The following is a 71,661-nucleotide window of genomic DNA, read 5'->3' as shown; positions in this document are numbered from 1 at the left end:
TGGTACATTGACCAAGAACGCCTCATGGGATACGATTATAAAGCAACTCTATTTTTTGTCTCCTCCAGTCCTTATTTTGCTGTTGTTTTATTATCATTTTTCCCTGTTCCTAAATGACAACTCAGAAGATCCTTCTTTTATATTTTTAAATACCTTTAAATATGTCGCAGTGCGAATAATAAAAGTTGACAAGTCTCGTTCAGAATCAGGATGCCTGATTCTCATTCAAAGGCGAGACCTCTCCCTTGCTCCCAGGGCGCTGCTGCCAGGAGCAAGGCTGAAGCCGGGAAGGAGTGTGGTTGGCTGCTCCTCCCCTTCTCTCTGCTCCCCGTCATAGGCACCTGCTGCCTCTGACATGGCCAACGCGGGCGTGGGAGAGTGAGAGGAGAGAAGGGCAAGGGAAGCAGGACAGTCCTTACTGGACTGGCACGATCGTAACTGGGCTAAACTCTCAGAGCCTGGCAGATGGTTGGAACTGGCCTCTCCTTTGATGAGCACATTCACTTATTGCTCAGGAAACTTCCGCCACCAGGGGGGTCTTTCTGAGGTTCCCTTGATTCTTTTGGGCACATCCCTATTTCGCCTTGGTGCCTAGATCCTGGGAACTTGACTGTATCCTTAGCTTCCCCTTTGCTGAGCCCTGTGTGTCCACCCAGGGGGTTTCTTGGCGCCGAGACAGCTGTAGCCCAACACTTCCCCTGTGTGGAATATGCTGCCTGCAGTCCACCGCTGACAAGTGGAAGCATCCTTCTCCCTCTGCCCCTCCCCTGCTCTCTCTCTCTCTCTCTTAAAAAAGGAGAGAGGTATTTTTCCACTACAGCCCCAAGGGTATAGACCAATCCTAGGACACTTATCCTTCAGCCCATCCATCAGCACCTAGAGCTGTGCTCTTCGTGTCTTCAGGTAGGGTTCCCACATAGCCGCTGTGAGCTCACAATGACCTCAGGAAGCTCTCAGTGACCTCCTTATAGGGCATCCTTTTCAGTCGAGATGAGGGGGAAGCCCCACTTATCCTTTCCCTTTAGAAGAAGGTAAGACATAGCACACAAACAGCTGTCTCCAAAAAGTCCTCTTCTTCCCCAAATCCTCCTTTTACTTGTCATAGCCAACTAATTTTTGGACACCTGTAGTTTTCAATTTCAGATCAGTGTTCTCTCTCACAATAGCTGCCGCCTCTATCTTAATATCCTTAAGCTTCCCCCTCTGCTGTGTCCTCTGCCTCTCTCTCTGTGTCTCTCATGAATAAATAAATAGAATCTTAAAAAAAATTCTGATTTTAATATTAGTAGTTCTCAAAATGAGCTTCCGATGACTGCTTAATATCCTTAATATCCTGCTTAGCCCAGTCCAGCTTCAATGAACAGTTACGAATAACCGTTCTTACCTTACCCAAACATTGCAGATTCAGATCTTGTTACATCATTTTAACCAGGTGCTTCATCACATCTTACTTACATTCATTCTTCTTCTATACTTGTGAGCTTAATAAATTTCTGTAACTTGTAATTCTTCAAATTCCAAAATAGGTAAGGTCATGTGGTCATACCAAGTGAGGATGTTCAACCCTTCCTCCACACTGGCGGTTGGCTCATTTGATGACACACTAAGAAAGCAAGCTTCGGTTTACAGAGATTTTGTGAGTTGTCCCTGGAAACTTTCAGTATTGCTTCATTTCTTCACCAGTCAAAACACAGGGACAGCTGGGTGGCCCAGTGGTTTAGCGCCTCCTTCAGCCCAGAGCCTGATCCTGGAGACCCGGGATCAAGTCCCATATTGGGCTCCCTGCAGGGAGCCTGCTTCTCCCTCTGCCTGTGTTTTTGTCTCTCTCTGTGTGTCTCATAAATAAATAAATAAAATCTTTTAAAAAATTCTGATTTTTAATATCTGTAGTTCTCAAAATGAGCTTCTGATGACTACTGATGAAGACATGGCTTGCACTGCCACTTTGTTATTACCCTCAGAACACTATGCTCATTATTGGTTTTCTTTTCTTTTCTTTTTAAGATTTTATTTATTTATTCATGATAGAGAGAGAGAGAGAGAGAGAGGCAGAGACACAGGCAGAGGGAGAAGCAGACTCCATGCCGGGAGCCCAATGCAGGACTCGATCCCAGGACTCCAGGATCATGCCCTGGGCCAAGGCAGGCACTGAACTGCTGAGCCACCCAGGGATCCCCTCATTATTGGTTTTCTTTTTGAAATTTCAATACAAACAAATATCCATAATTATCATTTTGTACATCTTATTTCCACTTTTTCCTCTTCATTGTCCTTTCTTCATTTGTACCTTTATGCCATGCACATCCCCATCCCAACAGACACACACACACAGACACACATGCAGGCATGCACATACAGCCCCAACGTGATTATCTTGGGCTTGGCCCTCCAATATGAGGCCTCAAAACTCTGCAGCAAGCAGCAGTGGTCAGAAGGCCAGCATCACCTGACCAAGGAGTCTGGAAGCTACCAGAGGCGGTAGGAGTGGATCCAGTGTTAGACTTTCTGGAATGGATGGCTTCCTGCTGGTTGAAAACCAGAAGTGCTAGTAGGAATAGATGGTGATGGAAAGAGAAGAAATGACACATAATTGGAGAAAAATTCAAGACTGGAGCTAGGAGTTTTCTGAAGACAAGAATGAGGTCCAGCTATCCTGCCCCAAATAATGGTTAGGCCCAGGGCAAGAATAAAAGTAGAGACCCCCATATCGTGTATCTAAATATTGTAAAAATATAATGTGAGCTAAGGACTGTTCAAAAATATATGTTCTATTCCCCCATCTTAACAAATATGTACTATTAAGAACAAAATAAACAGTTGTGTGAAGCTATGCTCTGTATCTGAGTAAGGATGAATGAACTTAATTATTATTGCATAAATCTGGGTGTTCTGTTATCAGCGGCCCAGTCCTGGGAGGCCTAGTGATGTGTGGATGAGTAATAAAATAGACATTTGTGACCTGTAAATGATAAATAGGTATATTTATATTTTTAATAGTTTATATCACTATAAGTTATATACTTAATTGTTTATAAATGATTAATGTCCATTCTTTAAGACCATTTTTCTTTGTTTACCTTTATTTCAGCAAAATCACTAATTATCTTATTATAATAAAAATTATCCACATAATTTAATGGGAAACAATATGGAGCTTCCTCAAAACTTAAAAACTGATCTACCATATGACCCAGCAATCCCACTTCTGGGTGTATACCCAAAGGAAATGAAAACAGGATCTCAAAGACACGTGCATTCCCCTGTTTATTGCAGCGCTATTCACAAGACCCAACATATGGAAACAGGCTGAGTGCTCATCAACAGATGAATGGATATAGAAGGTATGATATATATTTACGATGGAATATTATTCGGTCATGAAAAGGAGGACATCCTGCCATGTGCAACAACATAGATAAACCTTGAAAACATTAGGTTAAGTGAAATAAGTTAGAGAAAAGACAAGTAGTATATGATATCACTTATATGTGGAATCTAAAAAAATCATAAAAAGAGAGTAGAATGATGGTATTTAATTTTTTTTTAATTTAAAAAATAAAAAAAGAAAATCTAAACTAGGTTTAATTTGAGATTTTTGACTAGGAGTTACAGGGTTTAAAGAGAATGTGGTTTGGCCAGAATAATTGTGTTATTTATAAGAGGTATTTGAGAGGCTCAGCTTTCTTCTGCCTTTACTTCACCTTTGCCTTCTATCTCGTGCTGGAACCTGCCCTGATTCCATGAATAAAGCAGCAACCGCGTTACACGGTAATGCCACAAGCCCGGGTCCAACACGCCACCCATGGCAGTGTGAAGGCTTGTGAAGTGTTCACAAAAGGCCCATACTCACGCCTTCAGAGTGTGTGGAGTGTGTGGAGTGTGCATTGCTTTGGATCTAAGGGTTAGAAACAGGAAAGCTCAAAGTGCATTCTCTGCTGCAGACTTGTTAAAACGCCCTCTCCCCACCCCACTCTGTGTGGGTAAAACATACAGTCGACAACTTCAGATGCATCATCAGAGGTGGGACTCCGTGTTAGGGACTCAGTGTTTGTGTCCCCCCTACATTCCTATGTTGAAGCCCTACCCCACCAATGTGATGTTATCTGGAGGTGCAGCCTCCTCCAGGAGGTGATTAGGGTCAGATGAGATCAGGAGGATGGGCTCCACATGATGGGATTAATGCTCTTAGAGAGGAGACACGAGCTCATGCTCCCTCACGCTCGTGCTCGCCCTCCCTCTTATTCTCGGCCACGTGAGGACATAACCACAAAGACAGCACTTACTAGAAATTCAATCAGCTGCATCTGGATCTCGGGCTTCCCAGCCTCCATAACTGTGAGAAAATAAGTGTGTTGTATAGGGTCTCGGTCTGTGGTGCTGGGTATGGCAGCCTGGGCTGACCGGTGTGCTACGGAATCATTGTCGTTAACTCCACGGAAAGGGGATGAGTGGCGACAACAGGTTGGAGCACATGACTTCTTAGTCCTGAACACACATAAATCCTCTTTGAATAAGAAAGAGAGTTTTGGGCATCATTTTTGTTATATTCTACATGTGGCCAATCTTTTTAGGGTGAAATGAGGCAGTTATGTGCACAGCACGTCTCCTGGGAGCTCCACCTCTCACCTCTACCGTGGTGTGGAAATACCCTCCCTCGGGGTCACTCTTTAAGGCACCTTCTGGAAAAACAGGCATTTTTAACTGGGTCATTCTAAAGGAATGCCAAAAAAACCTTGTAACCTCTCGGGGGGATGACCTGGACTCCGATGAAGCTGTTTCAGGTTTCTAATCTGATTCTCTCAGCAGCTCCCGAAGGAGGCAGGGCAAGTACTACTGCTCTTGCTGTAGGAAGGAGTATCACAGGGAACGGATGAGTGACTCGCCTTAATCTACACAGATGTCAGATCCCAAATCCTAGAAATGCAAAACCATCCTGCAGCTTCCTTGGAGTCAGGGAACAAGCTGGGAGGTTACTTACTGAGCTGGGATCAGTGCGAGGGGGTGGGAGCCACAAGAGAACCGGCTATGAAGAGCTTATCCTCTCTGCAGCATGGGGCTCAGTTCACCAGGGAAAGTGGCTCCGCCTGAGTGATGCAGAATCAACGCTGACACATTCATCCCTGGTTCTGACCTCCTTATTGGCCAAGTCCCTCCTCTTTGCTTTTATTACACTTCTTTCTGTGTTCAAGAGATTTTCATGACGCAGTGTACTTTAAGAATGCACATGGTTAATAATAAGGCTCAAAGTGATTATTTCCCAACTTCTAGCATCTTTGCCTGTCCTTGCACCCGTTGCTCCCTCCGTCTGGATGCTCTTCCTTTCTGTCCCTCCACCACTACCACACCCACGCCCACAAGCTTACATATTGATCAGAGCAATACATGCTAATTATGCAAATGCAGAAGACCAGAAGTTAATTTACAAAGATACTAACAGGTTTTGTGTCAGGACATCTAAGTGGTCTTTCTGTGAGATCATGATAGTGACTTTATCAATTTAAGATGCAATAAAATACCACTCAAAATACTTTTCTCTGGGAATTCCTCTCAAACTAGTAGTTACTAGCTGGTAACTTTACTCCTGTTACAGCAGGTAAACCTTCTGTTCTGTAACCTGCTAGAGAGAGAGAAAGAGCACATGGACTTTGGAGCTATGTAAATCCCTGCTTCTGCCTCTTTCTAACAGTGTTTATTTAACCTTTGAGCCTGAGTTTTCTCATCTGTAGGACTGAAATAACCCTTACCTAGGAGGGTAAGGACCAGAGGTCACCTGTGTAAGGCAGCTGGTGCAGTGGCTGACCTATGACGTGTATGTAATACAGGTAGTTCTCATCTTGCCGAGACCGCTTCCACGGACAGCAGCGTGTAATCCATCTCACGTCCCCCAATGTGCAGCAGAGGCTCCAGCACAAAGCCGGCGCTCTAAAAACGTGCATAGAATAAATACACAAATGTATGAACAAATGAATGGATGCAGGGGACACAGTAATCCCATTGGTAGGTCATCTACTAGAACACCGAAGCCCCCCAGCCAAAGACCAGTGACAACACTTGTGTGGTTGGACCAGTTGGGTTCACCTCCACAGCCAGGGAGACTGTGCACCATGGACATCTCCGTCGGGTTAGGAAGGGTTCATGACAGGAGCCGGACTTTGTGTCAAGACTCGTTTGGAGAAGGCTCAAGGAAATGGGGCTTTGCTTTGGATCGAGTGCTGTCAGGAAGCGGGTACGAATCTATGACTGGATCTTATCTAGAGAGAAGGAGAGTAGAGCAAGGCTGGTGCTGTGTTTCCTAAAGATCTAGCAGCCACTTGTCTTAGGCAGGATAGGAGGGATGCTGGGGCGTCTTTGCGGTTTGGATGATGTTCATGGTTTTGTAGTGTTCAGACCTGATTACGGGGTGGTCTTGTTGTCTCGATCCATGACAGTCACAGACTGACCTTGTCCTGTTGTGCCCAAGATTGCGAATCCGAGAAACCACTGAGAAGCCGACAACGATGCAAGTGCACGAGGGTTTATGTACAAGCTGGAGCTTGGGTCCAAGTATACTCCACACCACGGAGCAGAGACTTGGACCCCGAAGTGGGTTACAGCTGGGTTTTTTATAGGCTGGTCTAGGGGACCTCCAGAAGGGGTGGAGGAATTTCTCAGGTTCTGTTAACATTCTGATATGGGGCTTTCAAGGGCATTGAGCTCTGTTCTCATTCTAATATGGGGCTTTCTACCACGGGGGTGGGCTCTCTTGTCTTTCTGATATGGGATTCCCTACGAGGACATTGAGGACATTCTGCAGTTTTTCCTATAAAGTTCAGCTCTTATTCACAGGGGCCTAAGATGGCTGTACTTGTGCTAATGCTAAACTTGAGGTGGGATGGCCTTGATTTTTCTTGGCCTCCACAGTCCGATGCTGCTGTTCTATGAAATTTTTCAACAGGAAGGCACCCAACCCTAGGGATGGGTGCCAGGCCTGCTCTCAATGCTGGGGCAGTGTTTCTTTCCCTCACTCTGGAAGAGCTTTCTGGTTAGCAAGATTTCATTATTATTATTTTTCACGCATAAGTTTAATTGACATACAATGTTGCATTGGTTTCAGGCATACAATATAGTGATTCAATAAGTCTAACAAGATTTAATTCTTAAAAATCTGTCTCTAAGGACTTGGGTCTATCCCTCTGTGGGACATTTACCTATTTTTCATTGACTATTAACCAAATTCCTGTATTTAAGCATGTGAATGTTTAACTTTTACCAAGAAATCTCCATTTGATGACTCCACTTGTTCAGGTTAAGGTTGGAAAAATAAATGAGAATGATACTATAGCACAAAAAAAATCAAATCAGGGCTTTTTCATTTTCTTCTCTTATGTGAAGTTATTTGGTCACAGGTCCAAAAATGAGATAGGCCCCAAAATTTAGAGGAAGAAATATAATAGCCAAAATTTAAAAAAACTTCTAGTACACCTTAACCATAGAAAAGGCCAGAGTTGAATATTATCAAAACCAGCTCATCCTAGATGACAGCAGCACGGCACTGAAACCTTCCCAGAGAAATAGTATTAGTAGCGTGCCAGTCACTGTACATAGCTTTTAGATCTTGCCAACAACATTTTAATTTACATTATATTACCCTCGGTTTACAGCAGATGGAATCCGAGGCTCGAGAATGTCAAGTAACCCTTTCAAGGTCTCACCCGGTGGGTGATAAGGCTGGGATCGGAACTCAAGCCTGGGGGCACCTGGGTGGCTCAGTCGGTTAAAGGTCAAACCCTAGATCTCAGCTCAGGTCTTGATCTCAGGGTTGTGAGTTCAAGCCTTGCACTGGGCTCCGTGCTGGCGTGTGGAGGCTACTTAAAAAAGCAAACAAAACCCCCAAAATCCTCAAGGCTGCATGACTGCGTGGACCACAGCACCTCCTCATTCTGCTCCTTCCCAGAGCCACTGCCGACACGCCTTTAATGATGTTAGCATGAGAGTGAGGCCAACCAGAAACACTCGAAAATTACAAGTCTAAAACTTAGGGTTTTGAGAATTGTCACCTGTAATGAGAATGTATTAAAATGAAGACGGATAAAGTTACCAAGACAACTGCAAAAATAAGGTGATGAACCAGATGGGATCGAATGGGGAAAAAGCACTTTATTCTGGGTTTTGTTTGTTGGCAGGGTTTGTGTGTGTGTGTTTGGTGATGACACAGATCCCCACGGAGAAACACAGGACACCCAATCAATGTACTGGTTGGTCGCTGGAAAGAAATGTCAGTTTAGGTTGTCCAGACAGCAGACGCTAAGACAATAGAGATGCAGAGATTTAGAAATGCAGAGGCGTGTTGGAAAGGCGAGAGGGGGAATGCCCTTGAAGGGTGTCTTCGTCCAGGCAGGCTGCGAGAGTAGAACACCATGAAGCGCCTGGCTTCGAAGCAACGGAGATTTCGTTCTCACCGTCGTGGGTGCTGGTGTGAGCAAGAGCATCCTCCCTCCAGGCCTCCTGCCCCTTCCTTAGCCAGCACGGGAGACAAAGGGAAGAGGCAGGGGTGGGCACAGAGCCTCTCAAGCACAGGGTGCCTGTCACCCATGACGGAGGGGCCGAGGAAGCTGACTTGGCGCAGGCCTCCACCCCCAGCGCCCATCCTGAGCCACGGGCGGAGGCGCCGGGGCCTGCAGGCCCGCTCTGGCCACTGGGTGACGGGGGCTGCTGTGGAGCGGGGCCTCAGCCCCCCGGCCCGGGTGGTCCTGAGGGCCCGGAGCTGGAGGCGGCTGTGGCCTGGCCTCCCCGAGTGGAGGGCACACTCCTCCCTGCAGGGACAGAGCCAAGGGGCCCCTGCCCGTGGCCGTCGGGGAGCACGTTCTACCAAGGAGTGGGGTGTCCTCCTCAACACCCACTGCGGACCAGCTGCAATTCCTTCGGGGCGGCCCCTTCCTTGTCCTGGGCTTAGGGGCGTCAAGCGGCATCACATGCTCAGGGGGCTGAGGAGCTGCCAGTCCTGGGAAAGAGTGAGGAAGCCGCCTCGAAGTCAAACAGCCCTGAGCAAAGAGGTTGCCGGTGGAAACGAGCAGACCATCAGGGCAGCATTGCCACTGACCCCCCCCCCCGCCCCCCCCAAGGCGAGGGCACCGTCCACAGGAAGGCGAATGCACTTGCCCACGGGCCCAGAATGATAGAACCTGCTAGAAGCCCGTCCATCCTACACACTCACTCTCCTTAAGGAGCTTCGGCACACAGTAGGCCGATCCTGCAGAACTAGATAGAAATTCTGTTTCTAAACACGAAAAGCTAAGTACCTGTTTTGGAGGCTATTAATCGTACCGTGCTTAAGACCCATGAGATCTCTCCGGAAAAGACGGTTAAGTATTGCGTACACATACCACACTGCGTAGCACCAGTCCTGTGAAATGGCTTTGATTTTGAGTTCATTGATGTTGTTGCACCTAAAACAGACCCACAGATGCCAAGATAAAATTCTTCCAAAGGCCCTATTTTAATGGAATCTCCTAGCTTTCATAGTCTTTGTATTGTCAAAACTTAGTTTAAAAAAATTCTGTTTTCCTAGGGGAAATGTGGCTGTGTGGTACGTCTTCATGTCTGACTCAGTTTTGAGATCATGGCCACAGGTCGTGTATGTTTTGTAGCAGAAGTCTATACGGTATACGCAGAGGAGATAAAAAAATACACTTAACTTTGAAATCAGTCCTTACGTCTAATATTTCCTAGAGACTTCTAATTCAGTTGCTTTTAGAAGACTAGTAATTTGTATCATAATGCATAGTTTGAAAATGTATTAGAAAATACTGACAATTTCTGATGATGTGTCTCCTTAACAATATTTAAACAGTTTACTATGTTTATCGGACTCAGGAGTCAAACGAAGGAGAGAAGGCTCTACTGACATGAGATGGCATCTCTACTCCGCCTCTCCTAACCCGCTCCCACTCTCGAGTACAAATCAGGTGACTTTGCCATATTGTCTGTTGGGGAAACCAACAGGCGCACATCTAAATGTCGTATGAAATGAGGGGCAGGGAAATCCCATTTGGTGGAGGATGCCTTGAGTTTCGATATTCTGTGATCATATAACTTCCCCTGCTTTGTCTATGAGGCTCCTGGGAGTTAGGGAGAGTGCGAGTAGAGATGCCGTCTCATTTAAATGGAAATGATCTCTGTCTTGTTTGACTACTGAGAACGGGTTCCTAACTCACTCCCTCTCTCAAATACAAATCAGGTCATTTTGCCATATTGGGAAGGGACAGCCTAGCCCCATCTCCCTGTCACCTTATTCTCCCATTCTGTGGCATTAGCCCCTCCAGGTCTACCGAAGAAGGAAACCTTGTTTTACAGTTTCTGTCCTACCCATTCCTTTCTTTTCTTTTCTTTTCCTTTTTTTTTTTTTTTTTGTTTTGTGTAGCATTTACCAGAATTTTAAGTCATTATTAGTTGGTATTTGTTAAATGTCTATCCTCCAACGAGATTCTTGGGTCTTGAAGGGCAGGAGCTCTGTTTTCCTTGCTTCCTGCTGTGTTCCAGGGCCTGAAACTAGTAGGCTTATGCCTACTTCCATTTTTCTCACAACGTTAGTGTATTTTTGTTGTTGTTGTTGTTTGTTTGTTTTTTAAGATTTATTTTTATTTATTTATTTATGATAGACATAGAGAGAGAGATTGAGAGAGAGGCAGAGACACAGAGGAGGGAAGAGCAGGCTCCATGCCGGGAGCCTGATGCGGGACTCGATCTCGGGACTCCAGGATTGTGCCCTGGCCCGAAGGCAGGCGCCAAACAGCTGTGCCACTCAGGGATCCCACATTAGTGTATTTTGTATATAATTTTTAACTCCAACATCATTGGAAATTATCAGTATTTTTAAACTAATTTTTAAACTATGCAATGGCTACCTAGACCGATTTGTATACTTGAAAATTATAAGATGTTGTTTTGTGCATGTATCTATTATTTCTTTTTTACGTATCTATTTTTTAACACAAATTTTATCCAAGTGCAACACACTTACTGACAAATACATACATCATAGGTGTACAGCTCATGATTTCTCTGAAATGAGCACACCTACATCCAGGGTCCAGATAAAAAAATGGGACATTTCAGGCACCCCCAGAAGCCCTGCCTATGACTCCTTCCAGGCGCTGCTCTCCTTACACAAGAGTAGTCACTATGCTGATCTTTAATAACAGATTAATTTTGTCTGGTCTTGGACCTTTTCAAATCAAATCATGTTGTACATAGTCTTATGATTCTTCCTTCTTTCCCTCAATTGATGTTTAAGGATGAGATCATCCGGGGGATCCCTGGATGGCGCAGCGGTTTGGCGCCTGCCTTTGGCCCAGGGCGCGATCCTGGAGACCCGGGATCGAATCCCACGTCGGGCTCCCAGTGCATGGAGCCTGCTTCTCCCTCTGCCTGTGTCTCTGCCTCTCTCTCTCTCTCTGTGACTATCACAAATAAATAAAAATGTAAAAAAAAAAAAAAAAAAAAAAAAAAAAAAAAAAAAAAAATTAAAAGGATGAGATCATCCTTACTATCGTCCGTAGTTGTGCTTATTCTTATTATTGTACAGTATTCTATTGCATGAATATATCATAATTTGTTTTATCTTGCCGTATTTATTTATCTATATTGTCATCAGACGTATATTATTTTGGTTATTATGTATAGTGCAAACATTCTTTTTAACAATTTTAAGAGATTTTATTTATTTGAGAGAAAGAGAAAGAGCATGAGTGGGAGGAGAGGGAGAGGGGGAAGCAGACTCTGAAAAGCAGGGGTCCTGACCTGGGGCTCAATCCCAGGACCCTGGGGTCATGACCTGAGTCGAAGGCAGACGCTTACCCGTCTAAGCCACCCAGGCGCCCCTATGTGAACCTTCCTGTGCAGAGCTCTTGGTGAACATATGTACATGTTTTGGGTTTCTACATAGCTAGGAGTGGAATTATAGATCCCTGGAGGGAGTTCTTTGGGGCATATGCCCAGATGTGAGATTGCCGGGTCAGGGGGTATTTTCACACGAAGTTTGCCCACGCACAGGTAGATTGCTCTCCAGACGCCTGCGCCAGCTGTCACTCCCACCACAGCGCATGAGGGTTGTATTTTCTCCACATTTTTGTCAGCACTTCATGCTACCTAATTTTCTAATTCTTGACAAAACCATGGGGTGAACAGTGCTATTTCTTTGCTATCCAATTACCGTTTTCTTAACTAATAGTGAGGTGGAGCACTTCTTGATGTATTTATCAGCTGAATGAATCACCTCTTCATTACCTCTGTCATTTTTCTTTTGATTTTTCTGCCTTTTTGTTGACTTGCAAATCAGAACCATAATGAGATATCACCTTACACCTGCATAAGTTTCTTTATATGTACCAAATATATATCAGTATTGGAAATATTCCCTGCCAGTCTGTTGTCCAAATATTGCCTATGGTGTTCCGCATTGTACAAAAATATTTAAAATTGCTTTATATAGTCAAATCCACTGGCTTTTTTTTTCATTGTTTTGTGGGTTTTGAGGGGGGACTGTTTTGCTTTGCTTTGTTTTGTCTTGATTGCTTTTAGCATCTGAATTTCTAAGGTCTTATTTAAGAACACTTAACCTGTAATGAGGTCAACAAGAATTTTGTAGCTCTCTCTCTCTCTTTTAAAATAATTATACCCAATGTGGGGCTCTAACTTACAACCTACAATCAAGAGTTGCATGGTTTATGGCCTGAGCCGGCCAGGTGTCCCTGTAGCTTTTTCTCTCATAATTAAATCTTGATTCCATTTCTCTAATGCTTTGTGAGGAAGCCAACTTTATTTCTCTCCATAAAGGTAGCCAATTTGTCCTGATTTGTGATACCATCCCTGTTACATAATAAATATCCACATAAAAGATGGATCTGTTTTTGGATTCTATTCCAGCATTAGCATCACACTAGCTATAAAATACAATTAGGAAAGTAAATCTGTGCTCTTTAATTTTTCTTAGTTATTTGTAAACCTTTATTCATCTACATAAATTTTAGAATTGCTCAACTTCCTTTAAAATAGATGCTACTTGGGGTGCCTGGGTAGCTCAGTCAGTTAAGCATCTGCCTTCAGCTCAGGTTGTGATCCCAGGGTTTTGGGATGGAGCCCACATGAGGCTCCCTGCACAGTGGGGAGTCTGCTTCTCCCTCTCCCCTTGCCCGTTCTCTCTCTCTCTCTTTCTCTCATTCACTCTTTCAAATAAATAAATAAAATATTGACAAAATAAGAAGTAAAATAAAACAGATACTACTAGTATTACGACTGGAATTGCATTGAATTTATAGATGAATTTTGGGCAAATTGATATATTTACAATATAGATCGACTAATCTATGAACAGTCTTTCTCTACAGTATGTATTCTAAGTTTTCTAAGGATACTCTGCAATAGTTATGTTAAACTCTTATAGTACCTACTTCTACACTACAGGGAAATATACTAATATAAATAAAATGTTTCATGTAAGAGATATAAACATATATTGGTCTTGTATATTATAAATAGAATTGTGCTTGTTTGTGGCTTACAGAATATAGAGGTGGTAGAAAAAAAAAAAAAAAGCGACATAGACTAAAAAGTTACGACGTCAGGCAGACCATGAATTGGATTCCAGATTCTTTACTCACTGGCTGTAAGAATTTGAGAAAACTTTATTTAATCTGTGCCTCAACTCCCAATCTCCCAAACAGAAACAATACCCGTGCATAAATGAGATGACATGAAAGATGCCTGGTACATGGTGGGTATTCCATAAATGATAACTTCTCTCTATCTCTCTCTCTCTCTTTTTTTTTTTGACCTAGGAATCAGTCCCACAAAAGAACACTAACTCTGATTCTCCAGCATCTTTGATAAAGCTAGACTCACTTTCAACACCATCCCCATCACCCCCATAGTTTTCTCTCACTTCCAGGACGAGAAAATGAAATTCATTTCGGTCTTAGAAGAAGCCACGGATTGATTCCCCTCCCCCTTTATCTTCCTATGTCGTTCAAAGGCCTGAGTACTGTTGACCATCATCTTAGGCAGGCATGTGTCACTGATATACAAATATAAAATTCTCCTTTTTCTCTCCCCAGAAAGAAGTCCCTGCGTGTGCTGTATCCTTAATCATACACGCGATCGCAGTCAATATTTCGTGTCTGTAACCTTCCAGCTGTTCCTTATCACGTTGTCCTATTTAATTCTTGCATGTATTTTTCAAGTTCCAATTATATATTCATGTTACTTTATCTATTTGTTGCGTCCCTCCTCCACTAGACCATGAGCTCATGAAAACAGAGTCTCCAATTGTAAGGAGTCAACTTACCCAGATTATGTACTCAATAAATATGTGTTGAATGAATGAATGAGTTTTTTGAATAATTGATTATGTGGGTTTGGGGACCAATGTTTTGTCAACCAGATAAAGAATTTTTTTTCATATGCAAACTTTACCAACTGACTCACATTGTTTCTGCATATCTGCATTACAGGTCAGACCGTTCAATTTTTTATTTTTTTATTTTTTTGACCCTTCAATTTTTTAAGGTACAGATTTTAAATGAGAAACTGCACAAGGACTAAATATCATACCTTCAATCAAAATTAATTCTCCTTCCATATCATTTTTTCATAAATGAGGTCTAGCCATAAAGCATGATTCTATACATGGAGTGTTGGATAATTCTTATTAAATGAATCAGTTATTAATAAAATTGAGACATTAAAGACAAGACTATTATTACAAGAAAGTAATAAAGCAGAAAAAGAAAAAAAATTTGAACTTTTGGAAATGAACTGGATACCACAGAAACAGTTACAACCCTAGGAAATGTAGATAAGATGGAACACATGGGTCATGTTATGCCTTGTGAGACATTAAAGCAAACATTGCAAAGCTCCCCTCACATTTTCATAACACGTGCACGTACGTGCACTCGTGTACCAAAGCTCCTCCCTGAAGTTCACAAAACCTCGGCGTGTGCACACCAGAGAACCAGGTTTTTAGAAGTCTTAACTGGTGCCACTTATATTTGAAAGCCTGTGAGAGCCAGGTTACAGGGGCCTTAGGAGAGAAACCGCAGGGTTCTCCTGGGAACCCCTAAGTCCCCACACCCTCTGAGTTATGGAGGTCACCATGGAGACATCTGCGTACAGCCCTGCTCCGCCGTGGACGGGCCACAGCTGCTAAACCTACTGGGGATCCATCACGCCCTGTCTGGCTGCATATTAAGTCACAGTCTTATTCCACAATTTCTGAGAATCTCTGAACCCTTGAGCTCATCCCAGGAGAAATAATTAAAGTCACACTGACTTGACTAGCATATGGGATGGCGTATGTCATTAACTATTTACGGTTCCAGCGTGACAGTTTGGAAGGCAACCGACTACACCTGAGAGGTGTGGCCCCCGTGAGTGGCCCCGAGGGAAATGCGCTGAGCAGTAACGCCCTCGACTGAGTTATCTCAGCCGGGGAGGCTGGGCAAGGTGCCATGGTGCCAGGGTATCAGCCATGCTCTTTGTTAGAGGTGACGGGCCTTCTCCGATTGCTGTGACTTAAAGTATGAAGTATGGGCTGTTCCTGGGTAAGTGTGTCTGGGATCGTCCAGTTCTGAAAACCTGTAAACACAATTGGGAAAATATACACCGCAAAGATATACACGTAGAGACAGAAGAGCCCCACATGCTTTTTAGAAGCCGCCAGACCCACCCATGATCTGCTGCCACTGAAGAGACATGTTAGGCAAGTTTTCCTTTCTAACGTATGATCTTCTAAGTACCGAACTTAGTATACCCAAAGCTCGCTTGTTCACACTCCTACTGGGATATGTTAAAAAACCAGCCACCTCTTCCAGTACATAGTTCCAGTTGTGCACTGCACAAGTAGGACACATCGAAGGAGGTACCACTCAGATCATATCCACGTGCTAGCGTACACATGCACCAACGTAGAGATCCAGCTCATGAGCCAAGTTCTGGATCAGCAGGCAAGGCATGAGCCACGCTGGCACGGAGGGCCACGCACACACCTGGAAGAGCTTGCACATGTATACTCATTAGCACACACCATGTGCACGGATGTCCCGTCAGAGCTCACGCTGGCGTTCCTGAAACCACGTCTCTTGCTCCTCTTGCCCACTCCACTCAGAGTCCTCACTTCCGCCCCACGCTACCCCAGCCTGGTCAGGTCTTCTGACCTGTTCCAAGTTCTAAGGATTTAATTACAAAGGATCTTTCCTAAAAAGGAAAGAAGGCTTGGTTAGAAACCCAGGTGACTCTGCAAGCACGTCGGTGAGCATGGACTCAAAGCGAGAGGTTCGGGGTCTTGAGGAAACTGGAACAAAGCAGGAACTTGGAGGAGGAGGGCAGGCTGGGCGGGCAGGGCCCAGAGGGTGAGTGGGACACCGCGGCCTGCCGCGTGCGCGAGGGGCTCGGGCCCCCCCAACCCCGGGCCACACGGACTCACTTTTCCTCCCCAACATCCACACGGGAAGACCGGCTGCTCCGGAAGCGTCTGTCAGACCCCGAATCACGTCAGCATAGGTGCGAGGGTGGCCCATGGGCTTTCGGGGAGGTTCCCACAGTCAGGGACCCTGTGCACCTCCGGCCCAGGGGCCCCGGCTGCAGCTGTCGGGAGGGGGGACGGGGCTGTGGGTGCAGCGTGTGGACGCCTAGTTCACCCCCAGCTCCCACCCTGCTCTCCTCACGTGCATGTCCCCCGTCTCTCAGGGCTTCCAGAGAGCAAAACCAGGCTTTCCTTTAGGGTGAAGCAAGGGGCGCGGGGATCCACCTTCCCCTATACAGTCTCCCAGGTGGTGCCTCCTCTGCGACCTTCTCCTTCCATAACCTTCTGAAGTAACTGGCTCTTCCGGCTCTGAGCCCTCCGGGGTTCTCTGCAGTGAGCAGGCTTCCTGGTCATCAGCCTCCTCGGTAAGACGCTAAGTTGCAAGATCGGATCTATATTTGCTTGAAAAAAAAAAAAAGTATTCCTACCCTTTCTCAAAATATAAGTTGACGAAAGCAGAAATACCGTGTGGCTCATTGCAAAGGAGAGGGCTGGTAGCAGGGCTCCACCTGCTTTAGGGAGAGATGACAGCGGGACGACAGTGGGGCGACAGCTAGAGACATGGTGCAGGCATCGTGGCCTCTGAAATGGTCTCTCGCTCTCTCTCTCTTGAGTTTCTAATTGCTTTACTTAGATGCATCATTTTAGTGCTATTTCAGGAGATTCAAGATACCCGCACGTATTCAATCCATGGGGTTTACCAGGAAGGCTACTCTTTCTTTTAATCGTTTACCTTCTCTTCTCGTCCATTTCCCCACCAGAATCCATGTGGCCCTGGTGACACTAAGCTTATAGTCCTTCCATGCTCATATCCCTCCAGTTGCTTCCCAATTCACCGAGTCAAATCCAAAATCCTTAAAATTCTTGTGCAGCCCTGCTACCTGGCCCCCCTCCCCGTCCCACCACCTCTTTATTCTCATCTCTACTTCTCCTCAACCAGCTCTGCTCCAACCACCGGCCTCCTTGCTCCTCCCAGATCACAGAGAGCACACTCACACCACAGGGCTCCTGCTCTTTCTGCTCCCTCGGCCTGGGATAGCTATATTCCCAACTCCCTCCATCCCTGTAAGCATTTCATAAAACATCTCCTCAATGAGCACTGACCCTTCTGTTTAAAACAGCACTACCACCAGCCCCCATCTCTTCCTCCAACACTTGCTTTATTATTCTCCATAGCACGATGACAATCTGAGATCCTTTGTATTCAATTTTTATTTATTTCCCACTTGTGCTCAAAATATGTCAATGAAGACAGACTTTATTCTGTTTATTGCTAAGAACAGTGCCTGACACATAGTAAGCACATGATAAATATTTGTTCCGTGGATAAATGAATACGTGAATGAATGAACAACCCCACTCCCCAAGGATCTGAGTTAGGAAAATCCGTCAGGTAGTACAGGGTATCTCTGACCAAGGTCTACTGGCAGATGGAGACCCAACGAGAGGTGAGGACAACTCACCAGGAAGGAGAGGGAAGTCCAGGCTGGTGATCCACGATGAGCATAAGGCCATAGGCTTTACAGGAGAGGTGGATTCCAGCACAATACGTGGTTGGGTCTGGAGACGTCTACAAATCAGCTGTCTAGCCGCCTTGACATGGTTCTGTAACATGAGCAACAGTGGCCGACTATGTAAGTGTGAACAGAGCTTGTAAACCAAGCATAGGCAAGACCTCAGGCTTTTTATAGACCTGGGGCAATAAGAGCTTGGCCACAAAGTGGTGTCTGCACGTGGGATCATCCAGGACCAGAGTTCAACGATGTAGGCACCATGGGATTGGAACAGAAACACTGGTGCTTGTGCATCAATAAGGCTTGGCAATTTTCTCCTCTCGCCTGGCCTATGAAAAATAGACAGACCTTTAAACCAAATAAAGGATAGCAGGGAAGAAGAGAAGGGCCATGGGGATGCAGGGTCAAAGGATCAAAAGGGGCCTTCCCGATACTTGGGTGCTACAGTGATTACGTTGGAAAATACAAGAGATTTGACCCATTATTTCCATGAAGCTGATGAAACAGAGAGCATACTGGCTAAAGTAGTGAGCATTTAATGGAGTAGGATGAGGAGACCTACCTTTCCGACTTACTCTGATAACTTGTCATAAAGCACCTGGCAGTGTCCATACACAGAAGCACTCAAAAAATGGGTGCTCAAAAAATTAGACAAGTAGTAAAGCACCCCCAAAACCATTAGTTGTATTTCAATGTCCATGCTGCTAAAAACTAGGTCAGCATAATTTTCTCAGTTACTCTTCATTGGCAAATTAAAAAGCTGGACATCGTCCATCTAGGCCGTGAAGCTGCATCACTGGCATTATTATAAACGGGGCAGGTTACGTCAGCTTCAAGGAAATTGGTGTTCGTCACTTAATTGCTTTGCCTTACAAAATAATACAGGCTTTTAGTCCAGTGACTTTTTAACTATGTTTCTCCCAATTTGAATTCAATTCCCTCTGCTGCAGAAAAGGAAGTAATACCTACCTCACACACATTTTATGAGGATCAAATGAGCTCGTGTTTGTCAGCAGCATATAAATGTAAGGCTCTGTTGTTGTTGCCTCTGCTGTCCTTTCAGAGAACACACTTCACGCTTCGAGTACCTGTTGCATGATCCATGAGGCAATGTGCTTGCCTCTGAGGGCCAGGCTAAGCCAGACACCTACGATCCCCTCTGAGTCCGTGGGTCTCTGCCATGTGCACAATGGGAACAATGGATGTGAATGTTCCAGTTCCATGGTCCTAGAAGGATTTGATAAGAAAGACACTGTATGGTGGCATAAGACCATTTTTACCTATTTTACTTATTATAGGGCAACTTTGAGTTCTTAAGGGGCATTACTAAACCTGAATTGATCATACAATGAAAAGGTCATGCTGACAATGCCACCACCAGCATTTCCACAATGTGTTAGTTACTCGGATGTACATTAACAAAAATTTGTTATGTGTCTAATGCAGTGGGATAAATATTAAGGCCATGATGGATAATTCTGATATCAAATAATCATGGTCCCCTGAGGTGAGAATTTTAGGATAGGTTTGTATGCTTTTTGTTTGTCTATTTCTTTGTTTTTTATTTTGTTTTAAAATAATTCTTTTTTAAAAAAAGATTATTTATTTATTTATTCATAAGAGACCCAGAGACACAGGCAGAAGGAGAAGTAGGCTCCTTACGGAGAGCCTGATGTGGGACTCGATTCCAGGACTCGGGATCATGCTCTGAACCGAAGGCAGATGCCCAACCACTGAGTCACCCAGGTGCCTCTGTTTTAGAAGAATTCTTAAAAGGTGTCTTGCTCTTCCTTCAAGGTAGTGTTGCCAGATTCGACAACTAAAAATACAGGATACACTGTTAAATTTGAATTTCGGACAAACAACAATTTTTAAAACTTTTTTGAAGAGTTGACCACTGATTTTGGTTTTAATCTAAAGCAAATAATTCTCTAATTTTTTTTGGGGGGGGGGAAGAAGAATGACATATATTGAGGTAGCAGCATACCTACATTCTCTACATAGTTCTCTCTTTTTTCTTAATATGGCCTGCAACTAGAAGGAACTGAATGTTTTTAAATACAGAAGTCATATAATCAGAACTTTCCCCTAGGATGAGAGTTCCAGCACATAATATATACAACAGGTAGAGATAAGGAAAATCAGTTGAGATCCTGCTGTTCAGGGTCGGAGAGAAGTCTGAAACCCAGAGACAGAAATACAAATAGAAAAGGAAGGAACGGTGTGTGAGAGATGGCGAGTCTACATGCCCAGGCATTCATTAAATGAGGAGAAAATTAAATGTCAAAAGTAATTCTAGAGTCCTGAGTCTCAAAGAATGTAAGTCTCACCTGAGGAAGATGAGGAAATCAGAAGAAAAGACTAATTTGGAGGACAAACACTGTAAAATATCTTTAGGACTTACAGAATTGCAAATTTTCTATTAATTAAGCATATCCAAAACTAGGATATCTAAGTCTGCATGGAAATCTAAATGCATTAAAATAAACTTTCGATAAAAGCAGAAAACATACCTACGCATGCACACACATACACGCACAAAGCTTTAAACGTAAATAAAAAAATTATGTGATTTCCCGGGCATGATAAATTCAGATTGTAATTTCACCCATTGAATTAATCTTCTTTCCAAGAAAAGCAAGCATTAAAATTGTTTAACTCGAGTAATCTAATCAATACTTATTATGCATTACTGGACATGCTGGGGGCACAGATCCAGAGATCGGCCAGGCCCCTGGCTGCAGAGTTTAGGTACGTCAGAGATAAGATCGACGCATAGACATAGTGCATCACTCCAGGGGGAGATGAGAGGGATGAAGAAAAACGAACCAGGGTCAGTATTAGAGAACGACTGGGTTTCTGGGACTCTATCTCAGGGGATGTCAAGGAAGTGTTCTTTGAACAAAGACCTAGATAAAGTGAAGAAATGGCTCTGCTCAAAAAGCAGCCCAGCAGAAGTACTAGCAGCAGCAGGGTCCCTGAGGCCAACAGCCAGAGAGTATCACTTGTTACGACTTTCCTTCCTCCCCATCCTTGCTGTGGTTCCACTCTAGGCGGTTTACTCCCCTCAACCAACTGTAGGCTTGGGCGTGCATTTTGCTTTGGGGCCAATGGCATGGGAGTGGTTGTAATAGAGTCACTTCTGTCCAGAGGTTGTGCATGTCCTTGTATGGTTTGGCTTGGTCTCTAGTGTTCTTGCCATCTGTCATCGGTGGGTGGATGGCCAGCTCTGGGTGGCCACGGCTCTCAGGACGAGAGACTCATGAACCTGACCTGGAGCCTGCAACAGGGCTGCCCACCCAACCCACCAGGCCATGAGCAAGGAAAAAAAAATCTTTATTTTAAGCCCCTGGGATTTGGGGAGGTGGAGGGATTTGCACAACTTTACTGCAACCGAGACGTGAGTGATTCAGCGACAGAACCGAGCTTGAAGGTTTGTGGAATACGAAAAGTTGAAAGAGCTAGAGCAGAACACATGGCAGGGAGGATGCTTCAGCCCACGGTCACAGAGAAATTACAGTAGACTCTGTGGGGAGTTCACGTCAGAAATGTCCTCTAAGTGGGATGGGGAGGATTGTGAGGCTTGTGCTGTTCAAAGGTCCTGCTGGAAGCTGTGCAAAGAGTAGAATTAGAGGAGACATGGATGGGGAGGGTACCAGTGAGAGGTGGTTCCAATGGTCTGGGCCAGGTGTGACGGGGATGGCACCACAGGTAGCGGTGGGGAGGACAGATGTGACTCCACGTGACGCATCTGTAGGTTGGACTGGCAGGACTTACTGGTGAGTTGGAGGTGGGACTGCAGGTCAAGACACATAGAGGTGACACCTTAGAATCACGGAGAACTTCCTAGAATACTCCCAGCACAACTATTTGCTCTATGGGAGGCAAGAGACACATGTGACATGGTTCTCACATATTCACGCCTGTAAAATAACACATGAACTTTACATTAAAATAGACTTTGCCTTTAGAACAAAAGAAAATTGAAATCTTACGGCAAATATTGAGGATTTCCAGGAACATGCTACACAAGAAGCAGCATTATTCATGTCTGGTACGTTCACAGATTTGGACCTGTATCCACACACACACACACACACACTTTTAACCATGATTTAAAGCCACCTTAAGCAGTGCAGACACTGAGTCCTGCGTGAGTTGCTGGTGACCCTGTGCTTTGAATCAGGATGTCAGGAACTAGAAGGAAAGGACAGAAGCAACGACTTGCCACGGCGTGTGCTGGTGTAGCCGCATGGCAGGAGGTTAAGCACGGCTTTCAGGTGTCAAGCAAGGCTGGCTGAGAGAAGATGACCCCTCAGATAAAGAGCGAGCCAGGCCAGTTTGGGGAGGGGGTAATGTTGGCGTCCACAAGTGTCATGTTCAAGGTGACAGCAGACTATTGCGTGGAAGCGAGCACTGGTGCCCGGAGAGAAAGGCCTGGAATACCGCTAGCGATCACCAGATAACAGTTTTGAGCACCTGCTTGGTGCTTGGCACTCATGATCTCACTTGACCCACATAAGAGCCCCGAAAACCAGGTCCCATTGAGGAAGCTGACTGGGGGAGTCCTACGGCTTCCCGAGTGGCGGAGCCAGGCTGGTTGCAAAGCAGGTGTGCAGTAGAGGCTGGGGGGGGGGGGGCGGGCACGGAGAGCTTTGGGAACCGAGTGCCCTCGGCCTCTCTTGTAGTCGCACTGAGGCCAGTTTTCACGAACTCTGCTAGAGGACATCGGCCTCCAGTTTGCCCTTCCTACCCCCTACCCCGGCTTTTCAGCCGCCAGAGTCCCACATGCGTCTGCCTCTCCTTGATGCTCAGCACAGTGACCGCCGTGTCCACTGGTTCGCTCGCTCGCTCCTGCAACACATCTTTACCAGACACCAGGCGAGGAGGACCAGGCACTGGGCTCTCAGGGTGCACGGATCTCAGGAAAGATGACGCTCCCCAGCCTAGAGAAGACACGGCCTGGTGGAAAGGAGGGAGATGAGAGCTTGCCGCTGCAGGCCAGTGTGACGGCCGCGTGACACAGAGGCAGGGCCTGGCCTGCACTGCGGGTTGAGGAAAGCAAGAGATGCTTTCATTCTCTCTGACCAGATACAAAAAGGCTGCACTAATTTCTAAGGATGGTCAATGTAAAATGACAAAAACTGGGTGGCTTGCAACAACAGAAATGTATTCTCTCAGTTCAGGAGGCCAGAAGTCTGACATCACAGCGTCAGCAGAGCCTCCAGAGGCTCTAAGGGCAGATCCCTCCTTGCTCCTTCCAGCTTCTGGCGGCTTCTGGAGGCCGTCGGCTTGTGGCAGCATCAGTCCAATCTCTTCCTCCATCGTCATGAGGTCTCCTTCTCTTCCGTGTCTATCTGTCCTCGAAGGAAAGGACATCTCAGAAGGACATTTAGAGCCCGCCCTAAATCCAGGATGATTTCTTCTCGAGATCCTTAAGTAATCACATTTGCAAAGATCCCTATTTCCAAATATGCTCACATTTTGAGGCTCTATGGTTCCCATTATGAGAAAAATGAATGGTCTTCCCAGGCAAGAACAACTCTGGCCACAAGCGACAGACTTATGGTGAGCCCAGCTGGATGAAAGAGGGAAATCGGGGAGCCTGTAAATGGAGAGGACGGTAGTGTCCAGCGGGGCCCGGTAAGCCAGCTGGTCTCTCCTGCTTTGCTGCTCATTCATCCTGGGTTTTCTCTGGGTCTGTGTCATCCTCTACACACCTATAGAGTGGCCTCACCCCCAGGCTGGAGACAGGGCCACTGAGAGCACCACACTCTCAACTTCTCCTTCATCATTATAGAAAGTGTGATGCTCATGTCCAGCCCGGAAGGCAACACGGCAGAAAGGATTGTATTGGCTTTTTTCCAAAAAAAAAAAAAAAAAAAAAAAGAGAGAGATACTGTATAAATAATGAAAAAAAAATCTCTTTAGACAACCAAACAAGAAATTAAAAGTTTGAGACCATGGCCAATCTAAAGGTTCGAACAGAAAGCATATGACTCAGAATGGTTGATAACTACATATAAGAATGATTGCTATTTTTTTCTGATAAAATAAAAATCTAATGCTTTTTAAAGCACTACTTTAAAAAAGCAAAGAGAATAATTAACTTAACTCACTGGAGAATATAAGACAGTCGTCCATCCTGAAGAGAGGAGTGGAGTGGAACCTCTCTTTGGACCTAACGGTCATTGCAAGTATTTCTATTTTAACTTCTTACACAGGGTGTGAATAATGCAGGAGTTAGAAAAATTTACTGGGCCAGATACTCATATTTCAGGCCTTGCAACCAAGAGGCAAATTGAGGATATAATGTAGGTGCTTCTATAAGAATGTAAAATATAACCATTTAAAGCCATAAAACAATGCAAAGCAAAACAAAAATAAGACTTTCCTAGCTCTTGGTTCATACAAGGACAGGTGACAGTCCCAACTTGTACTTCCGGCTACAGCTGGCCTCAGCTGGCCAAGCCCTGGGGCGGGCCTTCGGGTCCCAAGCCCTCCACATCTACCATTGAAGTTTGATCTTGGCTTTCCTTGAGCCCACCCCTGAAGAGCTCTAGAGATGGTTGGGTGATGGCAGTCGTCTAGTTGATTTTTCCCTTTGCCGTAAGGAAATGGCCCCGGGCTCTGACGCAGCCTGCTCCTGCCTCCAGCTCTCGTCTGCACCGGAACCCAAACAAGAACTTGGTTCTTTTATCTCCTGACCCTGGGCCCTTCCCTCCATAGTGAAGTGCCTCTTACAGATTCATTCTTCTCAAATCTCCAACACCAGGCTACTCAAGTTTGAAGACACCGGCATCCCTGCCTGAGCTAGGCCTGATCCTGTGGTTGGTCCCAGTTTGAAAATTGCCGGGGATGCCACGGCCAACTGGAGCAAAGAAATGCGACATCTGCGGGGAGGGAGTTGTCCCGCTTTAGAAGGGCACTTTGTCAAATCTCCCAGGCCTCAAGGGCTATGGCCCAGGCCGCCAACCTCCCGGACTCCTCTGTAAATGGCAACAGCGACACCAGGAACTGCAACAACAATTAACATGTTTGTGCATTTACTCTGAGCCAAGCCCTTTTGTCAGCTTTTACAAGCATTCATTCATTGTTTTACGATTCCCAAAAAAGAAGTAAAAATCTTTGCAGCTTTTCTTTTCTTGCAGCCCATCAGAAGATGCACACAGCTTGACTGCGTGAATAATCACATTACATAACCCAATTCATTTGTCGTGATTCAGGCCGGTTTTTAGAGCTCATGATTTATGGCTCTGACATGCCATCATGAATTAAAACAGGGCGGGTGTCCAGTATAGCTCACAGGAATGACGTTCCACCCATGAAGCCCAGATTCTCCAAGGTGGAAGGCAGCCAGACATGCCGTGTAAAACCTTATGCACGATAACTTCTTGTGTTCCTTGGCGTGCGGCACACTTGTATCACAGCACGGGCACCCCCGCCCCCTCCAGCACATAATTCATTCTCATCCGCGGTGAATTCTCACAGCATTTCATCAGGATCCTGCACCTGGTAACGGAGATGCTTGCAGAGAGACCACCATGGAAACAGAAAACATCACGAAATGAATTCTGAAAATTGGACTCTGTTTACTGCCAGAAAGCAGATGAATGAAAACATTTAAGCAGAGAAGACCGCAAAGGCCAGTTTAAGGTACCTAGATATTCTAATGGCAGTTACGGTAAGCACGCAAGGTCCTACTCTGGAAGACCTCAATAATCCCCCAGCTGTATCCTGCAGTCGATCCAAACTGCCTTCTGTTCTGTCCTTTCCGCCTTCAGATCTTTGTCCCTTCACCCAAGCCAGCCTCAGTGTCTGCAGCTTCCCCACCACTATCTTGATGTTCCAATTAGTGGTTCTCAGTTTTTTCCCTGACAGATACAACTAAGGACCTCAACGCCCTGCTTGTGGGTGCCGTGGCCCGTGTTGGCAGGGTGAAGCGGCGGAGGCATATCTGCAGGGAACTGCATGCCATTTGAGAAGTCCCTCCGATTGAGGGAAGGGGTGTGCAAGCTCCCAGCTGAGAATCCCTCGTCTCTCACTGGATCTCAATTCTGGCTACACAACAGAACGATCTGGAAAGTTTACAAAAGATCTGAAGCCTGGGCCCAACGGCAGAGCAATTGAATCAGAATCTCTGGAGGTGGGTCCAGGGCACTGTCAGGTTTTAGAAGCTGGACAAGGGGCGCCCGGGTGGCTCAGTCAGTTAAGCAGCTGCCCTCGGCTCAGGTCCTGATCCCAGGGCCCTGGGATGGAGCCTGGCTCCCCGCTGGGCAGAGATCTGCTTCTCCTCCCCCTGCGCCGCTCCCCCTGCTTGCGGTCTCTCTCTCTCTTTCTCTTTCCCTCTCTCTCTCTGTCAAATAAATAAATAAAATATTTTTTTAAATGCTGCACAAGTAAGTCTGTTAATTCTGAGAACCACTGGCCTAAGTTCTAAATTTTACCCTATCTCCCAAGATCTCAGCTTTCTTAAATCCCTAGGTAGAACGTCAGTTAATACTGCTCCACAATATCTTCTTTGAAACCCTGGGATCAGATGTATTTCAGAATTCAGAATGTTTTTTGGAGACCCAGTGTGTGTGTGTGTGTGTGTGTGTGTGTGTGTGTGTGTGTGTGTGTGATTAGATTACGTAACACCCCCAGGAAAGTATGGGGCAGCACCTCATAATCAAACACATTAACACCCCACAGTTGGATAAAGAGATATCCAAACAAAGTGGGATAAATAGTCCATATCTTAGTTGAGACCAGATTTAGTTCCCAAACTAGTTAAGAAATATGTTTCGATTTTCAGAGCTTTGAGATGTTGGAATCATGGGTGATAGATTGTAGATCTGGGCTAGTCAAGAAGCTCCCTTTCCTGAAGTACAGACATTGATCACAAAGATGTGCAAGACTTGGATCCCTCCCTTGACAAGGTAATAATCTAACTGGGGAAAAAAGGTAAGAGGTCGTAGACAGCCAACTATAGTCCGGGCCACCTTTCTCGAAGCATCCTGAGGACAGTGTTCTCAATCCTGCCTGCGCGCAAAAGTCACCCGGGGACTTACAAAAATATTGTCACGGATACCCTCCAGAAATAATTAGATCAAAATTTACATACACATATTTTTGCATAAAAATACATACTTTATACATATACATATGTTTGGCACAAATAGTGGGTTTAAAAATAATTGTGAAGGAGAAAATACAATTAGAAGAAAGCAAGCAGATTGATATCCTCTTGCTGAACGTAAGTAAAAGTGGTTTCAACACTTGTGCTCTTTGGGGTTTCAACAGTTGAGAAAAGACCCAGGACGTGAGAGGAGGCTATGGAGGGATACGGAGCAGTGGTGAGACATGATCTAAAAGGAGAAACTTGGTTTGTTAAAAACATAATAATAGAAAAGGGGGAAATAGTTGATGTACTTCTCTTTCTTTTTTTAAAAAAGATTCTATTTATTTATTCATGAGAGAGGCAGAGACACAGGCAGAGGGAGAAGCAGGCTCCATGCCGGGAGCCCGATGTGGGACTTGATCTCGGGATCCTGGGGTCATGACCTGACCCAAAGGCAGATGCTCAGCCACTGAGCCCCCCCACCCCCCCCCAGCCGGGTGCCTGAACACATTTCTCTTTCAACCAGTGCCTCTTGGTTAGGTCGGGGGAGAGGAGTGGCAGATGAAGATGAAGTAAGAGAAGCTCCTCACCCTACTGTGTCTCACCCTCTTGGCCAGCCCCCACTCAACACCAGTTAAAGACAACTTCTCCAAATCTTCTGCCCTCATGGCAATTTCTTATATACTATCTTGCGATATCCCATCAATTTTTTGAGCTGCAATTTAAGTCCTTTATTATGAGTTAGGTCTTTACACATACATGCCTATCCTCCTAACTACATCATAAACTAGAAAGGAGAGAATATTTCTTATAATTCCTTGTTTCCCCACAATACTACCATGCCTTACATAATTTAGATTTTTGGTAATGTGATTTTTTTCTGTAATGTGACATCATAGCTTGATGTCAATGAGAGGACGCTTGAAGAGGGACGGCTGAGCGTCCATTTTTTTCCTAATTTATATGGAAGCACGTGGCACATGCTTAGTGCCATAGTGAGATACATGCTATGCGGGGCCTGTGACGTTAGTTATGTGCACAGAAATCAATCTAGGTCATGGCACGTTAGAGGCTCAGGGAGGACTGACTCAGGGTTCAATCAGAGTAACAGATTACTAGGAAAAAATAGATATATTCTCCATATATAATTATATAAAAATGCATATTCTCCTGATATATATGCAAATGCCCCACACATACAACATGGATTTGTTATGAGACTTGAACCGGGCGGTCGGAACGGAGGGTGGATGTAAGGAGGGGAAGAGCAAGAACGGGCTGGAGTCCACAGCACAGCCTGTTCTGACTGAGACCCTTCTACGTCCAACCTTTGTGCAAAGGTGTCCTACGGAAACCAGAGCCCTTGGTCACAAGTCCACACACATCTCCCAGCCCAGAGTCTAGGAAGTCATCTGAGGAGGGAGGGGCCATGGGACAGTCCAGGCCCCAGGGCCCCCACTCAGGATGAGTCCTTGGGTCAGCATCAACACCGTGAGCTACAAGACAGTCGCTGGGGCCTCCGTGCCCCCTAAACAGAGACGTGAAGAAAAGCAAATTCTGGGAAATGGAGTTCCACTTAATCAGGTTGACACATTACAAAGCCCCCATGAGGACTTTAATTTACATTGTTTAAGAGGTTTTAGTGGAACAAGATATTTTCTTTAAAAGTATTTTTTTGACGTCTTTACAGAAAACAATTCTAAACCATTAAACTATGACACGTGGACTGGAGATCAATGATTTATTTTTAAGGTTGTCATGACACTGACGATATCCAAGCCAATGGCTTAGGTAAACCATCAAAGACCACAAAAGGTATGCAAGCTGGATATTTGAAAATGTCCAAAGGATGAAGGGAATTTCCTCAACCAGGGTTGGTATAATAATGGCACACCCTTTATAATTTTCTATTTTCTTCGAAACATGAAAGTGGAGTTCTGTGCATCTTCCACAGAGGCAAGAGTTCTAGAATTTAATGTCTGACATAACATCTTTCCCTTAATTCACCACAAAGACTTATGTCTCCAGCAAACTGTTCATCATATTTGCATATGATTTCTTTCCAGTGAATCCAGTCCTTTGAAGCCATGAACTTCCAAACATAAATAGAAATGAAAAATAGCACTCATCAAAAAGAAGACGTCGTACGTCTCCACCAGTCATTTTTTTTTAAATAAGAATCACCCTTTTTCTGGAATTTGAAATAAACTACTAGCACTTCTGAAAGGCCTCGCTAAGTGTGACCCTGAGAGTATGGCGTTGCCGTTATCCTTATGCAGCCCATGGGAATGTGAAGACCTGCATCGAGGTGGAGCAGTAGGAAAGGGGCCCAGTAGTGAGAGGCTATCTTACCCTCGGCCGTCTTCAGTGTCTGATCCATCTGTGTGGCTCTGGCTTATTGTCACGCGGCACTCTGAAAATCAAGTTTTCCAAGCCATAGATGAGCACAAGTGTTGGTCTGTGCCACAGGTGTGAAGTGCTGATGCTGACGTAACCCTTGGTGCTTACGCCCATCCACACTACAGCTAATGGCCAATGAAATCGGGCCACAGGCCCTGAGTTAGCAAGGAGTCACCTTGCAACAGGCAGCAGCACCTAAGTTTACAGGCTTGGCTGAACTTCCCTTGCACAGCAAGCCAAAGAGGTCAGCATTGCCTCTGTTTCACTAAGGAGGAGAAGGGTTGAGTGACTTGTCCGAAACCTGTCTGGTTCCAAAACGCACGTGTGCTGCTGTAGTATCCCCCCTTCTGCAAGCTCTCTTCGTGGTCACAACCCAGGACTTTCCTCATTTCAGTAATAACAGCCCGGATTATGGAGAACCGTCCGTAAAGATGCGAGTGTAAATGATTTATGACTTTATGATCATTTAATCCTCACCGTTGTCCCACAAGATAGAGATAACTATCATCAGCATGATATACAAAAGGAAAGTAAGCCTCAGTGAGGTTCCTTTAGTGGGAAAAAGAGAAAGAATTTGTGCCCTACAGTGAGAAGAGGAGAAAGAATTTGAATCCTGGGGTTGGTTCATCTTCCACATCTTTATTTCAACTTAAATAATACCCCCCAAGCCCATGCACTTATCCAACTGGCTTCAAGCTACTTTATTTCTAACCTTGCTTCTCATTACATTGAATTGCCTCACACTTTTGGTTCTCTCTAATTTGGGGGTTTTACCTTTGACCTTTTAAAAATATTTTTATTTATTTATTTGAGAGAGAAAAAGAGCTCTAGGGGTAGGAACAGGGTGGAGAGGGGGAGGGAGAGGGAGAGAATCTCAAACCCATACCCCCCTGAGTGTGGAGCCTGACATGGGGCTCGATCTCAGGATCCTGAGATCATGACCTAAGCTGAAACCGAGAGTTAGACGTTTAACCAACTGAACCCCCAGGTGTCCCAACCTTTAAACTTCTTGAATTTGTTTTTTCTTACTTCACCCATCAGACACTCTAAACATTTTGACTGATGGCCAGACCCCAGCTATAAAGACACCCCTAAGGACCTTGTTCAGTATATTGCACTGTAGGACTGCATGACCCCAGGCCTGGATGTGCTCCGTGCTAGTCCACAAGGGGATTAGGACCCAGGCCAGACCAGACTTCTCTCTGTAGCCATCCCTCAGGTGTCCACATGAACAAAAAGTAAAAATTTTTGCTTGTCCTTCACCACCGCATTCCCTGACTCCAAAATTTTTTACTATACCTTTGACCATAGTCTGCTGTGCACACTCATCTTGAAAGTCTGGTAAAAGCTAATAGTGAGATGAATCAGTCAATTTGTGCACATTAATGCATTCCCGTAGATTGCACTTCTATGTCTTTGAAAATGACTAAGCAGCATCGATGGCTCTGCCCCAACCCGGAATTCAGCAGAATTTCTGCCATAAAAGACCCATAAGGAGGTACATTTCCAGCTACAGCTGGAGGATTAACTGCGTTCCTTTTGTCAATCTACGGCAATGGTGTTAATACCTCCAAGTGTGAAAATCGTCAGCTAGTCCCGTAGTAGTCATCAAAGTTTTGTTGACCAAATGGCTGAATGGAAAAAGAGGTTAACCATCTTGGTGGACGAACTGTGAAGTGTTGATTGAGCCAGCAGGGAGCTCTGAAAAGGAGTTTCCTCCTCCTGGAGTTGCCACCTGGTACCCTCAGGGTAGACAAAAGTGACAAGCTAACCATTGTATGCGGAAATCGCGTCCAAGTGTGTTCTGCAAACAAGTGTGAGGTGTGCAGTCCCACCAGAGGAAGACTGGGCAGGTTCCCGTAGCTCCGCAGCCGCTCCCCGGACCCAGGGCGGCTGCCCTGAGCCCCATTTAAGGAAAACCATGAGACCCCTTTAGCCATCTCTTTATGGGCTAAGCGAGCAGATCAATCTATTTAGGCCTGTTCAGGGTACAAAGGAAAATCTCAAATCTCTGCCTTAAAAACACTTTAAGAAATGGGCTGTGTCTGGTTACTGCACACACTGCGCGATAATTTCCGTTGCACCTTCTCCACACCCCCACCAACAGGTCTTGGAAGCAGAGTATAAGCCTTAGAACAAATGAGTCGTTGGGGTCATGCAAGAAGTAACGCGTTTTTTGTCTCAGCCACAGGACCTATTAGCAAACGTAGTGGCAGCTGCGTGCTGCAGCTCCCTGGATTATTCCTGACGCCAGCACAGCGAAGGGACTGTGGGGAGCGTTTGCACCAGCCTCCTACAGGAGCGTGTCTGCTGGGCACGTTTGCAGGAGAGACAGCTTCACGGGCTGTTACTTTGAAAAAAGTTGGTACCGATACTCTGCCTCGTAGGTCGCCGTGGAGGAAATATCCAGGATGTTGTCTTCTTTCTGCCTCCCAAAATACCATATGTTCATGCTTTTGCAAGGAAGAAATACACAGAAAACTAAAACCAGGGTTAGCAAGTTTTACTTGTTTTTTAATTGGCTTTGTGCTCTTCGTGGCGTATCAGAGTCACTTTCCCAGGTCATTCAATCTTCCCCTGACTGTGAGTAATGGAATATTCTAAGTTTAGCAATGCTCATTCTTGAACTTTTGGGTTAATTCCAAACTCACTATTATAAATCACACTTTGAGGAACAAGCTCATGCATTAAATCTCTCCGCGGGTTTCTTGGAGATACATTTTTAAAAGTAATGACAGGTCAAAGCTCTTCGAGTATTTTTAAAGACTCTGCTAAGCGCCGTCAGGTGCAGGCCGGCACCGACTGTGCGACAGAGGAGAACGGGTCATCTGTGGCCTGTCCTGGGCAGGAGCAGCCTCGATGCAACCCGGCCTGCGGGGCGCCGGCCACGCTCCTGGCCACCAGGTGTCAGCGCAAGGCAGGGCGACCGGGCCAGGCCTGGCCGGGCCACCCCGGATCCCCTCGGCCACGTCCCCCTGGGCGCCTGCAGTGACCTCGGGTCCAGGGCTGACCGTCGGCTCTGCTTTAGGGCCCCCCCAAACTGTTCCACGGCCTCTGCGGGGCGAACCTGGTCTGGGGAGGATCTGGCCGGCGACAAAGCCCTCGCATGTGCTCGTTCGGCAGCCACAGCGACACAGAGTCCCCCGGAGACAAGTGGGTGTCCCCCGGGAGCTGAGCAAGGTGGGTCAACCACGAGGTGGGGACGCTGCCAGGAGGGCCTCTCCAAGCGGACGGGGGGCACTCGGGTCTGCTGACCTCGGCGAAGGCTTCCTTGCTTTTCTTTTCCTGTTATTTTATTTTCTTTTTATTTTTTTTACTTCACGAGAGACACAGAGAGAGGCAGAGGCCCGGGCAGGGGGAGAGGCAGGCCCCATGCGGGGAGCCCAATGCAGGACTCGATCCCAGGACCCGGGGTCACAGCCTGGACCAAGGGCAGACGCTCCACCGCTGAGCCCCCGGGCCCCCCCTTCTCCTTGTTTCCGAGGAGAGGCCACCTCACACCCTATTGTGCGTGGAACGTGCAAAGATGTGATGGAGCTGTTTTGGGGGTGCTTGGTGCTTGCGGAAGCCTTGCACGTGCAGCCCGAGGTGCCCTTGATGTGCTGCGGCCACCGGAGCAAAAGGTCCCTGGAAGGGAAAGAGACACGGGGGTGCTTTACGTCGTCCCGCATCATGAAACATTAAATGAGGCTTTAATCTAAAATATGCTCAGGAAATTAAAGGGACTTTCGATTGATACCGGTGCTTTCATCACAAAACATTGAAAATGTGAGGATAAGGGTAGTGACCTCTGTTGAGTAATAAGCCCTCCATACCAGCAAAAAGGAGGGTTAAAAATAAAAACAGGGGGATCCCTGGGTGGCACAGCGGTTTAGCACCTGCCTTTGGCCCAGGGCGCGATCCTGGAGACCCGGGATCGAATCCCACATCAGGCTCCCGGTGCATGGAGCCTGCTTCTCCCTCTGCCTGTGTCTCTGCCTCTCTCTCTCCTCTCTCTGTGTGTGTGTGTTACTATCATAAAAAAAATAAATAAATAAAATAAAAAATAAATAAAAATAAAAACAAGGATAAAGGAAGGTCCTGAATCTATAATCGACTAATTAGATTGTCTAATCTAATCTCTGCCTCTCTCTGTGTCTCTCAGGAATAAATACACAACATCTTAAAAAAAAAAAAAATTAAAGCTTCCCTGAAGGGAAGACGTAGGTAACAAGTACCCAAGGGTTGTCTTCTAAGCAAAGCCTTGCCACCTGCCCATGGCTCCTGTGCGCAGGCCAGCATCGGCGTGGAGGTCACGAGGGGACAGACCCGGAGACCCAGTCGCAGCTCCCGAAAGCCAGGGCCCGGGCGTGGAGCAGAGTCTTCCTCGCTCCCCTCCGAGGCAACCAGCCCCGTGGACACCGACCGTGGGCCCCTCGCCCCCAGGACCGCCAGACAGTAAGTTCCCTACAGGACACGGGGTCTGTGAGACTGGGTCGTGGCCGCCCTGTACCTCCTGAGAACAATAAGCACCTGTTTATTTAACTAAACCGCTGGCTGGATTTTCTATTCCCTGCAGGAGGATGCAATCGTCACTAAGATCGGGAAAGGGAAGAAAATGAAGTCATTATGGGGGCGGTGGGGGGAGGAGCTGATGACCGGGATGAGGCCTGCCGGTCACGATGTCAGAGGCCAGAAGTCTTCCTTTCTTCACTAGGAGACTCATATTTTATTTGTCCAGTGACATATTTGCAGCGGAACGGACATTAGAGACCTGCTTGCACCCCAAAGCCGGGTCCTTTGGGTGGTTGGTCGGCAAGACCCCCAGCCTGCCCAGAGAGAAGCCTCCACGCCTGGGCCCAGGTTTTCAGATCTGCCAGCCTTGAGCTCATCGACCGGAGGTTTCCGATCTTCATAGTAGTTGCGACTTATTGGAGCCATCGGTGCAGGTACACAGACCCCAAAATATATCCCACCTCATTAAGAGCGAAAAGTTTGTGAGGTGTACCCCCAAGGTTTTTCTCCAAGCTTCCTCTGAGCGGCCTCCTGTACGGCGTCAGAGCTTGGTGGCATGCAAGGTGTCACAGGAGAGCGGAACTCGAGATTTTCCAACCGGCTTTCCATCAAACGTTGTATGAAGAGCTGCTGCTTCATACACTCTCGCCGCAGGGACTCGTAGAACTTCGTCTTCGCTCGCAGCAGGGAGAGCCATCCGGCCTGTCTTTGGGCCAAATCCAGGTCTGGAAGCGTGGGTGCTGCTTTGTGCCCATCTGGATAGTTGGGATTTTTGTGGGGTTTTTGTTTTGTTTTGTTTTGTTTTACAGCTGCTTCTCTCCTCTTAGATATTTCTGGTGTGAAATTAAATCATCCCTGAAGTCACCCATGATGAGGATTTGGGGGGACAACATGGAAAGACTGCGACCTGCCAAGAAAAACCAGGAGTGAGCAGATTTGAATGACACCAAAAAAGGTGATAAAGTCTGAGTGGAGGAGATTCAAGAGAGGGAAGGGTTTTGTTTGAAGGATGAAAGAGAATGGTCTAGAAGGATGATGATAGTCTGATGATTGATAGAATTCCAACACCATCTCCAAGCCTCATGGTAGATGAATTACGGGAAATCTAGTTCATTCAGCTCAAGGAAACTACAAGTGAGATGGTGACTTTGACCTTGGGTGATGGATGATGTATACACCTTAAAACATTATCAAATGAATCATTCAAACAATTGATGCCCAATGGAATGTAGAAGCCTAAATTATTTGAGTGAGTCTCAGATTTGGAAGGGATTTTATGGGTATTTAGTTCAATCTCACACCAGAGTAAGGGGATTGTTTTTGAGTTTTCATCTCAAGTGGAGGGCAAAACCCCGGCCTTAGATTTTCCCTGGGTTACGTGACTGCGTGTAGAGAATAAAGCAAAGAAAAGAATGGTTGGTAACACATTGTTCTGAATGTGTTGATTCAGCAGATTATTTTTAAATACACCCAAATTAAACTCTCATTTTTTTCTTTCAGATTCCAGCACAAAGGGGCCTGTTTCCAAAGAAAAAGCTCTTCTGACTATAAATATACACTGACAAACTGCATACAGAATGTCCCAGAATTAGGGTAGGTTAGCAGAGAGCTAGCATCCCACAATTTGCAAAGGATGGTAATAAATATATGTTTATTATACATCATTTCACGCCTTAATTTTTTGAGGTGCTACCGTAGTCTAAACTAAACCTGACGGAACAAAGTACATTACTATTTTCCCCTTCCCTCTCTTCTATTAGAAACAAGAAAAACAGCAGCGGCGCCTGGGTGGCTCAATCAGTTAAGCATCTGACTCTTGGTTTTGGCTCAGGTCACGATCTCAGGGTCGTGAGATCGAGCCCTCCTTCCAGCTCCGGCTCAGCCCCTCAGCCCAGAGTCTGCTAGTCCCCCTTCCTCCCCTCTCTTCTCCTCCCTCTGCTTGCTCTCACATGCTCCCTCTCTCTCTATCTTTCAAATAAATAAATAAATAAATAAATAAATAAATAAATAAATAAATAAATAAAATCTTTAGGGAAAAAAAAAAACCCATAAAAGCGAAATGATCTGTAAAGTGCTCAGTGCTGGGAGGAGAAGTCTCTCTGGATTTGGCAACTTGTCACCCTGCCATGTACTGCCTGCTGAGCACTGGCTTGCTAGATGTTGCAGAGCTAGGCTAAGAGCGAGAGACCTCCTAAGTATTAGCTGGAGAGCTCCTAAGCACGGGTATTCATTCGGATTGGAGATTTTGAAGAATGAAAAATAAGGTACTGATTAAGTGCATGCAAATTATGTAATGAAAATCGGAGAAGGACAAACACTGTATGTTCTCATTAATTTGGGGAATATAAATAATAGTGAAAGGGAATATAAGGGAAGGGAGAAGAAATGTGTGGGAAATATCAGAGAGGGAGACAGACCATGAGAGACTCCTAACTCTGGGAAATGAACTAGGGGTGGGGGAAGGGGAGGAGGGCGGGGGGTGGCGGTGACTGGGTGACAGGCACTGAGGGGGGCACTTGATGGGATGAGCACTGGGTGTTATGCTATATGTTGGCAAATTGAACACCAATAAAAAATCAATTTATTAAAAAAAATTATGTGGTGAAGCAGCACACCCGAGGCTATAAATGCCTCACTTTTCATTGAGCAAGGAATGCACACCATGTAGGACTTCCAGGAATAACTAAGTTTGAGCCACGCCCTGGACTCTTTTTGCAGCATCAGGGGTTAATGTGATAAAACAAATAGCTCTGAAAAAAAAAAAATAGTTCTGCTAATACCTAGTACTCAGTCTCTGCAAAAGATACATTTTATTTTTCCAGGATCAAAACAATTAACCCAGAAGTGATATTTGTCAGAAATACATGGTCCTCGGATGAAGTAAAGCAGCTGCAATATCCAAAACTCACAGTTTTCTTTACTCTTCTATACCTGAGTGCGGCTTACCAACCCTAATTTCCACTGCATACGGAAATACCTAATGGTGTCATTTCAAGAAAACCTGGTTCTTGTGGTTTATTATTCAGGTTTTTTTGGTTGTCTCTCTCGAGCTCAGGGATTCTTACTCCCTCCCTTACTCCCAGGTGGCATCCCGGCCTGGGGGAAGCTTATGCAGCGTCCCAGGACCAGTGGGGGGGCAGGAGCCGAGCTTTGAGTCTGTGTGCTCTCGTCTAACCCATTACAGAAAAACTTACTCTGACACTTGCTAAAATGTTAAGGGAGATTTTATTCAACTATTAAAATAGGGGCTTGCAATAGGGAAGGGAGATGGGGCTCAAGTTCTAATGCAGTTAAGGACAAGTGGGGATTTTTAGGCAAGGAACAGGGTGAGGGGGAAAATCACTAAGAGGACACACCGAGGATGGGGGGGATACTTACGACACTGACCCAACAGGATTCTTGCTAAAAGGAGGCCAAGGATGCACACATCAAAATAAGGAATAAGGAGCTTGATCAGATGCCCTGGGTCGGGGTGGTGGTGACTCATCACGGTCTTTGTGAACAGGAGCTGGGCAGGACCACAGCTGAGGCGAAGTTGGAGAGGGCCCAGAGGAGCCTGGCCAGGTTGGGTCAGGAAGAGCCTTCACGGGCGCTCTGCAGCCTCCACTGAGGCGCAGCCCATCCTGCTGGTCTCGAGTCTCCATCACGGCCCTTCTAGCATCTACAGCTGAGGCCCTCAGCCCACGGCACCCTCCACTCCTCGTTCACTCAAGCTTTCTAAGCCCGCTGCTGACATCTTTCTGCTGTTCCCGGGGACTCAGAAACTAATCTGCATGATATTGGGGTGCCCAGACCCCCGGGGATGCCTTCCGTGTCACCCACTTAGACATCTCCTACTAGCTCTTGTTACTCTAACCTGGGGAAGCTTGGGGGCCTCTCTTCACGGCTCCCATTCTCTTTGGCTACTTTTTGGAAAGCCATTCAAACCCTCCCATAATTCACCAAGGGTTTCCACTAGTGTGGACTAATAATGAAGGAAGCGATTGTTCCAGATCCGTCCAACTTTATCTCAGATTTGAAGACAAGTACTAGAAAAACCCATAATGTAATTGGAATTGAGAGATGAAAAAAAAGGGGGGGGGGAATGAGAGCAAATATTTTCTTCTTTTATGGAATGTTTTTTAATCAGCAAATCATCCTCTAGGATTAACAGACATCCTACGTGTAAAGGATAGTTGTGAATTAAATTCTGCTGACATTTTTTTTAATGTATGGAGTATAGTGTTCCTTGATTATAAACCAGGAAGTAATCTTCTCCACCCAATATTCTAATTTCGGTATATCACTGTCTGTAAGAAGAGGCAGAAACCTGAGCAGAAGGAGCGCTTGTCAAGAAGTCAGGGGGTTCTGGGACCTGTCTTGGTTCTGTCACTAACAAGCTGGATGATCTTGGGCGAATTACTGTACCTCTCCCAACCTTGGTTACTACATCTGGCAAATGATAAGCGATCTGAATACGTAAGCTTCTTTTTGTTGTGATATTCGATGACTCTGTTACTGGAAGCTGGGCTCTCAGCTTGAGGCCAAGAATACAGGGACACGTCTGGGCATGCTCAGCACACTATCGTGGCAGCCAGGCCTGCTGGCTGGTGCAGGAAGACCCAGGTGCTTCTTGGAAGAACTCATTCCGAAGGAAGGCGAAGCTAGACTCCAGAAGCCTGATTGGCAGCAGAGCCTCAGTTGGCAGAAAAGTGGTTATTTTGAAAGTGTGACAGTGTTCATCATTCTTATCTGTCTTCTAAGTGTATGTCTAAGTTCAATGAGGACTAACTAATTAAGCAATAATAAATTACTAAAACGCGAAAGACTGGTTTCACTAAAAAAAAAAACTCTAAAAAATATGGAGTCAAAATACAGTGTTTCGTGACCTTCCAACAAACTGTGTCACCAAGGGAATGTGGGCATTTTCAACATCCATACCCGAAGCAGAATCTCGGCCTCTCGATTGTTGTTGCATTGGCGGCTGGAGGAAGCACAGCAGCACGGAGAGGGTGGGATGCCCACAGACACGGAGCAATCGGTGTACCACGTAGACCATCCTGGCACTGCCCAGCAAATGGCCCCAGCACTCGGTGGGTCCTGGCATGAGCACAGTAGTTCTGAAACCGTCATGAGACAGCTCCGAGGGTGCCCACTGGCCTCTGAAGGACTTTGCGGAGGCTAGAGGGCCTGATTGAGCATAAACCTAGAGCACAAATGCTGCTTTCGACTGCACAACGTGCACATGCCCTTCTTCCAGTAAGAGAATCTAATTTTTCTTCCGGAAACCACCCATACCTCACTCTCAGTCTTAGTAGTTTGAATACAATTGATCCCCTTCCCAGCTCCAGGGGGTGGGCATGAGTCCCAGAAAAGGCTAATTGATATATTCCATCCTTTTGGCTGTGGTGATTATGTTATGGACTGGCGCATAACCAAGGCCAGGCCATGAAATGAAAGTACAGGACTTTTATGGAATTTTTGGAAAAGAGACATTCTGAGATTGCAAATGATGAGGAAAATGGAAGCCAGGAACTGCCAGAGAGTGATACATGGCAAAAAGCCTGCCTGAGAAAGAAAGAAACACAGAGGAAGGAGAGCTCAGTGTTGTGAAGAATTCTGAAAACGTGGAGGTAAGGCCAAAGGTTAGGGAACACGTCCTTTCAGGGGTCAAGGCCTCCCAAAGCCTATCTAGGGAAATGAATTTAGTCTGACTCACTCTTTTTAATTGATTAAAGATCCAGAAGTAGTGAGTCCTGTGCTAACCTGTAGATATTTGTCTGGTAGAGATGCAAATGATGTCTGTCCAGCGGAACAGATCATCCTAAACATTTCAGTTCATTGCCTTGTTGGCTATTAACCAGCTTATGTGTCCCTCCAGCAATCTTATTTTAGTACGCCTCTATTGAATTGCCTTTAAATGTCTAGCTTCTCAAATGATGTTTGGGCCAGTTTTAATATCTTTATGTTTCTCTCATTAGCAATTTAAATAAAATTTTTAACTCATGGTTTATTTTATACTCACCCAAGAGTCATTTTTAAAGAGTATTTAAAAAAAATTATACTTCAACCCAAGAGATCAAATTAAAAAAAAAAAAGAAAGAAAGAAATAGAGAACAAGTCCTGTCTACTTCTTCATTTCAGTACTCAGATCCTGCTACTCCTCCTTGTGGATTATCCCATCCTTTGAGTCGATAAATTCTATATTTCGGCAAGCCAGTGTGATCTAGGTCTCTCTTTTGTATCCAAGAGTCTGACACTCAGTTCCAATATTTTTTCCCCCTACCACCAGGCAATTCTCCAATGCCAGCTGCAGGTCCATCAATTCAATTCCATTCTGATACTATCTACCCACATATAGCATCAGATTCTACAGTTGAAGGATTCGGGTCCCATAAGACTCCCCTTCACCTCAGGTACCAATCACAGACCTGGGCTGTTTACTTGTGCTTCTGATGCACCCCTATAGGTTCCAGTGTCCCCCTCCTAGCATTGGATTAATTTGTTAGATTGGCTCACAGAACCCAGAAAACATTTTATTTTTACTAGGTCCCCAGCTTATTATAAAAGATTATAATTCAGGAACAGTCAGATGGAAAAGATGCACCAGGCAAAGTGTAGGGAAGGGAGTTCAGGGCTTCCATGCCCTTTTCAAGTGAGACACGCCTCAAATCTCTTTGTGTTCACCAAACCCGAAAGCTATCTGAACTCTGTTCTTTTGGGGTTTGTGGAAGCTTCATTACATAGGTATAATAGATATAACTCACTGCCCACTGGTGATTGTTTCAACCTGTCGCTCCTCTTCCCTCCCTGGAGGTGGGGGAGGGGGTGCTGAAAGTTCCAAATTTGTAATCTCTGTTTTGGTTCTCCTAGCAACCATCCCCCATCCCCAAGCCATTCCCCCAAATCACCTCATTAACATAACAAAGATACCTATATGGCTGTCATCACTTGGGAATGAGGATGAAGACCAAACATATATTCCTTATTATAAACCACAATATCACAGTATCCATAACAGTGGTGATAAATACTGATGGGTTCAACAGCCAGAAAAAAAATGCAGGTTGGTACCAATTGAATATGTAGCCTGACAAGATTTGAGAAATATAGGGTTATATGTTAAAATAGAAATTTTTAGTCTTAATTTTAGCTGAGGTCCTGAAAACAATAAATACTATGTACCACCTTCACCATGTACCAGCATTAAGGCTAAAAAGGCAATTCTTTTTTTTTTTTTATTTAAAGAATAGTTTTATTGGTGTTCAATTTGCCAACATATAGAGTAACACCCAGTGCTCATCCTGTCAAGTGCCCCCCTCAGTGCCCGTCACCCAGTCACCCCCACCCCCCACCCACCTCCCTTCCACCCCCCCTAGTTCGTTTCCCAGAGTTAGGAGTCTCTCATGTTTTGTCTCCTTTCTTATATTTCCCACTCTTTTTTTTTCTCCTTTCCCCTTTATTCCCTTTCACTATTATTTATATTCCCCAAATGAATGAGACCATATAATGTTTGTCCTTCTCTGATTGACTTATTTCACTCAGCATAATACTCTCCAGGTCCGGGGATCCCTGGGTGGCGCAGCAGTTTAGCGCCTGCCTTTGGCCCAGGGCGCGATCCTGGAGACCTGGGATCGAATCCCACGTCGGGCTCCCGGTGCATGGAGCCTGCTTCTCCCTCCTCCTGTGTCTCTGCCTCTCTCTCTCTCTCTATATATATATATATATATATATCTATCATAAATAAATAAATCTTAAAAAAATTTTTTTAAATACTCTCCAGGTCCCTCCACGTTGAAGCAAATGGTGGGTGTTTGTTGTTTCTGACGGCTGAGGAATATCCCACTGTAGACACAGACCACAGCTTCTCTATCCATCATCTGTCCATGGACACCGAGGCTCCTTCCACAGTATGGCTACTGTGGACATTGCTGCTAGAAACATTGGGGTGCAGGTGTCCCGGCGTTTCCCTGCATCTGTATCTTTGGGGTAAATCCCCAGCAGTGCAATTCTGAAACCCAGTTTTGTGAACTTTAACTCACCGTTAGCTTTAGCTTATAAAATAAGAGGTTTTAGAAGCTGAGAAAAGTATGGGATATTGGAAGACTGTGCTTATGAGGAATATTGTCACTGTGTTGTGTGCTCCTAGCTCATGGGATGTAAGTAAAATCCACCTTTCTCAGCCCTCAAGTTGGGAACCACTCAGAGAGTGAGGGATGTGGGCAGCTATTTGAATCATAGCTGAGAATATAGGGAGCTTGAGACTGCAGCTCGTTACTGCTCTGATGTACCTCGTCAATGGGAAGACTGGGGAAGAGACTGTAGGAAGATCGGTAGACATCTGTGACCTGTGAACAGGACCACATCGGCTTTTACCGCTCCTGCAGAGTTTAGGCACATATATCTCGTTCCTTCTGATCCAAAATAGAAAATAAAGAAACTCTATTTTCTTTGCACGCCTGAATGACAGAGCAAGAAAATCTGCAAGTTCATTTTATGTTTGCCAGGAAAAATAAAGTGAGCTCCACTTAGCCAAAAGCCTGGCCACGAAGGGCACCTGGGTGGTTCCGTCTGATGAGCACCCGACTCTTGGTTTCGGTCATGATCACCGTGTCCTGGGATCGAGCCTTGTGTCAGACTCCGTGCTCAGCGTAGAGTCTACTTGGGAGATTCTCTCTCCTCTCCTTTCCCCCCTGCTCCTCCTCGCCCAAACGAATAAATAAATAAATAAACTAACAAACAAACAAATAAAAAAATAAAATATTTTTTAAAAACCTTGCCACAACTAGATATTCCTTTATTATTTTTTAATGGTTTGTTTTCCTTGTCAGAGAATGGTCATCAGGAAGTCCATTAACTGAGATGGGAAATATAGGAGAAGTGGGAAAGGGAAAGATTGTGAGTTGTGTTGAAATAGAGATTCATTCTTGTCACGGTTTTATGTCTGAAGTTCATACAAGAGATCAGAGCTAGAAAAGCAGATTAGTAAAACTATCTGCATAGAGATCATTGTTGAAGCTATGAAGCTGAATGAACTTGGCCTCAAAGAGAGAATAAAAAGACAAAACAACCTTGTGAGACACTCTTGTTTCAGGGGGAAATAGCAACAGATGAGTAAGAAAGAAAATAAAGAGTAGCAGTGAGATGAAGCCCACAGGGGCCATAGAAACCGATGGAAGAGAGAGTTCTCAGAAAGAAGACCACATTGAAGCTGTTCTCATAGTTCACTTCCTATCTTCATAGGGACAGAGTAGACAGAATTAGGTCCCTGGCTGAGACTGTAGGACGGAGGGCTGCTATTGGTGGGGGAGGGGGAGCTTCAGAAACAATCACAGATTGAATGAAAGTACTTCTGGACAGTGGAGGATGCAGCTGAAACCATAGCTGTATTGATTTGTAATACAGCAAATGGGACTGACTTCTGGTGGCTCCCCGACAAGCACCAGGAGCATGTCTTTATTAAGAGAGCTAAGTGTATTAGACTTTAGGAAGAAAGAAGAGCACCTTGATGGAATCTTAGCACGTTGGCAGAGAGAGGTCAGAGGAGGATATTTATAGGATTTAGAACCTGGCTGGGTGATTTTTAGGAAGGTTGGGATTATACAGAGTCATGATATAATAGCTTGGGAACAACTACTCAGTGCAGCAAGGATCTTGAAGCAAATTTTTATGGTCAACCTGTTAGTCTTTCTCAGAAGCAAATATTTCCTGGAACAAGGAGCTAAGCTATTCTGTGCTTGTTCTCGGAGTCATTTACCACAGAGACAGGAACGTATACTCAGTTACTGTTTTGCATAGGAACAGGAAATTGTTCTAGTTTCAGTTCTCATTTGATAATTTTCTCTGGAGATAGCAACAAAGGAGCAGGAGCAAAAGGAAAAACATGGGATTATCCAGAATTCAGAACTGACAAGTTGCGTAACATTAACTGGGGAAGACGGTGACATAGTCAAACCTGTAAGGAGAACACAGCTGAAATAGCAGAGCATTGAGCCGGAAGGCAGGTCAAGACAGGGAAGAGTCCCAAGGCGAGCAGAAGGTTGAAATAACAAATATCAGAGTCAATGAGAGTGAGGATTTGAAGAGGTCACATGATAGCAGGTTGAGAAAGGATAACAACATATTTTTAAATATGAGGGGCGGGGGTGCCTGGGTGGCTCAGCCACTTAACTGACCAGCTCTGGATTCCGGCTCAGGTCATGATCTCACCATCCTGGGATCAAGCCCTGCATCCGGCTCCGCACTGTGCTGAGGCTGCTTGAGATTCTCTCTCCCTCTCCCACCCACCACCCCTCCCTGCTTGTGCCCTCCCTCTCTCTCAAATAAGTAAATAAATATTTAAAAATAAGTAAATAAATAAATGGAGTGAAAAATTATTTCTAACACTTACTAATTACAGGTAATAGATTCCCCAAATTATACCAATATTTATAGAACAACCCAGGATAAATGATTCTCTTGTCCTTTTCACCAATTTTCTGACTGGTAAATTCACTTGTGGGCTTTAAAACTATTTCAAATCCCATCTCTGTGAAGCTGTTTTGCCTTTCTAAGGGATATGCACTGAAAAATTTCACCACCCTCTGTCCAGACCTCTAGAGCAAATCCCATCACAATAGAGTATATTGTTCACATATGCAAGGGAATTGAAAACTACACTGCTTTTTAAAACAAAAACCAATTGCAGACACTTCTGTCCCTGAGGGAGTGGCTACGTTTCTCTAGAGCATCTTTTAGTTAACGAAAGAGATTCACGGTCCACCATGGCTGTGACCTCCAGAGGGTGATTTGGAATGGTCCAGTGAAACTAAGAGAGAATAAAATCACTTTGCATTTAAAATGGGCAGGAATTGGGGAGATTGGAAGGAGATCAGTGGCGAAATGCAAGGAGACTATTGAGAGAGCAAAGGCCCAACACACACAGGGGCTAGTGGAGCGAAATTGGCCAGCTGCCAGTAATGAAGGTAACCGAAGAGATTCTAAGAAGAGAGTACGGTAATATTCACATTTAATCACTTCCTCTTTGTCACCATATGACCCCAAATCCTAAATAAAGTACACTAATGCACGAACGCCTGTGTTTTAAAAGAAATCAAGGAAAGGGTGCTGAACCCCACATCTGGATATGTTCAGGGCATAGAAAACAGAACAGCAGTGGAAGGTGACACACAAGGAAAATGAAGTCATTGAGATCACCAGGAAACTGGAGTGAAGAGACCATGAGGATGTAAGCCCATGGAAGATAAAACAACAACAATGAAATCTTGCCAAGGGTGATGGGCTTCTCTGTGATGTACGATATTTGGGCAATTTTCCTTAAATGTAAAGGAAAGGGGATCCCAGCTGCCATCTTGGATGTATGTATGACTATATATATGTCCCACTTACCATATGTCACACACTGACATGCATATGACATATGATAAATGGTCCACAAGTATTTTTTACGTACATAGATAAAATATATGGATAAAAACAGTTCTGTTGTATTAGGGCTAGAGGATTAGATAGTTTCTTGCTGTTGTGAGGAATTATCAAAAAGCAGGAGATCATGTCTTACACTTCACATTCAAAGACCTATAAAGGGAAAAGGGTCTCATATACCTACATGTCATATGCTACCCTTGATAAGTATGAGTAAAAAAAAAAAAAAAAGAAAAGTATGACTAATAAAAGTGGGAGGGTAACCCTGCAATTATTGAGAGAAGGTAAAGCATAAAGGGAAATGAAATCCTTATGAAGAATATAGGAGTACACAGAGATTACAGGAAAGAAATCATGACCAAGGTGATGCACTTAGCCTTGACAGTACAGTCACTTGGGTAATTAATTCTTACATCATCTCCGTAAGGAAGATAGCAGCAACAAATATAACAGACAGGAAACCAGAGGCCAAAAAAAAAAAGAAAGAAAATCAGATTGAACTGGTGTATAATATTCAGCAAATCAGTAGCAATCTCCAAAGCCCCGTTTCCTATTGTAACTTTGGCAGCGAGGAAACCAAGGCTGCAAAGGGAAGAGCACTTTCAAAATTCAGTAGGTTCTTTGCCAACCCCACTGCAACTACAAAGCCTTGATGGTATTTTATTTCAATACCCACCTCTCTGCCAAAAGAAACCACTCTTGTCATACACCTGCTGTTGCTTTTAATATTAACCTTTTGGAAATTTTCAGATAACATTGGAGGCCCTCTACAGAACTAAGAATCACTATATTAGTAGTAAATTGTGATTTAAAAATTATAGAAACTTGCATTTTATATACCTAAATCATTTTTTCCATACCATTCGGATGGAATTGAAAGCAATAAACCTTGCTTCAAAGATTTAGATTTACAGGTCACATTTATAATAATAAAGCACTCTTCCAAACTAAAGCAGAAAAATGGAGATTAAAGCAATGCGGTTTTTTCCCTTATTTATAGAATCAAGGCAAGGCGAGCAAATTCAAGATGATAGAAAGTGCTGTCGACAGAGTACATGTGAAGTGTGAGGATTACTTCAAGCCATGAAATCACTCTATTTAAATATGTAATTTCAGTGCCAGCTAGCTGAACGTAGTAGGGAGAAATAAATTAAATTTAAAAGTAAAAAACTGTTTATTTTTTTAATTGTTAGGAGTTTACACAGAATACATAATATGTAAAAATCTGCCACTCAGACTACTTTATGGAATAATATGTTACTTGAATAATTATTAGAATATTTAATAGAAAAGTACGAAATCTTTATTCTACTCTCTTGGAAAAATCAACAGTGCTTGAACTTCTCATTTTTGAAAAAGGATTTATAATACTTAGCACCAGATGACTTTTGCAAAGTGCTTTTAGAACCTGGATAAAGAGATTGCTCTCAAATACAAAGCACTGGATATTTTTTCCCTTTCTTTTCTTATTGTAAAAAATAAGGACTCCATTCAGCCCATCACGTCATTTTACAAAGTCAAACAAATCACTTATTTTCTTCCCTTTTATATTTTCCAGATTTCCAGGCAATTTTTCAGAAACCACTTTTCCTTCATTTTAACAAAAGTACCTTCCCTCCTATCCTCACAGTTGCCTTGCATGTCTGAGACTGACTTTATAATCTTACTACCCTTATGCCTATTGTTGTAGATGTTCTAAAACAAAGCTGCCATAGAGTGAAAACTGTAAAAATAAGCGAAGACTGCTGAGATCAGAACAAACAAGGCTATTTATTCAGAGTTTACTATGTTATGGAAGTCAGCCATCTCTTGCATTTAGCAGAAACTCACAGGTGAACAGAGAAGTGACAAAGTTTGACAATAAAAAACAATGTGGAAGGCTTCAGGTATTATCTGATTAGAGGTTGCTGGCATTGGGAAGCTAGAGAGGGAAACCTAAAAGCTGGGCATCAGACCCAATTTTGGTGGGGAGCCTATCTAGCTGTCCAAATATTAGATCTGCCCTGAGCTGGAAGCAGAAGCGAAAAATAAGGAAGCAAGAAGCCTGCTCACTGGAGGAGTTGTACGTTGACTTCCCGAAATGGTTGTTACAGAAGTTGTGGTTTGGCTTCCAGACTGTTTGCTGCAGATTGTGGCCAGAGTCCCATCGTCATATAAGGTATGGCCTGGCCACTCTCTGTACGTCTAAGGCTCTCTTCTCCCTTTTTGGTCGGTGCCTTACCTGTAAGAGGTTAACCAATTAATGGGAGGCTAGAGAGCCAATCTTCACTGCTCATGAATTGTTAAGTCACCGTCATATTCAACCGTCCAGCAAGGTTGTCTTGACCTTTTCATTGCATCATCAGGGCAATCATCTGATGAGAGATTGGATGTTCTGGCAGAATGCAATGGAGCAACATAATGACCATTGTGACAGAAACGGGAACAAATAAGAGTTCCTACAAAATACATGGAAACAGGAATTCCAGTTGTCCAACCTAGGCCAAGAACGAATGCTTGGACCATGAGGACCAACCTTACAGAGACAAGTAGCTTTTTCATCATGGTGATGTCTAACCTGCTCTGCTGTGTCCTATCACTGATACAAGTAGAGTGAGAATTAGCAACGGCACAGATGCCACCATGACTAGCCCACAAGAAATCCAGAGCAATGGTGTCCTTCAGTATTTGCACCGGTGATTTGAGACTGATCTGTGCTCCACCTAAAGCAGAGATGTTAGCATCAGTAACTTCTGCCAAAGTTAATGATAAGTTTCTCACAGGCTTTTCCGTCTTTATGATTCCCGTAGATGGGAACACTGATTTGATTGTTCGCATAAGCTATGAGTCAGTAATTCCCCCAAGTAGAATGCCTGAATAATTAAGGGTGGCATGGCTTTGGAGCTTGTATCCGAATCAGAATTTCGAGCCTTGATGATTTATAGAATGAGGGCCCTATACACCGACAAGTCTCAGAGTGCTAGTCTTACAGCGTGTGTGGGGCTAGCTGAGGCAAATGCGACCAGGCATCCTGTACGCAGAGAAAATAGTATCCAGCAGGGGCACATGGGGAGCTGGGGGAAAAAGGAAAGGTTCTTGACAGAAGGTCAGATCCAAGGCCTTACGTTAGTTGTGTTACATATTTGGATCTCGATTTAGTCTCTTATGGTGACAAGTACTTGGTGCACCACCCTATGAATGTTGTTGAGTTCAACTGTAGAATAACTGTGGTTTTTATCAGTAGATTGCAATAATTTTTTTTTTTTTCTTGGAGAGAAGCACATAGCAAGGTAACAGGTAAATTTGTTTAAGGTCATTTGCCCATGTTTAAGGTGTAAGTGGAAATGTCATTGGTTCTAATTCCCTATGATCCCATTTGATGAAAACAGAATGTATCAGTAGTCATGGGGATAGAATGATAAATGGAATGTCCAGCAGTCAATAAGATGGGAAGCAGTGACTACTTTTAGGATGGCTGTGTTTCAATCTAACAATTGTCATAAAGGAAAAAAGAGAAAAGGGACCATTTTGAATGGGTGACAACCAGGGATCTATAGAAAACGAGAATGATTATAAGGAAGCAATGGAAAGCAAAACAGGAATTATTCAGGTGCTCCTGTCCAACAACTTGGGTCAATGTATCAACCATCTGAGCTCATCAGCTTATCCCAAAGGCCTTGGGTCAGTGGTCTACTTCTGAAGATCAACTGTTTTTTAGGGGATCTCTGAAAGTCCTCAGATTGAGGTTTCTTGTTGGTGTAACCTTTTAATTATGTGAAATTTGGATTGCTTCACTTCTTTTCTCCTCCTCCCCTCCTCCTCCTTCTTCTCCTCCTCCATCTTCTTCTTCTCCTTCCTTCTCCCTCTTCTTGCCATCAGCTGATTGCTTCTTTAGTTGTGAAATGTGAAACCCAAGGTTTGACTTGCTTCTACTTCACTGTTACTCTTGTTAATAATACCTGACAAGGTATCCGTGTCTAACGAGGTTCAAGAGCAATTTTTTCTGATATATCTTCCAATAGGCAAATTCTGGTTGAAAATCATAAAGGGGCTTTTTGGGAAGAAGCTGTAGGAAGATAGCCTCAATCTATTGGTGAGTATAGTATTTGAGTCCCTTGTAATATTTTGTCATGTGTGTTTACTGCAGAAGGAAGTCTTGTATCAGAGATGAAATTCCTAAATGTATGGGCCTTCCAGTTACCAATCCAATACAACCGATAAGAAGACCACCACGTGACGACAGAGGCAGAGATTGGAGGAATTCATCGACAAGCCAAGGAATGCCAGGGATTGCTGGCAAACACCAGAATCTAGGAAGATGCAAGAAAAGGACTTTCTTCTATAGGTTTCAGAGGGACTATGATCCTGCCAACACCTTGATATCAGATTTCTAGGCTTTAAGAGTAAGATAATAAGTTTCCAGTGTTCCAAGCCACCCATTTGCGGTACTTTGCTGTGGCAGCCCCACAAAACTAAATACAGATCCCAGAGGAAGGAGGTTATTGAAGAGCATTCCTTAGGATCCAGAAGACCTGCTTAGGTATGAGATCTCTGAAGAAAGAGTCTCTTACTAAGGACTTCATCAATTCCTAACAAGGTGTCATAAATCAGAAAAGCTTGGCACCCGCTCTCTGCAATATCCAGTTAAGCCTAAAAATCCTCCCGAATGTCATTTTGTGAGGGATCTAGGCTAAGTCTGCATTGTCTTTATCAGGACAGAGCCTTCTTTTCTTCTTAGATATGGCATGCCCTGTATAGGTAGGCAACCAGAGGAGAAGAGGGAGGGCTTATTTTAAAAATGAGTTTAATTTATTGTTGCTTAAGTTTGTCAAATTGCTCACTAGCTTTGGCCAAAGAATATTTTGGCAAAACAATTTTTGAATTAGAATTTGATTAAAAATATGGTATTGTGAACTTAAAAAACTTGTTAAGAGATTGGTGTCTAGGTGGATCAATCGGCTCAGTGACTGACTCTTGATTTCACCTGAGGGTTTTGAGATCAAGCCCCGAATGGGACTTGATGCTCAGAGGGGAGTCTGCTCGAAATTTTTTCCTTCTCTTTCTGACCAGCCCCGCCACACACACATATATGCAATCACATACTCTCTCTCTCTCAAATAGATAAATCTTTTTATTATTTTTATTTTTATTTTTTTAAGAAATATTTGAGAGGGTAGATCTCAAGTTAAGTCTGCTTACTATAATAGAATAAAATAAAATTGTAATTAAATTTATTTTTTAAAAGATTTTATTTATTTATTCATGAGAGACACAGAGAGAGGCAGAGACACAAGCAGAGGGAGAAGCAGGATCCCTGCAGGGAGCCCGATGTGGGACTCTATCACAGGACCCCAAGATCATGCCTTGAGCCAAAGGCACACACTCAACCACTGAGCCACCCAAGTACCCCATAATTAAATTTAAATACACTGTCAGAACACTTGCCATTTCTGATAATGGAGTTTGGAATTTATTCAAGAAATATTTAACATCAAACAAATACTTACTTTTGGTAGTAAATGTAATGTATTTTGTTTAAATATGAATCCTTATAACTTGCCTTTTCAACATATTTTGGTTAACAATGTTGCTCTACAGTATTTTTTTCTACAACATCAGAATCCAGGTTTTCTATTTTTAAGATTTTATTTATTTGAGAGAGAGAGAGGATAGTGACAGAGATCGTGGGAGAAAGCATGAGCAAGGAGGAGAGGGAGAAGCAGACTCTCGAGGAGCAGGGATCCTGACCTGGGGCTCAATCCCAGGATCTTGGGATCATGACTGGAGCCAAAGACAGATGCTTAACTGGATTGAGCCATCCAGGCATCCCCAGAATCTAGTTTTTTGCTCTTAAGTTTACATTTGGGGAAAGAAAGGATGTTCACAAGTGAGGATGAAACATGTGGAGCCTTTATCAGTCTTCAGCAAGGATTTAGAGATTGCCCTTGTGCCTTATAAGTGAACATGTGAGAGGGAATGTAAACCGAGTCCTCAGAGGATTCAAAGCTCTGTTTAATTTGTGGATTTTAGGGTAATACTTCCATGATTTACCTCTGGGACAATTTATTAAATACTTTATTTTGTGTAAGAGATAATTCTGGTTTAGAAGCTTCTGCATAAAAATAAAAAGCGCTATATCCATTAGCCCTGAGAAATCTTATTTCCATTCGTTTATGTGGTGCCTTTCAATGAACAATTTTGTTTAAGTCAAATGCTCCCCAGAGGGGTCATTGAAGGCTCAGATCATCCTTGGTGAAGTAATGCCATTTAGAGGTAGAGTAGCCTGAGTAATGAAGATTAGGAGACGGCGTATAAGGAGCAAGACTTCTTCCTGGAAGAGCAGAGAATGTAGACCTAGAGGATCCCATCAGAGCGGCAACTGTAGACCAAAAGCAACACTTATGCTCTTTGGGTCTTGGGCCTCTAACCTACTGTGACTATCTACCTTTGAATGCAGACCCCAAAATGTGTGTTTTCCCCACCCTCTGCTAGCAGGTGGAAAACTAGAGAGAATGCTCTCTCAGAATCGAAGCCAAGTTTTCCGGACAAAAGTCATGACAAAAAGAGAAACTTCTCAAGTTTCATTGGTGACCAACACCAAAATCTGCCCAAATGGACACCAGACCAGGAAGAACTTCAGATTTTACCCTCCCAAGGCTAGCTGGAACTATAGGCTTATGAGCTTATGCCTTGTTCTGCTCTCTTATTCTCCTTCTTGTGACAAATAACACTAAGTACGATACATTTGAAAGGTGTCCAGATGGGGAAACTGAAGAGAGGCTAACCAGAGGGAAGGCATCTTAAGTGGTTGGTTTGGGGAGCTTACTGGCTTTTTTTAACTTGGTCTGAATTGGAAGCAGAGATAAAAAATAGAGAAGTTGTCAGTAATTGACCAAATCCTGACCATTTTGGATTGGTTGACGCAAAGATTGTGGATCAAAGTTCTGTTGTCGTACGTGGTCGGGCCATTGTTCATTTGTACGGTCTTTCAAAGCCTAAGGATAGATTTTCCCTTCATGAAAAGTATTTTATTGTGACACAGTGTCTTTGTCAAGCTGCTGTATCAGAATACCACAGACTAATGGCTTATTAACAACAGAAATTCCTTTCTCACAGGTCTGGAGGCTGGGAAGTCCTAGGTCAAGGTGACAGCGGATTTGCCTCCGGGTGAGGACCGCTGCCTGGTGCGGAGCTGGTTCTTCTCCGTGTCCCTCCAGGGCAGAAGGAAGGAGGGCTCCGGGGGCTCTTCCATAGGTTGTCAATCCCTATGAGCTAATCCCATCACCCTGGACATTAGGGCTTAGCACCCGCGTTTGGGAGGGATACAAACATTCTGTTTATGCCACACACATAACATTTAAGCAGAGAAGACAATTGGCAAAAAGCATTTTTTAAAGCAGAAATGAGATTTTTTTTAAGGAAGATCTTCATCTGTGAGATGTTTTTTTTCTAGTTACCGCATTAAAAACCAGACTGGTTGGCCCTTAAGGCTATAAGAATTATGTTCATCCAAGATGACATTCATTAAATCAAACTCTTGATTTTTAAATCTCTTGTTATGCTTGCCTTGGGGTAGTCACAGCAAAAAGAAATTTGAAAATATATAATAAAACTTCATTAACTGGTTTCTTAAATTCAGAATACTTGATAATTCAGATAAGGAAAATACTGAGGCTATTTAGCCACAAATATTTTGCTTAAGTAAATTATATACACCTAAAAGTTTAAAAATCTGTTTTTCTTTTTTACAGTTTTTCAAGTTTTATTGAAATATAACTGACATGTACTATTTAAGTTGAAGGTATACAATATAATGATTTGAGATATATACTCCCCAAATGATCACAATAAGTTTAGTTAGCATCCATCACCTTTCATAGTTATTATTATTTTTCTTATGATGAGATTTTTAAATTTCTCCTCTTTTATCAACTTTCACATATACTCTACAGTATTATTAACTATAATCGCCATGCTGTGCATCACCTCAGAACTTATTTACCTTATTTATAACTGGAAGTTTATACCTTTTTTTAATTTTAATTTATACCTTTTAACTCCATTCAGATCTCCTACCCTCTACCCCACCATTTCTGGAAACCACCAATCTGTTCTCTATTTCTAGGAGTTCAAGATTTTTATTTTTATTTTTTATTTTTTTTTATTTTTTTAGAGTTCAAGATTTTTAGATATCACATATAAGTGAGATCATATTTTTGTCTTTCTCTGTCTTGCTTATTTCACCTAGCATAATGCCCTCAAAATCCATCTATGTTGTTACAAACACCCGGATTTCCTTCTTTTTTATAGCTGAATAATATTCACCTATATATTCAATATATCCACTAATATTCAGTGTATCCATTGTGTATGTATGTATGTATATATACTACATTTTTTCATTGATTCATCATCATCACATAGGTTGTTTCCATATCTTGGATATTGTAAATGCCGCAATTGTATGAGCTTACAGCTATCTTTGACACAACAACTTCATTTCCAGAAGTGAAATTGGTGAACCATAGAGTAGTTCTATTTTTAATTTTTTGAGGAAGTTTTATATTGTTTTCCATGGTAATTCTACTAATTTACATTCCCACCAACAGTGCACAAAAGACCCCTTTTCTCTGCATGCTCCTCAGCATTTGTTATCTCTTCTCTTTTTGCCGATAGCATCCTGACGGGGGAGGAAGATAGCCATTGAGATTTTGATTTGCATTTCTCTGATCATTACTGATGTTGAGCCCCTTTCATGTCCTGTTGGACACTTGAATACCTGCTCTGGATAAGTTTCTTCATGTCATTTGCCCTCTTATTAATTGGATTACTTTCTTTATTGCTACTGAGTTGTGTGAATGCTTTATATATTTTGAATATTAACCCCTTATCAGATACATGATTTGCAAATGTTTTCTCCCATTTTTGGGGTAGCCTTTTCATTTTGTTGATCACTTCTGAGGTGTGCAGAGCTTCTCAGTTTAATATAGTCGAAATGTTCATATTTTATTTTGTTGCTTGGGCTCCAGGTGCCATATCTAAAACAAATCACCAAGACCACTGTTAAGGAGATTTTCCCCCATGTTTTCTTCTAGAAGTTTTATGGTTTCATGTCTTACATTTAAGTTTTTAATTTATTTAGAGTCGATTTCTAAGAGTGGAGTAAGATAGGGGTCTAGTTTCTTTTTTCTTTCTTTCTTTTATTTTTTTATTTTGTGTGTGTGTGTGTGTGTGTGTGTGTGTGTGTGTGTGTGTGTGACTATCCAACTTTCCCAGCACCATTTAAGGAAAAGACTTGTCTTTCCTCCTTGAGTATTCTTGGCTCCTTTGTCAAATATTAACTGGCTACATATGCATCAATTTTTTACCAGGATCTCAGTTCTGTTCCATTGGTCTATGTGTCTACTTTTATGCTAATACCATACTGCTTTGATTGCAATAAGATTTGTGAAATAGTATGAAATCAACAAGTGTAATGCTTCCAACTTTGTCCTCTTTTCTCAATATTATTTTAGATTTGGGGGTCTTCTGTGGTTCCAAACAAATTTTAGGATAATTATTTCTGTTTCTGTAAAAAATTCCCTGGAATCTTAATAGAGACTGCATTGAATCTATAGATGGCTTTAGATACAGTATGGACATTTTATTTTTTAAGATTTTATTCAATTATGCAGAGAGAGAGAGAGAGAGAGAGAGAGGCAGAGACACAGGCAGAGGGAGAAGCAGGTTCCACGCAGGGAGCCCGACGTGAGGCTACATCCCAGATCTCTGGGATCACGTCCTGGGCTGAAGGCGGCGCTAAACCACTGAGCCACCCAGGCAGCCCTAGTATGGACATTTTAATAATATTAATTCTTCCAGTCTATGAACACATAATAATGTTCCATTTATTTGTGCCTTTTTCAAATTCTTTTTCAATGTCTTATAGTTTGCGGTATATAAATATAGATACTATATATAGTATATGGTATTTCTTTATTTCTCTTTCAGATAATTTGTTGTAAGTATATAGAAATACTACTAATTCTTGTATGTCAATTTTTGTATTATGCAGCTACCAAATTAATTAATTGGATCTAACCATTTTTTGATGGAGTCCTCAGAACTTTATATACATAAAATCGTGTCATTTTTATTTATTTATTACTCATTTGCTTTTTAGTTTAAATTTTACTTAGTTAATCTACAGTGTAATATTGATTTCTGGAGTAAAATTCAGTGATTCATCAACACCCAGGTGCTCATCACAAAAAGCGCCCTCCTTAATACCCTCTACCCAACTATCCCATATTCTGTAAATAGTGAAAGTTTGACTTCTTCCTTGACAATTTGGATGCCTTCTACTTCTCTTTGTTGCTGAGGGCTAAGATTTCCAGTACTATATTAAATCATAATGGTGAGAGTGGACATTCTTGTCTTGTTCCTGACCATAGGGGATGATATTAACTATGGGTCTTTCATTTATGGCCTTTATGATGTTCAGGTATGTTCATTTATCCCTATTTTGTTGAGTGTTTTTATCAAGAAAGGGTGCTATATTTTGTAAAATGCTTTTTCTGCATCCTTTGAAAGGATCATATGATTCTTGTACTTTTTAAAAATTAATGTGGTGTATCACACTGATTGATTTGTGGATATTTGAACCGCCCCTGAAGCCCAGGAATAAATCCCACTTTTCTGTGGCGAATAATCCTTTTAATGTGCTGTTGGATCCAATTAACTAGTATCTTGTTGAAAATTTTTGTGTCCAAGATCATCTGGGATATTGATCTCTAATTCTCTTTTTTAGTGGAGTCTTTCTCTTTTTAGCATCAAGGTAATGGTGTCCTTGCAGAATGAGTTCAAAAGATTTCCTTCCGTTTCTATTTTTTGGAATATTTTTTCCTTAAATGTTTGGTAGAATTCCCCAGGGAAGTCATCCAGCCCTGGAATCTTGTTTGTTGGGAAATTTTTGATTACTGATTCAATTTCTTTGTTAGTTATGGGTCTGTTCAGATTTTCTATTTCTTCCTGTTTCAGTTTTGGTAGTTTATATGTTTCCTTTTTTTTTTTAGTTTATTTTTTTTAGTTTATATGTTTCTAGGAATTTATCCATTTCTTCCAGACTGCCTAATTTGTTGGCATATAATTACTCATAAAATTCTCTTATAATTGCTTATATTTCTGGGATCCCTGGGTGGTGCAGCGGTTTGGCGCCTGCCTTTGGCCCAGGGCGCGATCCTGGAGGACCCGGGATCGAATCCCATGTCGGGCTCCCGGTGCATGGAGCCTGTTTCTCCCTCTGCCTGTGTCTCTGCCTCTCTCTCTCTCTCTCTCTCTGTGACTATCATGAATAAATAAAAATTTAAAAAAAATTGCTTATATTTCTTTGGTGTTGGTTGTGATCTCTCCTCTTGCATTCATGATTTTATTTATTTGGGTCCTTTCTTCTTTTTGATGTTTTGCTAAGAATTTATCAATTTTGTTAATTATTTCAAAGAGTCAGCTCCTTGTTTCGTTGATCTGTTCTACAGGTTTTTTTAAATTATTATTATTTCTGTATCATTGATTTCTGCTCTAATCTGTATTATTTCCCTTCTGCTGGATTTAGGCTTTATTTGCTATTCTTTTTCCAGATCCTTTAGGTGTAAAGTTTGGTTGTGTATTTGAGATTTTCTTGCTTCTTGAGATAGGCCTATACTGCCTATCTCTTAGGCCTATACTCTTAGGACTGCCTTTGCTGAATCTGGAAAGTTTTAGACTATCATGTTTTCATTTTCATTTGCTTTTGTGCATTTCTTTATTTCTTCTCTAACTTCCTGGTTAACCTACTCATTCTTTAGTAGGATGTTCATTAACCTCCATGTATTTGAGGTATTTCTAAATTTTTTCTTGTGATTGACTTCAAGTTTCATAGCGATGTATGCATGATATGCATGATACGATCTTGATCTTTTTGTACTTGTTGAGACCTGATTTGTGACCCAGTATGCAATCTATTCTGGAAAATGTTCCATGTGCACTTGAAAAGAATGTGTACCCTGCTGCTTTAGAATGAAATGTTCTGAATAAATCTGTTAAGTCCCTCTAGTCCACTGTGTCATTCTAAGCCCTTGTTTCCATGTTGATCTGCTTAGATTATCTGTCCATTGCTGTAAGTGGGGTGTTAGGGAAGCAGTTGCTTCCCCTAGAGCTGAGGCTGGGCAGCCCTCTGGGACCAGGAGGCCTGCTGGGTGAGGGCCTCCTGGGTGGGGCCTGCTGTCTGGACTCCGGAGGGGAATCGCCCTGGGGGACATACGCCGAGCCTGGTGCAGCAGCCACCCCTCCAGCTGCACATCGTCGTTGAGCTCCCTGAGGGGTCAGACTCGCGTGCGTGTGGACGGAAAAGGACCTCCCGGTTCTCTGCCTGCAGGAGGGGGTCCCTGACCCCGTGCCCCCCACTCTGTCTGAACCCCCCGCCCAAGTGCAGGCCTGCAGCTCTTACCTCCCAGGTGCGGCTGTGCTCCAAGGCGGCACAGGTCAGACGTGCACTGACCCCAGGGTCCCCAGGTCGGGGCTGGGCCAGCTGGTGGCAGCGGTTGGGGGCGGATGGGGGGCGCGTGCACAGCAGCTGCTGGCCCTGCGGCTCCACAGGTGCACAGGAGAGAGGCGAGGGGGGCCTGCACTGTCCCACTGCACCTGGCAGGCCAGCCTCCCCTTCCCACCAAGCCGGGGATCCCCGGGCAGTGGTTCTGAGCACATTCTTCTTGTGCAATCCTGTTTGAGAGCTTTCACTAGTTTTCACTAGTTTTTGTCCTCTCCTCCTCCTCCCTGGCTGCTCCCCCTTTGGTCACCGCCCCCCCCCCGACAGCGTCCACCACTCCTTCCCCCCAGGAACCCTCTCCCTGCAGTTCCCACCTCACACGGGTAGTTTTTCTGGTCTGTAGACATGCAGCTACATCCTCTAAGGCTTCAATGGGTTTCTGGAGGGTCCAGAATGACTTGATGTTTGTCTAGCTAGGCCCAAGGGACAGGGCGGGCTCGGGTCGCCCTAACCCTCCACCGGCCACCTCTCTGTTTGCTACCTTTACATAGAGACAATGTGACTTCTTTTCTGACTCTGATGTCTTTTATTTATTTTCCTTAGCTTACTGGCCTCACTAGGACCTTCTGTGCTGTACCGAGTAGGAATGGCGAGGGAGGTATACTCGTGTTGCCCGGGGAATTTAGATGAAAGGCTTGCAGCTTTCATCCCTGAACATGACGCTGGCTTGGCTTAGCACACATGGCCTTCGTCCCCCTCCTCTGTAACCAACCCAATCTCTGCTGGTCTAGCCTGATTCCCCATGATTCCCAAGAAGCAAGACCTGAGTGGGCCTCCAGGGAAGCCAGCCACAACGCTAGGGGAGATGGATGTCCACCTTGGGCTCTCTTTTTCCCACCAGAGAGACCACGGGCCCCAGGAGGCCCTCCCCGTGTGTAGATGTGCCAGCCCGGGGGAGGGACAATGTAGTCGGAGTGCACCATTCCTCTTACCCTCCTGATGCCGTTTTTGGTCTTTGTGGTCCAGAAGGGGCTCCAGCCTCACCCCATGTTCTGTTCTGAGATTTTCACAACGGTGTCTTGTCAATAGATAGTTGTTAGCTGGTCTCTTTTTGAGAGGGACAGAAGTCAGGGACAACATATGTTGCCATCTTGATAGCATCATTGCCAAAAAATCTGCTTTTCTGATTCTTTAGTCAGAATTTCTACTAATACTGATTGGTTCTCCCAATCTCACTAGTCTAAGTAAAAGAAGACTTCATGAGATGTTGTGTTTAAAGTAAAACAACATGACAGCATGAAATTCCATGTGATTTTAATAAAGATGACTGTGAAGCAGGTAGTTTCCAATAAGGTGGATGATTCCTAGTAGACTTATTGTAAATGGAAGTTCACAAATTGGTAGGAATTTTTTCCTATAAAATGTACACTATTCAGCACTATAGACATTTTCTTACTACATTACTAAATAAAACAGGGAAATACAAGGTGTAGTTAGATTTAAATAATATTTCCCAGAATAAAAAAATAGAATTCAACTAAGTAACCTCAAAGATCCCTTTTAGCCCCAAATTTTGATTAATAACTCGCCTTTGTATAAAGCTTATTATGTTCTAAGCACTTTGAAAAGGTATGTTTTTTATGTGATTCTAATAATATTTATTGAGTGCTTGCTGTGTGCTGGACCCCTTTTAAATTATTACCTCTTTAACCCTCCAAGTGATCGGGTGATGTAGTGATTATTATTATTCTCTTTTTATAAGTAACAAGTGGAACCCCGGAAAGATGAAGCACCTTGACTCCAAGCTCATTCTCCCTCTACTTTGCCAGGTTGCTGATGCTAATGCAGAGAAGGGAGCCAGTGGAACTGCAGGGTTGGGGATGGTGAGAAGGAGGCCAGATGAGGCAATGTCCTGGGGCTAGAAAGCCAGAATTGGGGGTTTTGTCTCCAAGTTATGGGGTGACGCTGGTGGCCCAGCCCATAAGCAGGGAATCTACAGCCAAAACCCAATCAATCCCACCATGGGTTTGAGAACCAAGAAGCTCCAGCAAAAGCTGAGTTGCCAAATCTCAGCAAGAACACCCTAAAGTAGCCAAATTGAAAAAAGAGTTATTCACTTAAAAAGTCATGATTGTTGTGGTCCTGGAGTGCAGCAAAGGGGACTGCTGGGGAGCGAGGTAACTCCATAGCTGGCACGTGACCAGCTACCTCAGTTCATATTAGCTCTCGCGGTGTCCCGTGAGGAGGAGTTCAATCAGGGAGCACTCAGCAGATGGACAGGGACTCGGGGCCTTGGTAAATGGCAGCTTAGGGAGCAGCAGTGTTGGAGGAAAGAGCAAGTGCTTAGGAACTTTCTGGACTCTGTCACTCATTGGATGTATGACTTTGGGGAAAGCCATCTACACTCTCTGGGTTTTAATTTCCTCATGTATAAAACTGAAATAATAACAACCAAACAAATCATTTGTTGTCCAACCTAAAGTAATCACATGGTCTGAAAGTGGTAATTAAAGCAACAGATATCCTCATCTCATCACTGACGCTCAACCTATTCCTGACCAGGCCTGCATCAATACAGTGCTGTCTAAACCACCTGTGCTTTTGGAGAAAATAAATTTAACAGAACCTGTAACATAATAGGAATGTAACCATTGGTAGCTGTACTCAGTATTGGGTTTTTCATAGACGAAGGACAAGGGGAGATGGGGAGACCTCTCTAGTGAGTAACTCTCTTGGGCTGATAGTTACTCAATTGGTTTCTCTCAATTAACAAAACCTAAACCAGGTTTAATAAAATTCATCTTGACTGTCTTTTAAGGGACCAATCTTTCAGCTGTTTTGTGCTTTTAGAGGTTTTAAGACCATAGTATGATTCCGTACAGATGGCTGCCAAACTGATGTGCTTCCCCCTTGGTATCTGTGCTTCCCCCTTGGTATCTGTGCCTGTTTTATACGTGAGGAAAAAAATGACTGGGGAGGAGATAGCAGGAGAGATCTCAAGAAGTATGCTGGTTTTTTTTTTTAAAAAGATTTTATTTATTTGTTAATGAGGGACACAGAGAGAGAGAGAGGCACAGGGACACAGGCAGAGGGAGAAGCAGGCTCCATGCAGGGAGCCTGATGCGGGACTCGATCCCGGGTCTTCAGGACCACGCTCTGGGCTGAAGGCGGTGCTAAACCGCTGAGCCACTTGGGCCACCCAAGAAGTATGTTTGATATGATCAGGATTTCTAGTACACAATTATCCCAGGCTCCTAGATATGAACCACTAGGTGATACAGGGGCTTCCATGGTTCATTGCTAACTGTTGTTTTGTTCTTTGTGACTTCCTATAGATACACAACACAGCAATTCAATATGTTATTTGCCTGTAGTAAACTTTACCCAAAGAAATATAAGAACTGAAGTGAGGAAGGAAGGAAGAGAAACAGGAGGAAGAGGAAAAATAGTAAAGGGGAATCAATATGACCCCACCAATTTTGGTTCTGAATTAAAGGTACATTTCTATGAAAAAATAATAGGACAAAATATTCAAAACAGATACTTCTGGGCAATCAGAAATGTATCGTCGCCAAACCAGTGAAGGACCGCTGCTAAAAGTCTGTCCATCATTAGCTGGCTTGTCCCTAGTCTGACACCACCGCAGGACAGCTTACGAAAGAAAGATACAGCTAATCAGGCCATACTACTACTCTCATTAGCTTCCACTTCAGACAGCTCTGAGACCACCGTTTGAGAAGAACAAGCCATCACGTCAAAGCCCTTTGACAATGTTCGTGCTTTAATTTGTCTATTAAAAAATACTATACAAACAATAACATATGAGCCATTATCTTCCTTTGGTTGTTACATGCCGCACGTTTCCTTACTCTCACGGCTCTCGCACACAGTGTTGTCTTTGCTTAGAACACCCTCTCGGCTTCCCACATCAACCTCCATCCGTTATTTCCCAGCCTTTGTCTGGCTCATTCTTACTCACATTTTTTTTTAAATAAATTTATTTTTTTATTGGTGTTCAATTTGCCAAAATATAGAATAACACCCAGTGCTCATCCTGTCAAGTGCCCACCTCAGTGCCTGTCACCCCGTCACCCCCACCCCCTGCCCACCTCCCCTTCCACCACCCCTAGTTCGTTTCCCAGAGTTAGGAGTCTTTCATGTTCTGCCTCCCTTTCTGATATTTCCCACTCATTTTTTTGTCCTTTCCCCTTTATTCCCTTTCACTACTTTTCTAACTTAAGTTTCCTGCCTACGTGCTCTCATAACAGCCTGTGCTTCTCCTTTCCTTCATTTTCAACCAACTTATTTATTTTTTTAAAAAGATTCCATTTATTTATGAGACAGAGAGAGAGAGAGAGAGAGAGAGAGAGAGAGGCAGAGGGAGAGGCAGAGACACAGGCAGAGGGAGAAGCAGGCTCCCTGGGGGGAGCCCGACGTGGACTCGATCCCAGGACCCTGGGGTCCTGCCCTGAGCCAAAGCAGGCACTCAACGGCTGAGCCACGCAGGTGCCCCCAACTGACTTCTTTTAAATACCTGCCTTCTCCTTTTTCTTCTCCCACTCCGTTCTAATAAATTCACTCCTTGCACTATAACAACAGAAGATCCTGCCTATACTGCCTGGCACATAATAGGGACTCAATAAATATTTGTTGAATGAATGGATAGACAGGACAGATTAAAGGAGAGAATCACACAAGTATCCTGATGAAGATACTATATTAGTCAAAATAATACTAGCTTTGATAACAAAAAAATCAAAACTATAATGATTTAACACAAAAGAAGTTCTTTGCTTGCTCACATGATATTTTAATGCAGGTGTTTCTAGTTGGGGAGAGGAGATCTCCTTCATGGTTTGTCAGAAGCCAGGCTCCTTCTGGCCTAGGAAAGGATGAAAAGGGGCGTTAGAGAAGCCTCATCCACATCTTAAAAGGCTCAGCATGGAAGGGACACAGACCATTTCTGGTCACATTCCATGCAAAGGGACTAATCAGCTGCCATTTCTGGAGGCACAGGTGCTGAGGCCTGGAGTCCTGGTCTGGGCATCCTCCTCCCAGGGACAATACCACATGTGAGAAAGAGTCCAAAATCTCCGTGGCCAGCCAATGTATAACTAGCATGAACACACAATTAGGCCAATTCAGACAATTTAAACCGAAACGACCCTCCCTACCAAAACCACAGAAGCCCAAATTCTCTGGTCTGCACATTGCTAGTTAATTCCACAACCTTCTGCTCCATTTTGCATGTGAAACTGTGGCCTTCCTGGGACCTTTATCATGTGATATTTTGCATTATTAAGAGTAAAGTCCCTGAAGTTCTCTTTAGCCTCCTTGAAGCTGTTGCAGCTTTACCGTGTTGCTGTGATAGCTTTATTTAATAGTGCGTCAAAATTCTACATACATCAGAAATGACCTAAGTGTTTTCAACATTGCCTTGGCTGCCAGCGTTATCTTCTAATTGCCAAGCTTGCCCTTATTTAATTGCCAACAGTATAACCTAAGGTGGCATGACTGCATACCCAGAAACAGCTTTGCAATAATATATACAAGTGTCAATAATTTAAAATAGGATGACACTGGGCTTTAAACTATAGCTCAGTATATATATTTTTATTAGTATCAAGGAGAAGAAGTAATACAAGGATCTCTAATTGAGTTTAGTGAACTCTTGCCACATCTAAAGGCAAGAATTAGTAGTTAATGTCTTAGGATGCTTTATAGGTACACCAATGTCACTTAAATAATAGCAAGTGTATACCCAATGTCAAGTGGAATAAATAGAAAATAATATTGCAAGTAATAGCCAAAACAAATTTGTTGCGGATCATAGTCTTTCCTTGGAGTTACTATAGGAAAATGGTATTTTATGCAGATACCGGTAGAGTCATATTTTCAACGGAGAATATTCTTATGAGGTCACGTTGATTTAAAAAAGTTAAATGTGTGGTGCTTACCATCAAAAGCAGGTGATGCTGATTCAGTGACAGTGGCTACCAAGATGATTATATCTGCTTTCCTGAGTTCTCAGTTGCTCCCGTCCAACGGTTGGTGACACGGTGAAGAAGCAGTCACTCATGTCACCACTGGTGACTTGTCACATCGTCTCCGCCTCAAGGAGGACACATATTGTGCTCTTCAGCCAAAGGCAGTTGAGTTCACCTTATTATTCATGTGGCCTTATTTTCCTTCCAGACAGATTATTTGTTCTTACTTTAAGGATTAAGTGATAGAGTGGGACACATGGGATATAGTTGTTTCATTTCTGCTGTTCAGGAGGATCTCTGGCTCCTGAAGCCTGAGGTTTAGATGTTCCTTCAATTTTCAGTTGAGCATATCCTTCAAATAAGCTCATTTATTGCTTACAACTTCAAAATCTGTAATAAGATAGTCACCCGAAGGCACCAGGTTGCCGAGAAGCATATGAAGGAAGCCCTGTCAGGTCTAAAGAGTTTAGAGCTGCGGTGAGCGTGAAGACAGGCCATCTCCAGTCAAGCTACCTACAGGCGATGCAGAGTCCACGGGCAGAGCCGAGACGCGGATTACGTGGCCTGGGAGACCTAACACCTGGCACTATGAAGTCCTTCTAATAACTGGTGTTGAAACATGAAGCCAGTCATCACCTCATCCAGTATCAGTCATTATACATGTGAGAAGGTATCCCTAAAATGCTTTAGGGTTTGCTAAATGTTTCTGTAGTGGGTAAACATATTTTAACTCAGGAAGATTTAAAATTAAGTGTAAAAACATTTTAGAGAATTACATTTAAAATAAACCAATAGGGCAGCCCGGGTGGCTCAGTGGTTTAGCACTGCCTTCAGCCCAGGGCATGATCCTGGAGTCCCGGGATCAAGTCCCACACTGGGCTCCCTGCATGGAGCCTGCTTCTCCCTCGGCCTGTCTCTCTCTCTCTCATGAATAAATAAATAAAATCTTAAAAAAATAAAATAAACCAATAGTATTAATAATAATAATAATAATAATAATAATAATAATAATTGTGGTTCAGGAATCTCCACATATTTTGTATTTTGTGTACTTCTACTATTTTAGAGAATTTGGCCTGTTAATATAGTCATTTTGTAATTCTCTTTTAAAGGATACAAATATGTAATTTAAATGAGTGATTTTTAGTTTATGTATTATCTGAATATTTAAGGCAACTTAAGAGTCACTATTTGCAAATTTAACTTATTAGACTTTAAATTATCCCGGACTTCAGAGAGATTTTGTTCATTAAGCCTGACACCAGGAATATCTAAAAGGGAAATACAAATATTAAATTTATAATTGAAGTTTAAGGTGTCTTTTTTAAAAAATATTTTATTTATTTATGATAGTCACACACACACAGAGAGAGAGAGAGGCAGAGACACAGAGGGAGAAGCAGGCTCCATGCACCGGGAGCCCGATGTGGGATTCAATCCCAGGTCTCCAGGATCGCGCCCTGGGCCAAAGGCAGGCGCTAAACCGCTGTGCCACCCAGGGATCCCTTAAGGTGTCTTAAGATACTTAACTTGCTTTGTAAAAGAGGCTATTACCCAAAAACTTTAAAAATCATATATAGAATTTGACTAACAAATAGAATAAAATCATAAATTGAATATAAAAGTTTCAGCATTTGTAGCTTTAATAAATAGAATATTTTTTGCTCAAAACAACCAAAAAAGCCCACATTAATAGAATCCAGAAGGAGAGATGTAGGAGGAGGGACATAAGCTTCCCAGTCAGTTGAGTTAGCCATGTTAACAGTGAGTGTTATGTACAATGTAAATGTAGTATTTAATCATTTTTTTCCCTCAGCCTCAAAGTTAAATTTCTCCTATGCTTTCCAAGTACATATTTGTTTATTTGTTTCTGAAGACACACAGAAAGTGATTAGAGCTTAGATTTATTCTCCCGAAGCAACTGGTCTCCGGTTTCATGGATTGCCCACATTCACAAAGATAAGAAGGGGGAAGAAAATACACTCACTTAAAGGGTAGAATGAACAAAGCTCTGAGCCAGGGGTTTGAGCTGGTTTCTCTCGGGAACTGGTTACAGGGTTGGTAACGTCACTTTTCCTCCTCTGTGAAATGAACAGACAATAAAACCACCAAGATTTTGCCACCCTCAATATATTATTAATTCATTCATTACAAATTGCAATTATTCTATTATTCCAACAAGAATTCAGACTAGATATTAAATAATATCATAAGTTGTGATTAATCCTTTAAAAATACTCTTAAAAGGAAAAGTCATGACTCATAAAAGGAATGCATATCAAAGGTTTTACTTAGCTCCTGAGTACGCGAGGGAACCAGTAGGATGTCACTGACTTGAAGAACTCAAAATACTGTACATTCCTAAGCAGATAGGGAATGCTGAAGTGGATTCACACACGGATGCACAATTGGCCAAACTGGCCACTATCCACGGAGCGAGAGTCCAGAGGAAACCTGGGGGTGACACTGGGGTCCGGCCCCCGCCTCAGCCCCACTGCCATCAGGCAGGAGTCCTGTTGCCTTTGCCTCTGAAATGTATGTTGAGTCTGTTTTTAATCCCTCTATCCTGACTGCCACTGCTCTATTCCGGGAGCCATCAGCTTTTATCAGAACTATTTTCATCTACCATCACCTTTAAAATATGTGGCAGGAAGAGATTTTAAACTAGTAATCTACTTCTTAAATTATTGCCGTGCTTTTTCTTCCTTTGTACCGGTTCAAAGAGTCAACCCGGTTTTTATTGCCAGCAGGGTAGGGAGGAGGCAGAGGGAAAAGGACTGTAGCAGAGCAAAAATTAGAAGTAGTTTGATCATCTCCCAGGCCTTTGTTTCCAAAGACGTAATTCCTAAAACTGGAAGAAAATTAAAGAGAGCACAGACAAAGTAGCTAGGCCGGAATCATCAAAGAAAAATGATTTCCCTAAAACGGTAAAGAAACTCCCAGGACTTTAGGACATAGGCTGCATCATGAGGACAGAGGCCCACGGGTCTAACCCCAGAAGAAGGTCCCACTGCAAAGCCCCTGGAGGAGTGGGAAGCCTCCCCGTTTAAGAATCTGGAAAGCCTCGCAAAAACTCACACACCCCACCCTGACAGAGAGCCCCCGGATTTGGACAGCTACGCTGAAGGGGATGACTGATTCCCAGTAACAAGCGTGAATTTCAAAATAAATGACCCAATAACCAGAAGCTGTCATTCCCACTCCAAACATTAGCCTTGCCAAAGACTAGAACAATCCAGAAATCTGGGGTAAATCACAATGTCTAGGGTTCAAATGTTCCACCAACTTTATGGGATGTGAGGCTTATAATAACCAGAAATCAAGTTAGAGAAAGTAAAGAGAATTAAAAAAAAAAAAAAAAAAAAAAAGGGAGGGGAAGCTAAGAAAATACAAGAGATGTTCATATGTATAAACAGGTAGGTCTAGTTATTTTGAAAAAAAAAACAAAAACCCACCTCTTGAGGCAAACAATTTGTAAGAAGCTGTATAAACCACTGTAGACTTTTCATAAATACGTCACTGTAAAAGGCCCTTCCCCTACAGGACAGCAGAGCTGCGTGTGGAGAGGTCAGCAGTTCTTAGAGCTGTAGATGGTTTAATGACCAAATGGGGACCAAGAGCTACGAGCTTGACCTGCATAAGCTGGAGTAATCGGGTTAGATTTCTGACATGGTGCAAGGGTGACGTGTGACTGCGTATCTGGTTTCCAAAGACATAATCACCTTGAAGGGTGACTGCAATTTTAATAAGGAGGTAGGCTAGAAAAAACGTCTGTTGGGAGAAGGAAACACAAAAGGTAACTTCTCTGTCAGGGCCTTTGCTGGGCTCCAGATGAAAAAAGAAAAAAAAATAATAATAAGGAAAATAGTCTCCCTCGTCCATCAGAACCACAGCCCCACCCTCACGCGGGTTTGCGGTGTGAACATGCATCACCGAGCTCGGGGAACCCCAGGTTGTTATAGGCTGGAGCCCATCCCGGACACCTAGCAGAATCCAACACAAATCTTCGCTAGAACAGAGGTTGGCAAACTCTGGCCAGGAGGCCAAATCTGTTTTTGGATGGCCTGTGACCTCAGAATGGCTGAAAAAAATCAAAATAAAAATATCTCACAACTTAAGAAAATTGCATGAAGTTCAAGCCCAAGGCCTACAGCCAGAGGTTTCCTGGGACACCACGATACTCGTTTACGTGTAGCTGCTTTGACGCCACAGCAGCAGTGTCCTTTGAGTAGTCGTGACCGAGTTACGTGGGGCTGTCACGGCTTCACACTGCTGCTGCCAATCAGAGATGAAGAGATGAAGTCACTCTTCAAAGTGCTTCAGGGCAGCATTTTGCGCGTCACACACATCACAGTGCCACCGCATTTTATTGTATTTTTTATCATCATTGCGTACCAAAACAAATTAAAAAAAATGTATTGTATCAAGACAAATTTAAAAAAATGAAAAGTAGACTCTATCCTAGTTTTATTTATTTTTAAAGATTTATTTATTTATTTATTTATTTATTTATTTATTTATTTATTTATTCATGATAGACACAGAGAGAGAGAGAGGCAGAGACCCAGGCCGAGGGAGAAGCAGGCTCCCTGCGGGGAGCCCGACATAGGACTCGATCCCGGGATCCCGGGGTCACGTCCTGGGCCGAAGGCAGGCGCTAAACCGCTGAGCCACCCAGGGATCCCCTCTATCATGCTTTTAAAGCACAATGAGATGTGAATTATTTTGTTATCTAATGGAACTGCAAAGGGTCGTGCTATCGCTAAACTAAGTTCAGTAATACCAGACTAAACAATTGCCGCGCTGTTATCCATACACAGGAGTCCCTACTTAGAAAAGTCATAAAATCTAAAACAAATATGTCATTAGAGTAGAATTTTTCCATGAAAATCAAACATCAAAATGAAGCTGCAACCAAAGGAACTTTCTAAGTAGCTCATTTGTCAGGCAAGGAAGAAAAACTGCTTATCAGTTGTGAGTTAAAGTGTATTTGATTGCAGCAGCTAAAAATAAGTGTCCAGATAAACCAAACCGGTACAGACCATCAGCCTTTCTGTTGCTCGAAGTTTGGAGGACGTTAGGAGCAAGAGCGGCAGTCAACTTAAAAGCCAGGAAGATGGTTTCTCATGGTTTTCCTTGGCTCTTGATGGGTCAGGAGATGTTTCCAATGCTGTTACAATTATCTGAGCTTGAAATTACTGGAAAATTAGCCTCTATTAATGGTCTGAGTAAAACCAAAGTCAAGAATATTTTCAAAGAAGATGAAAAACTATGAACTTGGTGTAACCTGAGGAAGACTCTAGTAAGATGTATGACAATTGATGGTGGCAAATCATGCAGGGCAGAAAAAAAGCTTAGTTGGGTAAATTTACAAATAGTATGAAAATGTAAGGCGTTTAAAGCCAAGATTATTCATCATATTTTTCGCTACCACTATTTGTGGAAATCATTGTGAATCATCATGTATTATTAAGCCTGAGTGTCATTGGTGAATGACTTTTGCTTTTATGAACTTCGCCACTTTCAGTTCCATGAATATGCTTTTTAATAGAACCTGAGTGTCCTGACCTGTTCCACCACACATTGATTCAATGACTTAGCAGCAGTGTGGTTTTCCTATGATTTTTTTTTTTTTTTTAGCTCAGAGCTGAGAATAGACTTTTCCTGAATGAGAAGACTACCCTCCATATTAAACATTATGTAATTATATTGAACATTACATAATAATTATGTAATTATTGGATTCTCTCTATCATTGAAGACTGAACGACTCTGGAAGTTAGCTTTTGCGGCTTCTGCACGAGCTAACTTCTTTTGGTTTCAGGTAACAGAATCCTAGTTTGAACTAGTATGACCCAAAGGGGAAATTTATCAAAATGCTCCCAGAGCGCTGAGAAGGCCAAAGGCGTGGTTGCACCTCCGAGACGAGTTGCATCTCAGGGACTGGAAAGTCACTGGTTCTCTTTTCTCCCATTTCTCCTTCTGAGAGTCAGGTTTCCGTATCCCACCTCAGACGAGCTTTCTTTAGCATGCTGGGGTGGCCCACCAGAATGCAAGCACCCATCATTTAATCTCCAAGAGCAACTGTCAGTGGCATTTCCTGGCCCCAAGTTTTAAAATCCTGGGAAGTGCACTCAGCAAAGCAAACAGAGTCCAATGACCACTCCATGTCCATCACTGCGGCCAAGAAGGCAGGCTCCACGGGAAAATGCAGTCACCACGGGAGCCCCTTGCTTATAAAAACGGAATAAACACTTCTTTTTAAAGAAAAAAAAAGTCTTCTCCAGACAGATGAAGCAGTTGCATCCTTAGTAGAATATTCAAAATATTCTTATATCAGCAATTCTCAAGTGGCCCACCGACTCCTAGGTTTCCCAAGATCTTGTCTGGTCTGCAGTCAAAAACACTGCAAAATGTTATTATAGTAACACTAAGATGTTACTTTCCTTTTTAATTTTATTTAATTCAACTTATGTTTTTGGATGTTGACTTATGCATTGGTGATGATGCGAAAGCAATTGCAGGTAGAACTTTGTGGTGTCTTAGCGAACCCGGAGGCAGCGGCCAGCATTACGGGCCTCGCTTTTACGTTCTTCACTACCACGCCTGTTCGGTTCAAAGGGGAAAAAAGCAAGTTTCACTTAGGAAAGTCCTTAAAGAGGAAGAAGAACCATTAACTTTGTCAGATCTTCACCTTAGATACACATCTTTTTCATACCGTGTGTAAATAAATGGGACGGATGCATAAGGCATGCCTGCTGCGCACCAAAATGCGATGATTGTCCCAAGGAAATGCACTTAGGTGATGACTCAAATCGCATGCTGAACTAACCACTTTTTTTGAGGAACACAAATTTTAATTGAAAAAATGACTAAAAAAAATGACTAAGACAAACTATGATTATTAGGCTTGTCTATTTGTATGACATTTCTCTCCATGATGTGAGCCTGTCACTTCAAGGAAGACAGTTGACAGTATTTGGTGCCAATGGTACGATTCTAACTGTCAAGCAAAAATTAGAACTTGGGGGCTGTGAGAATTTGGAGACACCTGGGTGGATCAGCTGATTGAGGATCTAACTCTTGATTTTGGCTCAGGTCACGATCTCGGGGTTGTGACATTGAACCCCGTGTGGGGAACTGCACTGGCTGTGGAGCCTGCTTAAGATTCTCTCTCCCTCTCCCTCTGCCCCTCCCCTTCTCTCTCTCTCTTAAAAGAAAGGAAGAAAGAAACAAAATTTTGAATTTGGTCAACTTTGTATCCTTTACCATTAACTTGACACCTACCTAATATTTAAAGATTTTTTTTGATCATATAGGTGGAGATATTAATAAACGTAAGTTTTCAGTATCATCTATAAAAAAGTGTGTTAAAATTTGGAAGGTCTTCCTAACTCAATGAACCAATATTTTCTATATAACCAATGAATGATGTTACAATATCATTTATGGGTAGAAGATACAAAGTGCAAGTTAGACCAATGAACTTTAATGCAATAGAATATGAAGATTTCATTGAAGGGGACCTCAGTGGCTCCGTCAGTGAAGCGTCGGCCTTTGACTCAGGTCATGATCCCAGGGTCCTGGGATTGCGCTCCACATTGCGCTCCCTGCTGAGTAAGGAGCCTGCTTCTCCCTCTGCCTCTGGCCCTCCTCCCACTCATGTTCTCTCTCTCTTTCTCTCTCAAGTAAGTAAATAACTAAATCTTAAAAAAAAATTT

The 71,661-nt window shown here is 43.5% G+C and overlaps 5 long non-coding RNA genes across 10 annotated transcripts in view; 2 read left to right on the top strand and 3 right to left on the bottom strand.

The window, feature by feature from the left end:
• Positions 1 to 5,165, bottom strand: part of LOC102152868 — a 12,715-nt gene extending 7,550 nt beyond the window's left edge. Inside the window, exons 1-2 of one of the 2 annotated variants that reach the window (XR_005370046.1) lie at positions 4,979 to 5,165; positions 4,284 to 4,485 (exon numbers count right to left, since the gene is read on the bottom strand). This is a non-coding gene — a long non-coding RNA (uncharacterized LOC102152868). The remainder of the gene's footprint in view (positions 1 to 4,283; positions 4,486 to 4,978) is intronic. The other variant, XR_005370047.1, reaches the window with a different exon arrangement.
• Positions 5,166 to 14,500: 9,335 nt separating this feature from the next.
• Positions 14,501 to 40,875, bottom strand: LOC119876997. 3 transcript variants are annotated; one of them, XR_005370042.1, is made up of 6 exons: positions 40,816 to 40,875; positions 19,042 to 19,299; positions 18,252 to 18,401; positions 18,022 to 18,163; positions 16,460 to 16,959; positions 14,501 to 16,230 (listed from the first exon to the last, which is right to left on the bottom strand). It is a non-coding gene; the product is annotated as an uncharacterized LOC119876997 (long non-coding RNA). The 3 variants fall into 3 exon arrangements; XR_005370041.1 differs by having other exon boundaries at positions 14,501 to 16,959; XR_005370043.1 differs by lacking the exon at positions 18,252 to 18,401 and having other exon boundaries at positions 14,501 to 16,959.
• On the top strand, positions 32,516 to 35,701 carry LOC119876998. 2 transcript variants are annotated; one of them, XR_005370045.1, is made up of 6 exons: positions 32,516 to 32,755; positions 33,849 to 34,012; positions 34,296 to 34,503; positions 34,583 to 34,792; positions 34,897 to 35,024; positions 35,570 to 35,701. It is a non-coding gene; the product is annotated as an uncharacterized LOC119876998 (long non-coding RNA). The 2 variants fall into 2 exon arrangements; XR_005370044.1 differs by having other exon boundaries at positions 34,296 to 34,792.
• Positions 40,876 to 47,222: 6,347 nt separating the features above from the next.
• Positions 47,223 to 48,798, bottom strand: LOC111090137. The gene is made up of 2 exons (XR_005370989.1): positions 47,799 to 48,798; positions 47,223 to 47,693 (listed from the first exon to the last, which is right to left on the bottom strand). It is a non-coding gene; the product is annotated as an uncharacterized LOC111090137 (long non-coding RNA).
• A 53-nt stretch (positions 48,799 to 48,851) lies between these two features.
• Positions 48,852 to 61,747, top strand: LOC111090136. 2 transcript variants are annotated; one of them, XR_005370988.1, is made up of 3 exons: positions 48,852 to 49,132; positions 49,599 to 50,094; positions 61,289 to 61,747. It is a non-coding gene; the product is annotated as an uncharacterized LOC111090136 (long non-coding RNA). The 2 variants fall into 2 exon arrangements; XR_005370987.1 differs by lacking the exon at positions 61,289 to 61,747 and having other exon boundaries at positions 48,853 to 49,132; positions 49,599 to 50,374.
• Positions 61,748 to 71,661: the final 9,914 nt, after the last annotated feature.

This window comes from Canis lupus, chromosome 15, assembly GCF_011100685.1.
Source record: "Canis lupus familiaris isolate Mischka breed German Shepherd chromosome 15, alternate assembly UU_Cfam_GSD_1.0, whole genome shotgun sequence".
NCBI classification, from domain to species: Eukaryota; Metazoa; Chordata; class Mammalia; order Carnivora; family Canidae; genus Canis; species Canis lupus.
The sequence above is the reverse complement of the archived record's forward strand: the minus strand, read 5'-3'. Positions and strand labels throughout refer to the sequence as shown.